General features: G+C 36.2%; 1 protein-coding gene across 1 annotated transcript; it reads right to left on the minus strand.

Annotated features, from left to right (window-relative positions):
* Positions 1–3,510: 3,510 nt before the first annotated feature.
* LOC148944858 (uncharacterized) lies at positions 3,511–50,366 on the minus strand. Its single transcript, XM_089099208.1, has 6 exons — positions 50,274–50,366; positions 40,981–41,114; positions 23,527–23,648; positions 20,123–20,265; positions 13,375–13,508; positions 3,511–8,705 (listed from the first exon to the last, which is right to left on the minus strand). Exons 2-6 carry the CDS (start codon positions 41,086–41,088, stop codon positions 8,550–8,552), a joined length of 663 nt encoding a protein of 220 aa, XP_088955334.1. The 5' UTR covers positions 41,089–41,114; positions 50,274–50,366; the 3' UTR covers positions 3,511–8,549.
* Positions 50,367–72,089: the final 21,723 nt, after the last annotated feature.

Below are 72,089 nucleotides of genomic sequence, written 5' to 3' on the forward strand. Positions count from 1 at the left end.
CAAGAACGACAATATGCCAGAAGTAGGCACTAGAAATGCCATGGCGTGGTCTCCTTTGCTAATTAAAAAGCACAAACCATTTTTTAATTTTCGTTCTATGAACGAACCACGGAAAAGGGACCAGTGGTCCAACTTACGGCCACTGACTCGATAAAAAAAAAAAAAAAAAAAAAAAAAAAAAAAAAAAAAACGCATGCTTAACAATCCTTCTCGGGAAAAATAAGAAATTTCATTACTTTAAAGATCATCTTACACATAGTGAATAGTGAATTTAATTTCATTGGATAATTTTAATCAAAATTGCACCCCTTTATCTAAAATTATGTACATTTTCCAATGTTAATAATTTTGATGAGCAAATTCAAAATTAACATTTTTGTATATTTGGAATTAGTGTAAAAAGTAGGTTTTTTTGTTGCATATATTGCAATCAGTTCTTACTATCATATAAACAACAGACGCATTAAAACAAGTATTAGCTCATTTCTAAAGCTCTAAACTAAATAAACCTTAAATAAGCACCCCTTATCATTAAACTTGTAAGTTTAATGACATTCTCCATCACGTAAGATGTTTTTCTTCTTTCAGACCAACATGTCTATGACAAAATATTATCTTTAAAATACCATCTACAGAAAGGACTTTCTTTTACGTGCGTTAGTCAAATATTAAGGTCTAAGAATTGAATTTACAGAACTCTATAATTTTGCAAAAAAAAAAAAAAAAAAAAAAGCAAAAAAAAACCCCACCAAAAATGTCACATATTTTATGGTTTTTTTCGTAACGATGCTTTAAAAAGATTATTTGAGGGGGGGGAGAAGGTCAGTACATTCCTAAAGAGGGGGAAAGCAAATAAGCACTTTCAGCCCTTGTTGTTTTTATTAATGGTGTGGCATTTTACAGTTCAAAGTGCGTTCAATAGGTTTTCAGTAGGCAAATGAGCAGAAATGCATATTTGCAATGAAAACGTTTGAAACCGCTACATATCAAAATGTTTAACTGAATAATACTAAAATAAGCACTTCTTATCGATGAACTTTAAATTTAAGTTGCTATTTTTTTCACTCATGTGCAAAACTGAGACGACTGTGCAAAACCCTATAAAAAAAAAAAAAAAAAAAAAAAAGAAGAAAAAAAAAAAAAACTACACAAAATAATGTAAAACGCTGTTGAAGAAGAGGAGCTGCTTTTTTATATGTGTTTATCAAATAGTATGATTTAAAAACTAAATTAAAAAGATTTACGTAATTTTGCAACAAAAAATAAGTCCCCTTGATAGGGAGTATCATAAGCCGTCACTTTATTTCGTCACGATGCTTTTAGAACAAGCCATTTTTGAGTAGAGATGGGGTGGGGGTAGGTTATTGCTAGAGACGGGAAAAGAAAGTTAGCATTTTGTTCAGCCCCTAGTCATCTTGTTTGCCGAGAAAAAGAGCAGAAATATATTATTTCAATCCGAAGAGGGTCCTTGCCCCCCCCCCCCGGCAGGACAAATTTCTCCATTGTAAGCTTGGTCTCAGCAGGTAACAGTGTAAATTACTACTATACTGTTTACAAGACCTCGGCCGGTGTGTCAAGGATCACGCAAGGGTTTTTAGACTTTATAATTGATCGGCCCTAAGTCGGGCCGAAAGCATTATATACTCGAGAGTAACTCTATCATTCTTGAGCTTAGTCTCAGCAGACAGCGCCGTTTAAAGAAATCTGGCCGGTAGCCAAGTTATCTACAAGTGATTTTGACACTTTTACACAGTAATTGCCTCACCTTGACATTCTATTAGCAAAGCGTAATTTTACCTACAAGTATGAATAAAAGACGAGGAATCGGTTTATTTATTTTATTTGGTTCGTCCAGCAGCGAACGGCTCTCAACCTGAACCATGTTTTAAAGAACTGACATAATGCAACAAAAGCACTTGGTCCGTTGACAACGTCCCAGGCTTGTGCTTATCACAAATCCTACGAGAGTACATACTGTGAGTAATATATACAACAGGACTAGAATCCAACCAAGGCTGCCTTGAGCGACAACGTAGGCACTCGCTGCTCGAGATGATCCCGAAGATGCCTCGTGCTTCCAAAGCCTTTAGCAACATTTCAGTCATCTGTGCATTACAAATTCTCCCAAAAGTAGCCTACACGCTGTGAGTGACACACACACAAACACGATTAGACGGCCACCGACACTAACTTCAGTGACCACGTTAGTACTCGCTACTCGAGACAACCCCGAAGGTGGTTCGTACTTCGAAAGTCCGTGGATGACGTTTCATTGTTCAGCGCATTGCAAATCCATCCAAGAGTACAGGCTGTAAAAAAAAAAAAAAAAAAAAAAAAAAAAGAAAAACACCACGACTAGAAACCAACCAAGTCTGCTTTTAGCGATCACGTCAGTATTCGCTACTCGAGATGATCCCGAAAATGGCTCAAACTTCGAAATTTCTTTTTAAAACCTCAAAGCTAAGTACCATCTATAGCTAAGGCTTGTCGATGGTGTAAAGATATGGTTTATAGTTTTTACATGTCTTTACCCTAAAGGGCTCGGCCACAGTGTCAAGATATAGCAGTAAGTTTACCGCAGATAATTTCTGGCTCTTCATTCTCGTTGCGAACAAACAGCTCCTCCTACTTGTTCTTGCATTAGCGCGTACAAACAGCTCCTCTCATTTGATCTGCCATCAGGGGTTCAATTACCCTCGAACACGTATTTTGGCAGAAACTTTCTCAAAATGCCGTTCAAACCAACTTGAAGCTTCGAAACCTACTTTTAATTCCTAAAAACATCTAATAATAACATTGCACTACTAATTACCGATTTTCATATATGTATTGGAATAAACTAATTTAAAATTAGTTTCTTCAAAATTTAGTGTTCCAACGTTTCGCGTTCAAGAGAAATCTGACTTGTCTACCCGTGAAAAGATCTAATGTCGCTTATGTTTCTACGTTCTCTGGAGCACTCGCACCTCGGTCTGGGTTTTTATAATGGGTGAGATAGGGAAAGATCATACTGCCTATAATTTATATACTGTGGGCTCGGCACATGTAGCTGATTTCGGGAACCGATTTCAGCATCAGTGGGCAGACGATAGCGGTAAGAAAATTGTGTTGAAAGAAAAATTTATTGCGCAGGATTTTCGAAACAAATTAATTAACTGGATTTTATTAATAGTTGCATGATTGATCTCAGCTTAGTTTTCAGCTCAGTAGCGGGGTCTTTCACCACAGGCATCTCTGGCTGACTATTTATTTGTATCCCTATTTTTTGTGTGATGCTATGATGAAAATCGGCCATGATTTAGTAAATTGGCACCGAAAACTAGAAAATTTTTCAAGCTAAAATCGACGCAGATTTTTTTCAAAATCGACGCTGATTTGGAAATTAGCTTCGTTTGCCCAGCCCTGAACAATCCTTAGAAAAACATCTTTAGTGACAAATATCTTAAAAATATAATGAAATAAAAATTAATCAATCAAATAAAAAAATAATAAATTGGACACAGATGAAGTTATAGACATTACAACTGCAACTAAGAAGCTAACAGAAGACACTAAAACAGTTCCAGCTGCGCGCGGATTACGCTTCAACCCGGAATTGCAAACCGTGAGTAACAAAATACCCAATATGGTGAGAGGACAACAAAGGTTGCCTTCAGGGATCAATTTACACTCGCTACCTGAGATTCTTCTTCTAGCGACTGGAACTTTGAAAGACCTTCCATGTTCAACGAACCATAGCTATACCTGTATCTATCTATATCTATGGCTTGCAAACGGTATAAAACTATACGGCGTCTAAAGAAATTTGAACTGCTTAATGAGAAATGTTTTTAAAATATTTCGAAATAAAAATTAGTCTCATAATGAGAACAACCAATGAAAAATAAAGGCAATGAGAAAAACCAAATAAATTTTTTATAAAAACCAGTATAACGCAATTGTTGGTCCCAAAAGTATATCGTATATTGAATACAAAGCATATTGAATACATTACAAATACGACTTACAAAACAAAATGAAAAATATTGCCAAAGTAACTAGTCAGCCACAAGGCCGTATCCAGGGGGAGGGGAGTTACCGAATTTGCCCCCACCCCCAAATTTTTATCCAGCTCGTAAAATGTAACAAAATGTCTATAAACACGCCTTTAAATCGTTTTGTAAAGAGTTTTTTTTTGTACCCCCCCCCCTCTTCAACCCCCGAAGAAAAATCCTGGATACATCCTTGGTCAGCCACGATCCAAAAAAGGAAAAGAGAAATGAAACGAGTATACGTGTATAACGCAATGGCAGTCTACTACTGAAAATTGAACTAGCAAGAACGATCAAGAGGTATTACACTTAAAAATAGAAGTAATAGGTGTATAAAAATAAGAAAACTAAACACTGCAAAAATAGAGTTGATCAAACACGTAGCATTATGCAGATTTACAAAGAAAACTAGTAATATAAAAATATACATATAAAATCAAGAAAAATAAACACTGTCCAAAAACTAAAAGAACAATAGAGTTAATAGAACACAAAGTATTGCGCAAAACTACAAAGAACTAGTAATATAAAAGATTAACGTATAAAATTAAGAAATCTAAGCACTGCCTACAAAGCCGTTCCTAGTGGGGGGGAGGGGCAACCGGGACAGTTGTCTAGGTTGCCGTGGCTTGAGAGGCACCACGGCTGGGGAATTGGCCACTTTAACTCGTTTTTTTTTCATATTTGAATCGGGAAGGGGGCACTGCAATTAAGTTCTCGCGGGCGCCATCAATCCTAGGAACGGCTCTGACTGCCTAAGAACTAAAATGAAAATAATGTTTATCAAATAGGAAATGTTGTACAGAATTTAACATTAGACGAAAAGTAATAGGTATGGGACGACCAACGACAGCCTTTTGCTTTACTAATGACAAGAAGACAATACTGGTCCAAACTATGAGGGGATATTTGGAAAACCCTCCTCTTAAAGTAACCGAAATTCAAATTTTACACGCCAAAATAACCACTTTTGAGGTCAATCTGCTTAAGTTTGTCTTAAATATCTATGGACGATATGGCGGAAAATAATAATTTGAACTATGCCGATTACACAACGCTCCCCCGAAAACCCATAAACCCATATACCCATATCTGTGCGCTTGAGCAATAACAATAATAAAAAAGAGGCAAAAAAAAAAAAAAAACAACAACAAATAAAAGAAGACAACAGAAAAGCTTGACACAAAAATTTAAACAAAAGTGTTAATATAAAGAGGTATGTCCTTTTAAACAGTTTTCACTTTTATTTAATTTCATTGTCTCACGTATTTTTATTTTATTGATTTAATATAATCTAATTTCTGCTTCATACTTCATTTTAATCTTATTTAATTTAATAACAAATTCCTTCTTTCTTTCTTATACGCTCTCTTTTCTCCTGCCAGGTTAAGTTTTACAATTATCCTTAGTGAATTCCATACATGAAAAATATAGATACATATACATGACCCCCCCCCCCGGGGTGATACCTGTCTGCATCAAGCTTATTGTAATAGTATATCCGTGTCTTTATCACCGTAGATAGAATAATATTCATTCAGATTCATAAATACTTATACATATTGGCTCCCAGAATCAATTCCAAAATAATTTTTTTTTGTCAAAAAGCGACCGTAATAACCTTAGTGACCGTAATAACCGCAATGACCGTAATAACCTAGCCCTTCCATCATCCAAGATTGGGAAGAACGACCCCCCCCCACACACACACCTAAAAAATACTGGTCTAAAAAGGTGCATCATGTTTTAAGGCCAATTCCCCTCCTATCTACATAGAAAATATAAAAACAGATACATGACAGAATAAAATTGATTTTATTTCAATTATTAAGTTCTAATTTTATTTTAATAATTTTTTTATTCTAATTTGAATTTAAATCTAATTACTTATAGGCCTGAAGCTCGAACTGTACTTTGGTATTTGAAAGGGTACATTAAAATAATTTTATACCAGAGAAAATAATATTTAATAGCACTATAAGAATACCGATTGAAAAGGCACTAAAGTGGACGGAATACAATACGGTTATATTAACCGGTTCATTTTGTATGGGCTGCATAAGGTGTAATGGAGCTAAAATAGGTGCTTAATTTGAATACCAGCTCACGAGGGAAAATTCCCACTCGACCCGAGACTGAGGGGAATTCGTTCCCCACCAGAAAAACTTAGTCTTAAGTTTTTACATTCAATTAAACACACACTGAGGAACAACCCCAACACTTTTAGCTCAGGAACTCAAATTTATGAATGCAGTAATACTTTCTATGCTAAATCAAATTTATCCATTTGTTCAGATATGATTAAACTAGGCTTTTTTTCTGTTATGATTAAAATGAAATGGAAATATAATAATGAGTAAAACTTTTAATTAAGACAGAGGACATCGAGAGAAAAAAAAATTCGTATATTAATAAAAGTTCAGAAATTTCGGCTTCCCTTCTGGAAGCTTTTATTAACAGGAAAAAATGAGGAAAGGGCTAAAGCAAATATTTATATGGCGTTTACCTTCTTTTCTCATCTTTTTATGTTATTTAATATATTACTCTTATATATTCAATTTTCTATACATGTTATTTTCTATATTTTTATGTTGTTATTTCATAATATCAACTCTTTAATTTACTTTCATTTTCTCTTTGTGAAATGTCATGCAAATGTTAAGTGGGACCAAAATGTTGTTGTGAGAGAAAAACAAAATAAACAAACTTGAAAAAACAAATTGCGGTATACTTTTTTTCCTTCCAAACGCTATTGTTTTGGCGTTCAATTTCGCTCGGCGCCCCCCCCCCCTCCCTTGGGACGCCCCTGATGGAGGGTAAGAAAAGTAGAATTAAACCCCAATATTTTTTGTAGTAATGTTGGCTAACATACTTAAACTACCAGGATCTGCCTAACCAAGAAAACTTTTTTCCTACGCAGGTTAGTAAATCCAGTAAATGCGGCACTGAAGAACAAAATCAGCATTTTTCACTCAAGAACTCAGATATATGAATATGGTAATACTTTCTACGTTAGATTACAAAGTTAAATCATATTTTTTTTTATGTTATGGTTAAAATGAAATGAAAATATAATAATTGGTAAAACTTTTGATTAATATAGTGAACGCTGAGGAGAAAAGATTTGTTCGTTTACTAACAAAAATTCGAATGTCTCGGTTTCATGTCTGGAAGTAAAAAGGAAAAAAAAAAGGAAAACAGGGTAAAAAGGGAGAAAAGACAAAAGCGAGCAGTTACTGTATCTGGCGTTTGCGTTCTTTCTTCGTATTTTTATATTATTTCTTATTTTCTGTTCATTTATTCTATTTTCTATTCTGTTTTTTCGTTTATTTTCTATTATTAACTATTTAATATAGTTTTTTTTCTTTTCTCTTTGTGTAATGTTAAGTGAAACGAAAATATTGTCTTGACCAATGAATAACTTTTAGGCCAAAGAGTATGAGGAACTTATCGAATAAAAACCCAAATATCGAAAAAACCAGCGCCATCTAGCGTTTGATGACTTTATTTCAACCAAAACGGCTGCGTATTTATCTTTTCAGGTAATTCAAAATGCAGAGTTGGGCAAAGAAAGCATAATTCTATCCCCAATTGGATTATTGTCCTAATATCAACTAACCTGCTAATCCTATCAGAATTTTCCCAAACTAGCTTAAGCCGACATTGTGACGACTGGAATTTAACTTAAAATAATTCTTGAAAACATAAAATACTGATTAATTATCACTTAAAGAGAATTTTCAGCTACTATTGAAATTTCTGAATTACCAGAAATTGCTACTATTGCGTGCCGACTAATCTTACCAAGTAAATAATTTTCTTTGAGATTTTATACTTTTCTAACGATGTCGCCAGACTCTACACTACAATTGCGGCTAGTGGTTTTAATGCCTATCTTGCTGTTTTAAATCGGCGAAAATACAACTCTCATAAGTCCCCAATTCTCTGTGTTTTAGGCTAGAGAAGGTAAAGGCATAGGCAGGTAAAAGGTAAAATGTCTAATAAATACAAAAATGCAATTTCTGGCAAAACACACCGACTCTTCATTTTCACATTTTTTTCCCCTGGTGGCTTTAAAATAACACAAAAGTATAAATACAAACTATTCAGTCTATTTGAGGCAGTTAAACCACAGATAAATAGAGGGACTACTAGTAATAATGGACTTGCAAATCTGCTAACTTTTTGTTCTTTTTACTGGCTTACATTTTCACACAGGCGGATCACTTGGGTGAAATTTAACTTTTCAAATTTTTGCCTGACTAAGAATTTTCAACAGCACAGTATAGACAATCAGATTTAAGAAAAGCGACGTTATCTCTTGAGAAATGAGTAATAATGTGACTGGCTTACGAAAAAACATCGCAGTTGCAAAGAAATGAAGCTAAACCAGAATTTACACCATCAGGAAAAAAAGTAATCTCACTTTTTCTCTTTGGTTAACCTTTTCAAGCGTAAAAAGCCGTAAATAAAATTTATATAAATCTATCAAAACCTACATACAAAATGAGATCTTTTCTAAACAGATGTGTGTCGAATAATCCCCATTGGATAATTTTCAACGTGAGTACTTGCTTTACTGATTCCTGATAAGCTTGTACGACTCAAAGCTGGCTTAAGGGTAAATTCATTGGTCGAAACTGCTTCGTAAGCAAGACTACTCCGTCGGCTGGCCTGAAATATGGACTAGCTTGAAGATTCAAGCCATTACAACCGTTAATAAAATAATAATAATAATATAACACAAGTTTTAATCTCAAAATGACACACTAGAAGACACAGCTGAACTTGCATTTTTCTTTTGTCAGAGTCAAGGTCGTAATTTTGTTCGGGGAAGGGGACAAAAAAAGAATTTACAAAACGCATTACAAATTTATTTACATAATTTATTTCTACTTTTTACCAGCCGAAGAAAAATTTCAGAGACGGAGGAGGTTTAAACCCGATAGCCCCCCCTAGATAAGGCCTTGGTTAACGTAGATAAATTTATCTACCAACAAGTTTAGCAGTTAAATTTTTATATTGCACAAACACCAAAGGGCGAACTAAGCATAGACTCTACTGAAATTTGTAATTACAACTGAGAAAAAAAAATTAATTAAGAAGCTATCTTCTTTGAAGACTACTTTTCTTTTAAAAGCATTGAAGCACCAAGGAGAGTAGAAATGAATTCTTACATAACCACATATGCCGTAAAAAATAAGTAAAAATCAGGAATTTAATTTTTGATAAAGTCTAATTCAGGGGGGGGGATTTGAACCCACCCCGAAATGTTTGTCTGACTCGTAAAAACGTAACAAAAATAAGTATAAACTTTTTTATGCGTTTTTAAAGTTTTTTGTACCCCCCCCCCCTGGTACTTGTCAATTCTATAAAACACGCTCGAGAAGTGAAGTTTGGTTAATGCTAATGAAATAAAACAAAATTATGATGAAAATATAATAGTTTAGAAACAAATTTGGGCTAATTAAAAATAAAAACAAATCAGGAATTTAATTTTTGATAAAAAGACCTTCGTATGCAGTTTCGGATAGTATGGGGCGTCAGGTTAGGTTAAAAATAGAAATAGGGGCAAAAACTAAGATAAAACCCAACACGGCAAACAGGTTAAGAGGTTGTCGCTTTCCTTTGAAGGTTCAGTTGGCTAGTTGGCTGAAGGTTTAGTTGGCAAAAAAATAAGATAAAATATATCACAGCAAACAGGTTAAAAGGGTGTAGCTTTCCTTTGAGGGTTCAATTGGCTGGTTGGCTGAAGGTTCAATTGGGAAAAAATAAGACAAAACACATTACAGCAAACAGGTTAAGAAGGTGAAGCTTTCCTTTGAAGGTTCAGTTGGCCTTGGGAATCAATAGACAGTTAATGTTTCAAATCTAACGAACGAAGAGGGTCGTCAAATTTAACTAATTAGTTTCGTTTATTTATTTTCAGGGTTCAATGTGGCAAGACATACGAAAATGCGGTACTACTCTAAAAACTTCATAATTTTGAAAAAAACATCTTTTTCATCATTTTTGAAAACAACCATCATTTTTTAACTGACTTAGTACAAAACATCTTTTTAGAAATACCAATTAGGCTGTCCTATTCTATCCTACTTATCCGTTTTGTTGACTATTGACACATCAAGCGAATCCTTATTTTCTTCTGATTTCAAAATACAGCTTAGGTACTTAATTTTTACAGATTCCAACTAGCCTATATTTATTCAATAGCCTGATTGAACATAACGGTTGTGCCACCCTATTGATTCTTGTATTGCTCGGCGATCAGATGCAGATAAAGAGGGTGTTACAACCGTATGGCTCGGCTTGTTTGTAAACAAGAAAAGTTTCCGATTGTTTCTTTTTATGATTCAGTGTGGCGACAAGGAAGATAACTTATTCAACGAAAAAAAATCTTAATACAAAAGAAAAATCCTAGAACATAGTGGTTTTCATGCATATATAGACCTAAAATGGGTCTATGGTGCCAAAAGTATTCAATTTTGATGTCCTTGGTACTTTAACTTTTCTTTAAAAAATTCAAGTTCAGAATCCAGCGTGTTTCAGTGTGTCAAATAGAGGAATCTAGTTTTGTTTTGCACGGAAGCCAACTACAAGCTTCTACTATAAACTACTAAAACCAAAAACTCTAGTTCAGGAGTTCTGGGGAATTTATGCAGCACAACAAAATTGCACCGAGTGCACTAATCTTAATACTTTTCTAAAGCTAGAAGGCAGTGGCGGTTCTGGCCTCACCCAAAGCAAAATCTTGATTAGCGCCCACTTCCCTGTTTCCCACAAAAATTTCAGACAAAATTTTAATAGAATTTTGATTTATTAATATTTATTTTTAATTTATTATTTAAATTATTTAATTATTACTGAAACTCAATTATTTTAATTACTATTATATAATTTTTTTTATTCTTTAATTCCCTTTATTTATTTAATAAATTAATAATTTACTAATTATTTTCATTTATTAACTGCGCCCTCAACTTTATGTTGATAAAAATAAAATTTCAAAAATTAACAAAATGATAATTAACCGTTACATTATTTATTTGAAATTTGACGCCCCTAAAATTTCTGCGGCCAGGGCAGTGCCCCCTCCGTCCCTCCCCTAAAACCAACTCTGGCTAGAAGATGAGTCCACAATAAAGAGAAAAGAAAACTTTGAAATAAACAAAGAAGAAAACGTAAAAAACACACAACGAAATTAACGAATAAAACACCAAATAAGGGAATGCATGAAAAGAGCCATGACAGCTAACAAAATTTAAGGATAAATTCTTATCTTTTGCTGTTGACTTCTGTAAAATATCGTTTGCACCCAATTTTTTAACAATAAAACTGTTTTGACTCGATTTTGTCAAAAGAAAGTAATTCACAAAATATCTGACTAATATGTCTAAATTTCAGAGGACATCATAAAAATTGGAAAATAGATTTGTTTGAAAAAGCGGTGTTTTTTTTTCAAAGTCATATTTTTCCAAAGACAAATGGTTGAAATGTAGAATACATTTAACAGGTACATAGGGAAGTGTCAACCGAAAAGTCTTATATATGTACAATTACTTTTAGTATTGTGTTTTTGAATCTTTATATTTAAGTTAATTGCTCAGGAAACAATAGCATACTACAATAACAATAATCATATTGATCATATTTGATACATACGTTTATCATATGATCATAATGATTAGGATGACAACTATTTTTTTCACAACTGACACTTAATTTACCATTTACTTCTTTTGATAAATGAGAATGGAGCTTACAAATACAAATTAATTATAGTTATCATATAATTATTTTAATGAATTATGATAATTTATTACAGAAACTTAATTCTGTAACTATATTGTAAAGTAATACCTTATATCGTAAAGTGTAACTATACCGTAAAAAATGAATTCAAATGAAACAATAATGCTATTAAAACTAAAATCTAATAGTCCGGTAAACTAATAAAAGATAGATTGATAGATAAATAGATAGATATATTTCAAAGAAATAATAAAAATAATACAATAAATAAAATCCCTAATCCCCGTGAAGGCTCCATGGCCTGTATAGGAGGGGGTAAAAAGAGTAAAAAGCGGCATTCAATTTGCCAATTATTTATAAATACAAATTATAGCATGTACACAGGAGGTCTTTTGGTCCCGAGTTCCCCTGAAATCCCAAATTTCTTATGACTTTTCCTATATTTTCTTAATTTTCCCACTAATTCACCAATTTTCTTTTTTCGAAGGTGTTCCCCACCCATGGAAAAATTCCTTTGAACGCACCTGTAATAATTATATATATGTTACCGTGAATGTTCGCAAATCGGTGAATGTCGACATTCACAGTGAATGTCGACATTCACCGGTGAAATGTCCGAAATACCTTTTTTCTCCTCGGATTTAGTCAGCGTTGCAAGTCAACTTTTTCAGTTTAATGCAAGGTTTGATGATGACAGGTTAGGTGAGGTTGGGTTAGCTTAGGTTAAGTTTTTAACCCATTTCTGATATTTAGAACCAAATTTAGCCTAATCTAACCTAAGCGAACCTAAACTAACATAGTCTAACCTAACTTTAACTTTTACCATCATAGCTTGCATAAGACTGAAAGAGCTGACTCGCCAAGCTAATCGAATCCAAGCAGAAAAAAAGAATTTTGGACATTCACCGGTGAATGTCGACATTCTACAGATTTCGGACATTCACGGTAACATATGCATGTTACCGAGAAAGACCGAAATCTTGTTAATATCGACATTCACCGGTGAAAGTCCAAAATAAATAACATTTAATAAATATTTCGGACATGCGACAATGTGTTTGTTGGCCAGTCAGCTTTGTCAGTCTTATGCAAGGTTTGATGGTGAGAGGTTATTATAAATCTCAGAAAAGGGTTAGGATTTAGGTTAGAATCTCAGAAATGCTCATCATTCACCATTATTGCATGGTGAATGTCAACAAACGCAGAGTCGGTTAGTGTATGTCCGAAATATTTGTTAAATATCCTTATTTCGCACTTTCACCGGTGAATATCAACATTTACCAGATTTTGGTCTACTTTAACCATTGGAAAAGAAAAAAATATTTGACTTTCAACTGTTAATGGCACAGCAAAAGAAAGTGTTTGGAGTTTAAACCCCTCCTCCAAACAAAACACTACATATTTCTATATACAATAGGCCTACCTATACATATATCTTTCCATGGTTAAAGCCTTTGCTCATATTTATACTTGAACAGTTCCAAAATCAAATCCTGACTACACCTATACCACAGCCCATCTATGAAAAGTTAAAGAACCATATACCCCATGTACTATTGCCTTCGTTTGGCAACCCTGTCACAATACTTACAGCACTTCTGGGTTTCCGTGAGTAGACATATCTGCAGCAATAATAAAGTACTCCAAATGAAGCAAGCATGTGGAGACCAGCAGCAATTAATTGCCCAGTATCACCAATGTACACTTTACTATATTTTGGTTCAACTAAAAGAATTAGAAAAAATTAATATTTGGATTCCGAAACACCTTTCATTATTTAGGAATCACCAATGTAGACTTTTCTATATTTCGGTTCAACTGAAAGAATTTGAAAAATTAATATTTGGCTGCCGAAACACCTATCATTACTTAGGAATCACCAATGTAGACTTTACTACATTTTGGTTCAACTAAAAGGATTTGAAAAATGAAAATAAAGGCTTCGGAAAGACCTATCATTATCAGAGAATTTAATACTCACCCCCCGCCCCACAAGGAGAAAATGAAGAAGAAGAAAAGGATTAATTGTGCATTGTGGCACATTCGCAAATGTTGTGGTAAGGGCTATTTTTGTTAGTATTATATGGAGATTTAATTGTTGTATTTTTTGTGACCGTCAGTTAATAGAATACTGATGTTCCAAAAGCTCTAAAATCTTATTTTCAGTGCTTTCACCATCTCCAAACTTTTCAGGGTTTCTTCGAACATCGCCAAAAGAAGGTTGGGTCCACCGAAATATCCTCGAAAACTAACTATTTCTATTTTACATTAACATTCATATATTTAAACATTAAATTCTGGGAAGATTTTGCAGTACCCAGTTTTCTTTCGGGGAAATCCTTAATAATTTGGGGATAACGGGATGTCATGTTTGTCAAAAAAAGAAGAAATGAAGTCATTAACGTCAATACCTGGGTACGATCTACAGGACTAGGGTAAATGATCGCTACTCGGATAATACTTTCTTTATTATTCAGTCAAACTCATACAGTAAGCCAAAGAAAAGGAAAAGATTAACATGCGTTTTCGTTCTAATAAACTCTAATATTTAAAAAAAAGCTATAATTTTCACTTCCAACGCATTTAATAAATTAAATCCTTCTAAGTTTAAAAATACTTTATAAGAACTTTAGTGCCCAATTCAGCCTAAATCCTTAATTTTGGGCGTACACGTCTATGACCTACATACAATGGCTAATTAGGTAATTAGGGTAATTAGGCAAAATACTTGTTTTTTTTCATAGTGGAAATCTACAAATTCAAACAATTCTGAAAAGAAAACATTATTGCTCTTCCAAGGACGCTTACATAACAATAATAAGTTTCTTTAATAGTTATATCCGTGGCTACAAACACCCATGTCCTTAAGTTGACAATTGTCTAAGGCCATTGGTGGTTCTGGGCCGGGCGGTGCAGCTGCCCCTCTCCAGTTTTTCTGATACGAAATTGCTTTTTTTCTATATTTTTACACTCCTATTAAGGTACTTAATTGACAAAAAACTGCCGCAGTTGGAATTTTTGTACACCATCCCCCCCCCCAGTTTATCAGGCCTAAGACCATTACCGTCTAAGGAATCCTGACAAAGCGGATAACACAACATCACCATTATAAAAAGGGGCATTCAAAATTCAAATGAACCGTAACGACTCCTTTATAAGAGGAAGACTTCTGCACTTCCCACCTGTGCAGCTTTACTAACTTTTAAAAAGAACAATAAAATTTATCTTTTATTTGTTTTTACAAATGAATGAGATTTATGTCCCATTTTCAAAAACAACAGGTAACAAACTGAGCGCCCTGCTGTAATCTCTAGAGAAAAGATGTTCATAGAAAAATCCGTTCATTTTCTTACGGAAATAGTAAAGCAAGTAAAGCACTGAAATTGTAAAGCAAGCTAACCTGCCCGTGGTAGCTAAGTTTGTAGAGCGTATGCTCACTAAGACTTCTAGTCATAGGGTTGTGGATTTTTCCGTCGTCTAAAGGGGCAAATATAGAGAATATATTCTTTGTTTTGGGCAAAGGCTGCACTTGCGGAGTAATAAAATGATATCAGACGATTTTTCAGTGATAGATGAACAAGGAATTCGATTAAAAGTCGAAGGAGGAAATTATTCCCTTGATAAAGGAGTTCTTTCTAAAGTTATAGTTTTGGTAAATCTATCGTATGTTTTGTCAGTAGGTTTTGTGTTAGGGCTAGGGGACAAAGTAGAAACTTTCAGAGAAAGCTCTTCCGGGGGGGAGGTGGGGGCAAAATTTCTTCTCCGATCCTCACAAAAAAAGTACACGATTCACTTTTTCGTTTTTTCATTACTGTCGTCCGACAAGCCTTGCTTCTGGCTAATAAATAAAGAAAAAAGAGGGAAAATCACATGATGAAATACAACACAAATTGAAGAAAAGAAGAACTTCCAACAAGCCAACTAAAACAGACAGATAAATGCACTTTAAGAAAAACAGGGAGAGGGGGATGTTGTTTTCTCCAGAAATTAGCTTTTTTCGATAAATCTAACAAGTCTTTCGGTAGGTCTATCCGGTTTTGTCTTAGGACTAGGGGATTGATTTGAAGCTTCTAGAGAAAGTTCTACTGGGGGGGGGGGGGGAGAAAAAGGTGGAGAAAGCATGATAAAATATAACACAAATGAAGTTCAGAAATACCTTTTACAAACCAACTAAACAGACAGATAAACTACACATTAAGAAAAACAGGCGGAAAAGTTATGGTTTAGATGGAGCAAACAGCTAAACTGATCCTGTTGGCAAGAAGAGAAGTACCTCCATGTTTCCTCCAGTTGCTCCAAGAGAAAAGGTGAGGTTGTAAAAGAGTTTATCAATATTGTTGGCAAGAAGAGAAGTACCTCCATGTTTCCTCCAGTTGCTCCAAGAGAAAAGGTGAGGTTGTAAAAGACAATGTCTAGGACTTTAAAGCCTAGGACTAATGTCTAGGACTATTTGCGTTAGCACTATTTTAAAAAACTAGTTACCTGACAATTGACACCCAGAAAGCATCAATTTTACAGTTATCTATCTTTTTTAAGTGGTGAAAGCATTAGTCAAAGCTCTTTTGCTAGGAGCATTATTCCAATCTGCTTCGACTTTAAACCAAATTTAACTTTCAATTTACACGATATACCAGAAATATCATGATCTACAAGTGGAAATCAGTGAAGCAAGTGTATCTGTTTTATTTCTGCTGCTGCTACTTCAGCCCTTTTCTTTTTCAATCCACGAAAATATCATTGAACTATCTTAAAAAAAGATGAATTAGCAATAACCAATAATTAATATACACTTGTTGCGCGTAATATTAACTTGAATGTAATTTTTAGCACAGAATCTGAATCGATGTCTTCACATATGCTGTAAGAGTTAAAGCTTCTATGCAATTTACATTTTAGCTGGCACTTTTAGGGCAATCAGTGGACCCATCTCTAAATAGGTACCTGGAAAAATCTGGGGAGGGTAAACAGGAAGGGTGTGCAAAAGAACAGGATGGCTAGCCCCCATTGCACTTCCTGGATGAAAGGCCATGAAACAGAGATCGGCACCGCCGGTAGGGATAGGAATATTAAAAAACCACATTCCTTACTCTTAGGACCTTCTGCCTGCCCTCCCGTTGTGGCAAATAACCTCATCGGTTGTGTGCAACATCAATTCTAATAGTTTTTAGTACTGAGCCTGATCTGACTTGATATGTCTAATAAATTAATTAAATTGATAAATAAATTAATTAAAATTTAACTTAATAATTTTAATTTTATTATTTAAATTTAGTTTCATTTTATTAAATTTTATTAACGTAATTTCGATTTTAATGGAGTTTAAGCCCTTTTTTTGAACTAGATATTATGAATTTGTGACAAAATTTTGAACAGATTTTGTGAACTAGATACACTGTTGCTGTCATACCTATATATTACATCTGATATTTCGACACGATGAAATAATTGCCAAAAAACGTTCGCTAAATTGCTTGTTCTCAAAGAGAGGATAAGCAGAGTAATGCAGACTAGGAAAATCAAAGTCTGGTCGAACCTCTAAGACAAATTGTTTTTCTAAATTAAACAAGCAATTAAAACTAATAATTTAGTTGCCACAGTATATCGGTGATAAGAGTCCCCTTACCGTTCGATATCATCCCACTTTGTGGTAACGATAGCAACAAAAGTCAACAAGTCCTTTTCTGAAAGAAGGCCCTTGTTAGTAAATGCTACTTAAAGAATAATAAATCAAGTCGTCTCTGTTACATCTAAAGAATGGATTAGAAACTTTTCTACAAAAAATAAACTTGATGCTCTCAAAGAAAACATCAGCAGGGCAACGCATGTTAAATCACATTCTCCACCTCCTCATATACAATGGCCTGATAATCCTCCCATTGAGAAGATGTTAGCTAATGGTTTCTTGCAATTAAAAATACAATCTCTGCTCTCAAAGGAAATTTCAGCAGGCCAATGTATGTTAGATCACTTTTCATACTCCTGATCTAAGTGGCTGTGATGATCTTCCCTTGAGAACAGGCTAGCAAACGGTTTCTGCCCATTATCTCAGAAGTGGGGAAACGTGAGATACGATTTATAAGTGTGACAGCGATGATTAAGATATAGTCAAAACAAATTGTATAAAATAATAAAATAAGTGCTATGAACTGAAAAAATAAGGTAAAATAAAATGTACTAACAAAAAACAAAAATCAACTAAAAAAACTAGATACTAAAACATAAATATAAATTCCCAGAATAAACAGTGATAAACTAGATGTTAAAATGAATTTAAAAGGAGGTAGTTAGAGAGCTCCTTTAAGGGGTCTAGAATCGACTATAATAATTGATCACTCCCTGGTGGTACCCACCCTCTCTGCAAGTGTTCTTCTAAGCAGAACATTAGTAGTTGTTTTGATCCGCCCCCCCTCAACTGACTAAGAAAGAGTAATGAATATTTAATATGGCTATGATCTTTCATAGAATCTCGCTATTTAATATTTTGAATGAATCAACTTTTCGGCCGACCGTCTAGGGCTAAACAGAAAGCAGCTCGTTTGCGGCTGGGGACGTAATACTGACTGACCGTATTTCAAACAGTAGGCTGGATAAAAAAAATCTGGCTCAATCCCGCTTTTTAGGGCTATAATGAAAGCAAATTTGAGATGGCTAGGGCACCTTCTGCGGATAGAAAATGTCAGATTACCAAAGATTGTCTTTTTCTGCCAACTGTGTAGGGTTAAATGGGAAGCAGATTGTCCGCGTTTGGGGTGGGAGGGTGCCATGACGAAAAATCTTAAAGAAGTGGGAACTTCCTGGGAGGGTGTAAAGAGGGAAGCTTGAATAGATTGTGATGGAGGAGGAGCATGCATAGCTGTGTTGGCCTCAGGCGGCTTGGTGATGCGGCGAGTTGTTAGTAGTAGTAGTAGTTAGAATAACCCAACTATATCTTTTCTACACGAGCATAGAATGGGGGCTTCTACAAAGGAACGGGGACTTTGACACGTACCCCTTCCCCTATCTTCAGATTTTTACTTTTTAACAGTTTCAATAACACAGTGGATAAATACTCTGCTGGGCAATACGGGGCCCAGGATTCGATTCCAGCTGCCGCGAGGCTGGGTAATAGGCTTGCTACCTGTCCCTGTAAAAAAAGGACCCAGCAACTGCAACACCGATTCGACACCCTGCGCACCATCAATGGCTCTAAAGGAATCTTTTTTCTTTTTCTTCTTTATTCTTAATATTATCTATATTAATCATCATTTAAGTATTTTTTTCAAATCTGTGCTCATCAAAACATCGCTTCACAGGACATTAGCAATAACTGAAATTCTGTAAACAAAATGGGGGACCATTTAACAATTGTCCAGTTAACAATGATATGTAAACTACTGACATGTTAGTTACATGTTCTCATGACACTATATGTTTTAATGGACAATTTTTTCCGATGATGATCCACGGTCTTTAGTGAACAGGGAATACCATCTATTTTGGATTTTTTTTTTTTTTGTTAGGAGAGGTTATTTCTCTTGGCGAGAGGGGGGCAATTGTATCCCAAATTTTTTACAAGTATTTTTGTTACGTTTTACTGTGTCAGACAAAAATTCCGGGGGGAGGAGGGAAACAATTTCGGGGAGGGCAAATGTTTAACTTCCAACCGCAGTACTTATGAATGAACAATGAACCAATACTGTGCCTTTTGGAAAGTTTGACCTCTGGAAATACCATACGAAACCTTCCAACAAAACGGCAGAATGATATCATTATGAGAAATAAAAGGTCGAGTTTACAGAGTGGCTTTGGGACTTTAGTGACTTTTTTAGTAACCTAACAGTACCCGCTAATAATTTCTTACGACAAAACACCAGAATGAACGCGCTGAGACACAGCCCTAATACATCACCACTGGCATGTTTGTTAGATGTTAAATCTAGATTGGTATGGTAGATACCGATCAGATCGGTCGGATTGGTGACACAGCATGTTGGTAAAGATCTGCAGTGTTTAGTCAGCAGGGAATGCCATATCGTCAAGGCCGTATCGAGGGGAGGGTTATTGGATTTGCCCCCCCCCTCTCCGAAATTTGGGTCAGACTCGTAAAAATGTAGCAAAACTGCATACGAAAACTTTTTGATGCACTTTTTAATTTTTTTACCCCCCCCCCCCAAACTAACATCCTGGTCACGCCCTTGCATATAACGTCTATGTTATTTTGATCTTTGACATAATCTATTGGTAAAATAAACATAAGCTGGGGAGGGGGAAGTAACAAAATTTCAAAGGTAGAACTTATACAGAGGATTTAAATGAGGCAGTGTTGGACCCATCCAACTGAATGACAACTGAATTCTTACAACAAAACGGTGGAATGAATGCATCATGAGCAACATCTCCTGAAGGACATCGAAGAAGAACTGCAAGATCAACGGCTGCAACACACGCTACTGCGAAAGCAAGCAAAATCCCAGCAATGGTGAAACCAAGAAGCCATACAATTCTGAAAATAGACAAGTTTACTGAAAAATAATTTCAAAACATAACCTTGAAATTTATAAAATTTCAAAAAGTTGATGAAGTTTATAAAATTCAACTACTAAAGTATAGTAGTGGTTCTACTGATAAATTTCAAATCGACTAGATTGCAGTTAAAAGGAGCCCTGATCATAGTCACTGGAATAGCACTGACTTAGTAAAGAGCAATGAGTTTCTCATATATTATATGTTATTTTTTCTATATTTTTCTTCGAAAGTCATCATACAGAGCAGAGGGTTGTAGAAAGCTGTAGAAGGGCTCATTCTATCGCAAATTCTATGTTCTGGTACCCCTTTTGACCATTTTAGGGGACCAAAACCTGCTCCCCTATATAAAATAGAACAAAGTAGCAGATTTAGCTAGTATCTAGTACAGTGCGTCTTCTAAAATTCTAAAACAACATAGATTACAATTAAAATAAACCCAGATTGTAAACAAAACCCAAATAAACTTAATCTCATTATTAAATTGAATTCCTAAAAAAATCATTTTTATGTTTTTTTTTGTAAAAAAAAAACAAGTAAAAAACCTGATAATATGACACTGGTTAACTATTTTTTATAATAATCACTTCTTATTTAGTTAGATAATCAGAACTTAATTTATTATGTTTTTTAAATTTACTGCCTGACTTCCTTTACTTTTTAAATCGAAATAAGCATATTTTGTTGTAAGTTCCTTCAACTGCACCAAGAACAAATTTTTGTTTCGACTCGAGTGTAAGTTGATATTTGTTCAGTCAGAACCCGGTCTGCAAAAGGTACAACTAAGCAGCATGTTAAGCAGGCTAGTCGACGTTAAGCTGGTTAGCCTACTAGTGACGGCATGCTACTTTCATTACCTTTTGCATATTTCAGGGTACCTGAAAGGAAAAGTAGGGACCAGTTTGGGTCGGAGCCGAAAAGAAACAGAATCGCTAAATAACGTTGATGATTTTCATGTTGCAACAGTGCAACATTGAAATGTTGCATCAGTTAGCACCAGTTTTCCGTATTCTTTGACTTGGATCAATAATTCATGTGGCAAGAGTTAAATGCTGTGTACAAAACTTTAAAAGTAATTTTTCTACAACTCGAAACAAAGTGTCTAGTCGTTATTTTCTGGAAAGTGTTTATTGACAGAAATCTGAAACATTAGATAACAATTAAAGGCGGTGAATTCAACCTTATCCAAAAATCACTGTGATCTCGGATCAACTTGGACCAATAAATAAAATAATATATATAAAAAAAATAACATAACAAATTTATAATGATAAAAGAAAAGAAAGTCAAGACCATCAAGATGCTGAACTTACTCATTAAGACAATTTTAGCTTTTATCATCAAAGTATATCATTAGAGACTAAGGTCGTACCCAGGATTTTCATTCGGGGGGGGGGGGGTACAAAAAAGCATAAGAATTTGTCTACATACATCTTTGTTACGTTTTTACTATTCAGAAAAAAATCAGAGGGGGAGGGGGCGAAATACCTATCCCCCACCCCCTGGATACGGCCTTGTTAGAGACTGAGCAAATTATATTAGGATTAGCGTATGTAAAATATGAGGAAAATATACCTTTGTAATTTGGTAATCTCAAAAACTCCCCGAAAAAGATGCAAAAATTCGTTGCTTCTGCTAAAATTTGATATAGGGCACTCAAATCCTCTGTGTAGTCTTTTTAATAGGAACTAAAGGTTTAGTAATTAAGATTCAACAAGTTTAGATGGGTTAAGTGATTTAATATTAGGGTTTGATGGTTAAAAGGAGTTAGGGTTTTAATGATAATTAATAAAATAGATACTAAATGAGGTAGCGAACGATTGGGCTTTCTTGACAGTACATTCATGTCAGTCTCTGACGATAGACTTTTTTTTTGCCACCAGAAACACCTCAAGTTTTGACAAAAAATTTGAAAACTGTAATGAGTAACAACGTTGTTTTTCTTCAGTCCTGGGTTGACACAGCTGGTTTGATCTGAGTTTGATAATACGGGACATATATTGAACTCAGCTATGGCAGCACACAGCAGGGCCGAAACAGGGCCATTAGCAGTCAAAAAGCATCGTTAATCCAATACATACATACATCGCTTGATTCGACAACATAATAATTATATAATATACGACTACCATTTATTTGCATATAGTGAGCCGAGAGAAAAAACAAATTGAGATCTATGTTCTTGCGAGCAACAAAATGTTCTTGCGCGCTCGCGTAGAACATTAAACAACATCACACGATACCAGTTAATCCTGTTTGATAGCGCTAGTTTCCATAAAATTTTGCATAATCACTATCATAAAATGATGATTTATTTGTAGAAGTGAAATGATTTTGTTTTCTTATAGACTTTAATGTTCATTAAGGCGCTAAGTTTCGTCCTTAAATCACTAATTTTTCAATATATTTAGAAATCTAGAGCGTTTCTTTAGCTTTATTATTAGCTGGAACTCCTTACTCAAAGTTTGTTACCATACACTGTTTGATTTACGTCTACAAGTGAAATGACGTCGTTTGCTTGTTTTTAGATATTTAATGTTAATCTGGGCGCTCCTTCTCTTTCTCAAATTATTATTTTTTGAATATATCTGGGGACTTAGAGCGTTTCTTTAGCTTCAAGGTTAAATTAAATTATTTCAATTGGAGTCACGAATTAGCATATTAACTGTTTCTGGGTCTAATTTTCGAAATTCCGACTTTCTGATAGAATGGGGAGTAGACAAATTTTTTCTGTAACCTTTTCTGACGTCAGAACCATCGAATTCGACGTTACTCGTCGCTTTCGGCATCGTCGGCATCAGACATTTGTAGTGTCGAAATGAATTTGAATAAAATACAAATTTTCTGCCGTGCCGATGGAGTTCTCAAATCAAACAAGGTTAAAGTGTCTATAGCCAATTGCTTCTCAAAACGTATTATTATTATTTTTTTTTTTAAAGATGAAAACCAAAGGGCTGTAGGTTCCCTAATATGACTAAAATCTGAATAAAACATAATTTAGAGGAAGTGGACTGGGAACGGCTCAACTTAGAGATGGACGTCTAATATTATGTTCTTTTCAACAAATTAACTAATTAACTAACAAGATTAACTAACAAGAACATTAATTAACAAATTAACTAACAAGAGCAAGAAAAACATGCGCTTTTACGTCAGGCGGATTTTAAAACTAATTAAAGATCAAGAAATTAAAAATGAAATTAAATGTAGCAAATCAGATTAAGCAACATAGTGTGCTTACGTGCATGCTAAATCATCACAGCACGCAATGAGACCAGTGACCCCTTCAACAAAAAACAGAGGGCCTGACCAGAGCCCAGAACTCACGTGATGGTAAGGAGATATAGCCATTATCAACAAGACCTAAAACAAATAAAATATTTAGATTTAAAAACGAGAAATACAAAAAAGGTTGAGGTTTTTATGAACAATTACTGCGTTTAGGAAGAAGTTTGTACAATGGTTAATAAGTGAAATAATATTTTCTTTTCTACAGTACCAGGGACATAAATACAACAACCTATGTTGTTCCCTGAACCCTTCTTAGGTCTACTCACATATGAAAACCATGACTTTTTTAATTTTTCTTCCTGTTGTTTCAGATTACCAAGTAATGAAGTTACTGAAGTTAGAATTTTTTTGAAGATTTGGTACTCTTGCATTATGCGGGCCTGTCACGAAACAGACAATGGAAACCAGTTACGAAATAGACCGAGACGCGTGATGAAAAACAGGTTTACGCTGCCTTCTGGGATATAAACAAACTGTTTCTCACTCCAGGAACCATATCTAAACTGTTATTTTTTGGGGTGTAGGGGGGAAGGTACCTAGGTTAGGTTACGTATTTACTATATGGTATGCTTAGCCACCACCCTTCCCCTAATGTGCAAATATATAGCCCAAATTTGTTTCTAAACTATTATATATTCATCCTTTTTTATTTTATTTCATTAGCATTAACCAAACTTGACTTTCTAGAAAGGCCCGCATAATGCAAGAGTACCGAAGAATTTTCACCCACGATTCTTTATAAGTCGTTTTCTTAAAATCATCGACAAAAGCACTTACATAAGAAAAATTTTAAGGAACTCAAAATAGAATTTGAAATCAAACTGGTTCAATTGAGAACATTAGTTAGAAATTGAAGTGTATAAATGTTCGCATAAGAATAAATATGATTTCACCATAATAACATCGGACCACTTAAGAATCGAAAATAATAAATAAAAAAGCTTGTTTTCAAATGGACTAGAAAGTAATTTTTTTTTAGAATCTATAATAGAAGTGAAAACAATGGGCACAAAACCAAACAACTGCAAATAGAGATCTTTTTCATAAAAATAAGATTGCGGATTTTTCCTAACCTTTATTTTTAGATATATGTGGTAGTGTAACTTTCTACTTAACCAATTCAAAATCAGACTTCATTTTCAATGTCCTTGGTACTTCAACATCGCAAAAGCTTGCTTTGGGTTTATAAATGAGCAGCATTCGCTTCTCTACAGCCACTTACTTGCCAAATCAAGCGATTTTAGGTGCTTTATCAAGTAATTTATAGAACAGAAAAATTCAATTATTATCAGACAACACAACAGTTTTTTTTAATACAACAGCAACTATTGTTCACACTTTTTCTAAACAACAGCAAAAGCCTAGGGAGAGACAATCCTGTGTGGTTACAACCACTTCAAGTTCCATTTATTTCAATAAAAGAGCAATTACAAAAACAATACCCCAATGGGATCAATGGTCCGTTATTTAGGAAACGACTTACAATAACTAATTATTCACAAAACTGGGCATATCTCTACTAAACAACGCTAAAATATAGATCGATAAGTAATAAGAAACCAACTCACCAATATTCCCCACCAAAACGGCAAATCTTTTCATCACCCGACAATCAAAAACCAATTAAAATTGTGCCTACATCATCGAGGACCAACGCTAAGAAAACAAAACCCTAACAATATAAAAAAAATCCTAAAACAGCTAAAACTTAAACATTTACCCTTAATAAAAAAAAAACTTTTCATCTGTTTCTTATAGTCAGTGATCCAGGGACCGTTATCTTTCAAGGGGTGGCTCACATTCGCTGCAGTTGGTTTGAGGGTGGATTCTAAACTAATCGGGGGCGCTGATAACGAATATTGGGCTGCACAAGTTTGCACGCGTGTAGAACATGGTCATTTTAGCCTATAAAGTCAAATTTGGCCTATAGTGACGTCATACCGCTCTTGATTTTTTTTACACGGTAAAATAAACTAAAACTTTATAAACTTGACATATTTTGAATTCTAAGAACAAATACTTTCACCTGGTATTTTTTGTTTTTCCCAAAAAACTTTATTTTTCTTGTTAACCCTTATTTAATTTTGAAAACAAGGTTTTTAAATATAATTCTTCTTAGTTTTTTCGATTTTTTGAAATTTTTGCTAACATAAATGTATTTTTTTAAGTTTTATTTGAATTCTGCTCGTTATTACAAGTCAAACCATGTACCTCTTTAAAAAAAAAATCTGAATTCTTGAGCAACTATTTTTTTTTTTTTTTAAATAACATCATAGCTTTCAGAATTTAGCCTACAATGACCAAGTTTTTTTTAATTTTTTTTTAGCTGTAAAAAAAAATGTAAACGAATCAAACTGCACATCATTCGAACCATCAGAATGTCTTTTACACGTTGTTCATAAAAACAAAGTCGAGACTTGAATCTGCAAGAATATATAAAGAAATTCCCTCTCCCCCCCGAAAAAAAAAAACAGAAAATTTTCTGAATAATGACATTTAACTCGAAATATTTTCAAGACAACCTATGATTTTTATCTCACCAAACGATAGATCGCACTTTTTTTAATCAAATCATATATTTACATTCTATACAACTAATATTTTTCACCCAGAAAAAAAAAAAAAAACAAACAGATGCCTAATTCTGCAATCGCATGTGCGAATTTGGTATATTTTTTATGCTTTATTTGAATTCTGCTCGTCATTACGAGTCAAATCATGTGCCTCTTTTCCAAAAAATCTTAATTCTTGAGCAACTAGTTATTTTATTGTAGTAGTAGATACAATCTGGCTTACGTAGGCTCATATACGAGCCTCAAGGTGGTGAAGCCGTGTGAACGTGTGGTGCAGAGGGGACTAAGGCTGATTTAAGATACTATTTTCTTTAAATGCCAGCATAGCAGGGGCCAATGATCCTATCGGTTAGATTGGGGGAGCGGCCACTAATGTAGTAAACGGTAACTGTCATGATCAGCTGAAAGTAAGGTTTAGACGACTGCATTGGCAATTTAATGTAATAACAAATAAAAATCGAGTATCAAAAACTGAATATGAAAAAACGAGTATGATTTCTTTTTCTTCTTCATTTTTGGTGTCGGGCGCATTATTATATAAACTGGAGATCAGATCTTTCTGGGGGGTCAGTACTACATATGTATGCAGCGTCACGGCAAACTATTGTGGAGTATTCGCAGCGTAAGCCGGAGCTCGTCTTGTCATAGTTTCAAAAAGAAAGCGATGCTAGCCCATACGGCATCGCAGAAACTAGGTCTGGCTTCAGTTTATGATCTTCGATTATCCAGCCCATAGCGGTAGCCTGAGGTAAATCAATACAGGGCTTGTGACTTTGGATCCAAATCAGTGACTGGAACATGCACCTTTTCAAATGAAGCAGAAAAGAGATATCAGTTGGTGGTAAACGCCACAAATCCTCCAATCTTGAGCACAAATGTGCTCGAAGATCATTCATATTATTGAAGTTAGTCGCACTTCTGCCATACAGTGTAACCACAAGCTGCTTACAGACGTTGACTAAACCATCACTTTGCACAGATGATGGCTTCTCTGCAAGGGCCCGAACTTCATCACCTAAAGACCCCAACAAGGTTTCTGAAGACTTCGCAGCTCGAAAAAAGTGGACCTTTTCAATTCCATACAGAAAGCTTGTGGTGTCACATCTACTCAAGCTGTGCAAAATGTTACTTCTAGTTTTGTGCTGCCGTATGAATAGGTATGCAGTAGCACGGAAACTTAACCCAGTGCTGCTTGAGGTCGAGACTAGCAAGATACTGGAAGTAGTATGTAGCTAGTAAGACGATATCAGTGTCGTTGGCTTGTATTATCACAAGTGTGCTCTTTTGTCTTGCGGCAACATGACGACATATCGTCATCAACAGAGCTTCCACGGGGCGTAACGGTAACAGCTCTATGTTCTCTTTCGAATCGCCATCTATGTTATATATATTATTGTAGCTGAGTTTGCATCTTTGCCCTTAATGGGATAAAGCTTCTGCATTACTTTGAGGTTATTTCCATATTGATTTGTAAATTCTAATTATAGATTTTTAGTTGAGTAGTTTTTGAGGGATCTTCTATAATTCTTAGTATAGGTCTTTCTCTCTGGTTATTCTCACCATTCCCATCTTTTTTTTATATAGATTGGCACGCCATCTATTGTGCTATCTTCATATAGCACTATCTTTGTTACCACCTGTGTATATGTTTCTTCTGAATAAGTGAAATCCTGTGGACTGCGTGGATCGCTTGGGACCAAGCAGAAGAGGGGAGAAAACCTGCCGGAAGTGCCGTATTGGTACCTGCAGGTTAATTAGCCTTAAATTGCAGGGAACAGGTGAGCAGGTCTCGACGCTTCTCTTGCTAAGGTGATCTTTTGCTCCTGTTGTTTCTCTTGCTCCTGGTTTTGTTAGGGGGTTTGAACGCGTTCGACCAATAGGTCAATGCGTTCTGTGTTAGATCGTTCTATAAGGCCAACGATTGTGCACTGTTTTCAAAAATAAGGGGGCATTGGTGCGTCAAAAAACCAAAACAGCCGCCCGCTTGGATCTGGCATGAATCTGGTGCATAGCCAAACCCCCCTCCCCGTCCATCGCTGACCATAAGTCACCTGACTATTAATGACGACAGCAGCAACAGCGAAGTCTACCCTGAAGAAAACAGGAGTCAAGCCTAAGTGGCTATGTGTGTCTTGCCACAAACATGTGACCTCAAACTCCGTGGAATGTAGCAAATGTAAGGAATGGACTCACGCGTTTTGTGTAGGATTAGACCCACAAAGAGTTATATTCCGGATCCTAAATGGACTTGTGTTGCGTGTTCCCCGAAAGGTGAACCAGAAGGAGTAACTCCTGCTATGAAGAAGGACGTGCGGAAAACCAGGAGTGTAAAGAAAGCAGCGACCCAACCTACATTCCAATCAATTATATCCACCGCCAATGATGCAGTAATGGACAATTTGAATTCTAGAAACCTGCGTCAACCCACAGCCGGCGTAAAAACTCAAACTAAGGTAACTACTTTCCCAAATTGTTCAGCATTTGAAAAGGGACGAGAAAAGCAGTCCGAAAAATTCGAAACTAGCACAGCAGTAACGAAGTGCTCTCTCTCCAAGGCGACGCCAGTACCATCTACTGAGGAAAATTTAATCACAGCGCTTGACCTTCACGGACTTGATAGACGGCAGCACACGAAATTAACAAAAGCAAATCAGACGATAAATGTTTTTACTGTCAGTGATTCAAATTTTGATTCGAGTTTTTCCCGTTTCTGGGAGAAAGAAATGCTACGGCCGTCGACCCCGTTCGTGGAAAGTGACAGAAGGGAAACTGAAAACGCTTACCTTGCCCACTCTAACACGTTTGAATGTCCAAGAGCCTCCCCTCTGGCAGCAAGTTCGATGTTGTGGGATGACGCAGGAACAACACCCTACGAGATTCTAAAGGCCCGTTCTAGGAAACCAGCTTTAGCGGAAGATAACCGTCTCTTATCGTCCGTAATTCACTACCCACCGAAGTTTGAGACTCAACTTGCGGAACCGCCTTTCAAGAACGGTGTCCCGGTCATAGCAAGCTTCAACTTTTCTAGTCTTAATGTTAATACCTCCGTTCGTAACCCAGAAGACTCTCTGGAATTTGCAATGATTAACGCTCTTACAGGAAGAATTGGGCAGCAGAATCAGACCATTCTCGATCAAAGGGCGCTGATTGCGCAGCTTTCTGCTTCCAACATGGTATACAAGCAACAAATACTTGAAATGACGGAAATGCTTCTAAAGAACAATCAATCGCAACTTGAAAACCGATAATCGGTCCAGCCTGAAAAGAAGAATGCGAGTACGATGCCTGATCCTCATGAGACTATTATTGTCCGAATTGTCCTGCGATTAGTCAGTCCGACTCCAGGAGCAACAGCAGCAGAAGAACCCAGCAACTCAGGCCAAGTTCCACTCAGAAATCCTGACATTGAAGAAGGCACGAGGGGAGCAGAACAAGACAGATCAGTCATTGTATCCAGTCAACCTGTCAAAACATTCCAAAATACGCAAACTGAGTGCATTTATTTTAAAAAAGGTCACTGCAGATGGGGCAACCAGTGTCGTTTCTCTCATCTAGTTGAGACTCCACCAGTTTGTGAACATCACTCCGCGCAAGATGGTTGCCAAAAAGCCAAGTCAGCAAAATACAAAAACTGCATCCTGAAAAATGTAAGAGATTTGCGGACGGGCGTTGCACCAAAGGACAACGATGCAACTTCTTTCACCCAATCAAACCCACACTAAACCACCAGAAAACGAGAACGGACACAGAACAAACAAGTTCAAAAAACGATATGCACCCGAATCATCACCCCCCGACAGTCAACAACTACAATCACTTCCAGATTCACGTTTTCTACAGCAGTGGATTCTCTGGCATAGCAAACACCAACCATCAACCAGAATCATCAAAACCATGGACCTGCTTAAGACCCTCAACCGTCAACTAGAAGAGAGGAGGACCAGGAGAGAGAAGAACGAGTGGTACGAAAAACACAAAACCCAATCACCACCATCCAAATCGTATTTACCAAGAGCAAAGGGCTCCCAGAACAAATCACACCCATACTTACCGACCTACCGTATCTCCCACCACTCTGCTAGAAACGCTGGTGTAGAAACAGAAAAACACGACCTGCTACAACGATCCATACTCGACCTTTACCGCCTGAACCCACCACCTCCAAGTCTAACTTCAACTCTACCACAAAGAGCAAACGCTCTTTCATACCTACCAAGTGATAATGAACATCTGTCCTGGATGACGTATTACAAGAAAGTCCCTCCGCCGGCACAGACAAGTAACTGTCACGCGGTAAGGACCCAAACCACTGATCCTGTAAAAAGGAAATCAAGATTAAAGCAGAATCCAGAATTTCCCTCTATATTGCTGTCGAACGTCCAGTCAATAAAAAAAAAAATCGAGGAACCGGAAATCTTGATGCGAGGTAAACAGATCGATATGGTCTGTCTTACCGAAACTCGGCTTACAAATAGCAGTATACTCAGCCTCGATGGCAACAAAGCATACTTATTACCTCGGAAGTCTGCAGACGAAAAAAAAGAAGAAATCAGCCACGGTGGAGTTGGTCTTATCTGCCGAAACGATACGCCCAGCCGAATACTCGATTCTCCAATACCCAAGTCCCCAGAACTCGAAGTGCTATGGGTCTGGGTAAGACCGCGCTTCCTACCAAGGGGAGTGTCATCCCTAATCTTTGGAGTCGTCTACTACCCACCCAAAGTTTATTCCGGAAGACTCTAGTCAACTACCTACAATACTCTGTCGACCACTTCCGGAGTAAATATCCCTTTGCCGGTATTGTGATATGCGGAGACTTCAATGATATAAAGCCTTCCTGGATAGAGTCCAGCCTATCACTGAAACAAGTGGTGAAGTCTCCAACCCGCGGCAGTAACCTACTTGACATGGTCTTCACTAACCTCGAACAGTACTACAACGAGCCAGAAATCACAGCAAGCATTGGCTTAAGTGATCACCTAAGAGTGACCTGGAGACCGACGCATTCGTCACGGCGAAAGGTAATTAAACAAACAGTAACCTATCGACCGATCAGGGATGAACAAATCCCAGCCTTCAAGGGAAAGGTAACATTGCAGAACTGGACCCCTATTTACAGACTACCGTCGGCTGAAGACATGACAAATGCCTTCTGCGACCAACTTCAGAAAATGTTCGAAGAGAATTTTCCAGAAAAGAAACGGGTAGTAGGAAAGGAAACGAAACCCTGGATCACGCCAGATATAAAAGAGATTATCCTAAGGTGGGATAACTTGTACAACTCTAACAGAGCAGAGTCCAACAAGTTGCGAAATATAGTGCTGAGAAAGATAAAGTAGGCAAGGAAGCAGCACGGCCGCTTGACTGTACAGAAGCTTCTATATTCCGATTCTAAAAAGTTTCATAGCACGGTTCAGAACATTCTTGGCCGAAAGCAGAAAAACGTTGAACAAAGAAACGAAAAAGGGGAGACACTTACCGCTAACGCGATTAACGACCACTTTGCTACAATCTGTACAAAGTACTCTGGTCTTACATCAGTTCTCAACCTTTTAAGCATTACTGAAATCCCTGTCATTGAAGCAAAAACCATCCAGACCGCTTTCTTAAAACTGGACGCATCGAAGGCCTCATTTCCTGGAGAACTGCCAATCAAACTCATCAAAGCATGCAACAACGAGCTTGTGGTACCGTTTACTGCCATAGTAAACCAATGCTTGAGTGAGGGCACCTTCCCGACACGATTCAAAACTGCTGTGGTCTTTCCTATACCAAAAAATCATCAGTCGAATCTGCAAATGACTTAAGACCCATCTCAAAGACATCGATTTTCTCAAAAGTCCTGGAAGGAATTGTCTTCAAATGGCTTTTCGAAGATATTAGTGAAAATCTTGATCCTCGGCAGTACGGCTTTCGTCCAGGTCATAGTACTGTGCATTACCTGATTCGCCTCATCAGAGACATCCTGGAGCATCTGGAGATTGACGGTGCTTATATTGACTGCATCATCGCGGACTTCATGAAAGCGTTCGACTTACTCGACCACTCAGTTGTTATCGACGAGGCAACTTACCTTGGAACAAGACAAATTGTCTTGCGAATGGTTGGCAGTTTCCTGACGAACCGCAAACAAAAAGTACAACTTCCCAATGGCGAAACGTCAAACATCAGGGAGCTGACCTGCGGTGCAGCACAAAGGTCGAAGTTAGGCCCTTTAGCCTTCCTTATTGTGATCAACAAACTTTTGCGCGAAATTATGGAACGCTACAAATTCACTGACGATCTCTCCACCCTCCTCCTCAGACTTCTCTCACAGAGCATACAGCCAGACCCAATCCTAACAGTAATGCGAAAAATCGAGGATGAAGCAAACCTACACTAAGTGAAACTTACACTCAGCCAGGAAAAAACAGTCCTATTTAGGGTTAATTTCCTTAAACGGCCATTTCCAGACCCGCCATGAGGTGGACCGAAGGCTGTAAAAACGGTGAAGATCCTGGGTGTCCACCTGGATGCCGATTTAAAATGCAACACCTACGTATAGTCAACCGTATCCAAGACTACCTTCCTCCTAAGATCTTTTACCTACTTTCGCCGCTTTGGGATGAAAACTGAGATCATGGTTGTATGCTACAAATGCTGCATTAGACCGCTCACTGAATATGCCTGCCCAGTGTGGCACAGCGCACTGACCATAGATCAAAGCGACAAAATGGAAGGATTGCAGAAAAGGGCCTGCAAAATAATACTGGGGAGTAGTTGCGTCGACTATGAGATGAGCCTCAAAGTTCTGAAGTTGGAGTCCCTCAAAGAGAGAAGGCACACACTGGTCATGGACTTTGGTCGAAAAATCCTCGAGTCTGAAACACACCGCGATCTACTTCCGGATTTTGAGGCGCGCCAAACTCAACATTCTACGAAGCTCAGAGAAATAACGAAAAACGCAGCAAAGCTGGAATGACCGCCGATCCACTCATCCGAGCGCTAACTGAAGTCATTTGGTCCATACTTCGTAAAACACCACAATGGTGACCCAGAAAAATTGTAAATAAATCAAGTTTGAATTATTTAATTTTGTAAGTGTTTTTAAATTGTTTGACTTCCGCTGTTATTTTTGTTGTTAACAAGAATATTAAGGGAAAAATAAAGTGAATTTGAATTTGAATTATGTTGACTCTCGAAACCTCAAGCGAGATGAACCATCAGACGGGTCGCAATTTTTTACTCCCAGACCTCGAAAATAACTTTCAAGAGTCGACCTTTGGCTAAGCGACTACTGAGAATCCAGTCCCAGAGTTTTGCAACTTTGCGGTGGAAGTGAACGGACTGGAAATATTTCCTCTAGGATCTCCTCTTCTTTCTCGACGGCCAGATGCTTCTTTGAGGTTGAACGAGTAGTCATCACGGGTTCTATCGTCACTAAGACCGTCATACCTGTCACCAACCAAATAGATAGACTGACAAGCTTTGGGTATGTTCCTAAAAATCCCATCGTAAACTCTTATTCCAAAATCTGCTAGCGTCTCACTTTGTTCTGGTCGATAACACCTTGACACACATGACATCAACTATATAGTCAGATCGAGGAGAGTCTTCAAAAAGCGTATGTGGAATCCTTTTTGGCCATGAGTGCAAGCCAGACTGTTGCATAATATAGTTCAAGGCTGTTGATTTTGTACCACTACGTAGCTGAGGCTCTCTACGACTTGATGATAATACTACAAGTGAGGTCGGATATGGCTGTAGCTCGTACTTCAGCAGCTCGCAAAAAGACGAAGTTTGTGTCGAATTTGCAAGATGCAGAGCTCGTTTAAGCAGCTCAGGTTTCCCAAAATATTTTTTTGTGGCTCTTTCTTTTTTCCTTTTTCGGCAACAGAGGCAAAAGTTTGTGATATGCCAACTTTTACTTTCGTGGATGCCCCGTCAAGATATGAGTTCATGGATTCGAAGCCAATGTGTCGGATATTCAGCAGACCATTTGCTACGGCTTCTGAAGCTCTATCCCCTGTCATAAAGTTGTACACCTCTGTTCTCGTTGTCTTGAATGGGTTTCCGAGCAACTCTACCAAGTCCATAACCCGATGTTTACCTTTTATTGTCAGATTCGTAAACGCAATGGTAACCTCTTGATGCTTCAATAACTCGTCATTCATATTCAGGTTTACTTTCAGCGTTCTGATAACTGCTGCGAGAAAGGGGAGAGTAGCCACATATAAATCCCTGGAATTTTCATTCGTTGTCGCACCAACGATACCAGAAACTCCTCGATGACCTTTGATATCCAAATTCACTGTCGACTCTAAAGCCAGATCGCATGCAATGCTGCAAAACGACTTGGTTGTTTTCCTAACAATAAAATTGCCACTTACAAACTCTCGGTGAACTTCTGGCGCTTTTTCAGGCAGGCGTAGCATTTCTTCTAGGTAGTTAAGTGAAACTGCGGCGTATTTATGGTTTCCAGATGCCAAGAAAATCGGAATCATCTCTTTTGTGGCGTTTACATGTGATCCCCAATCCGCAGCTCTTGCAGCATAAAGATAATCGTTTCCGGTACAGATAAGATCTATAGCCGATCCAGAGACTATGATTCCTTATGGTAGATCTGGACTCGTTGTACTTCGAGAAAAGCGGAGCAGTGCTGTCCAACGCATCTCCTATCTGTTTACATGCTTCAGAATTAGTTGTACTAACATGGTGTACCCCACGCAAGACAACTGACACCCCCTAAAATCCTTGTTGCCGGAATCCTTACCTTTAGCTAGATCAGATAAATATCCTAAATCCTTTCCTTTTATGTCATAGTTTTCAGTACTTTATGCAATAGTCAGTGATCCAAGGCTCGCTATAATTAAAAAAAAGGGAGGGGGTGGCTCACATCAGCCGCAATTGGTTTCAGTACGGATACCGCGGTAATCCAAGGTGCTTAAAACGAATATTGGGGTGCACATGCTCGCACTAATGTAGAACTTGACGATTTTAGCCTATAAAAGAGAAATTAGCCTTTTATGGCTAAGTACTTTATGCAACTAAAACCCGACATGTAAGATACTCGGCTTTTTATTTTATTGCAGTGGAAACCAAATTCGCGCATGCGATCGCAGAACGAGGCATCTGTCGTTTTTTTCCTGGTTAAAAATATTAGTTGTATAGAATGCCAATAAATTATTTGATTCAGAAAAGAGCGATCTATCGTTTGGTGAAATAAAAATTATAGGTTGTGTTGAAAATATTTAGAGTAAAACGCCACTATTCAGAAAATATTTCTCTTTTTTTTTTGGGGGGGGGGGGGGGAATTTTCTTGTTAAAAGGCTTATATATTCTTGCAGATTCAAGTCTCGACTTTGTTTTTATTAACAAAATGTAAAGGACATTCGGACGGTTCGAATGATGTGCATTTTGACTCGTTTTCATTTTTTTTTTAACAGCTAAAAAAACTTAAAAAAACTAGGTCATTGTAGGCCAATTTCTGAAAGCTATGACGCTATTTAGAAAAAAATAATAGTTGCTCAAGAATTAATATTTTTTTGAAAAAGGCACAAATTTTGACTCGTAATGACGAACAGAATTCAAATAAAGCATAAAAAAATATACATATCTAGGCAAAACTTTCAGAAAAACCGAAAAAACTAAGAAAAAGTATATTAAAAAACCTTGTTTTCAAAATTAAATAGGGGTTAACTAAAGAAATAGAGGTTGCGGGGAAAAACAAAAAATACCAGGTGAAAGAACCTGTTCTTAGGATTCAGATTATGTCAAGTTTATAAAGTTTTCAGATTATTTAACCTTGTAAAAACAATCAAGAGCGGCATGACGTCGTTATAGGCCAAATTTGACTTTATAGGCTAAAATGACCATGTTCTACACGCGTTCGAACTTGTGCACCCCTATATTCGTTGTAAGCGCCCCCGATTACCCTAGAATGCACCCTCAACCCAACTGCAGCTGATGTGAGCCACCCCTTCCCTTTTTTTGAATGATAGCGAACCTTGGATCACTGACTATTAAAGGAACCAAGTGTTCGTGACGGCCAGATCTTAGCAGGAACCAAGTTCCAACCACGTTCCCTGCAGTCATGGTCAGACCAAAATCTGAACGGACCGAAGGGGTAGCCGGAATAGTTAAATCCCCTCCTCCAAAACATTTCTGATACATTTTTGTCAGAATCTTAAACCTAGAATTAAAGAAACCAATGAATAATTTACAGATCACTTAATAAATCACATGTTTTACACGGAAAATAAACCTAAATAAATTTTAGTTGCTTTTTTTCAAACAAACTGAAAAATTAAGCTTTTATTGAGCAGCTAGATACTTTTTTGTGTAATTTCTTTTATACAAAACAGCAACAGCGTAAATTGTCACCTATTTTCTAAATAATTGCAACAACCGAGGACAACGTATATACATTTCTACAGTATAATCAAACTCATTCATATTGGCTACTACACTATCGGCGCGTACAAACAGCTCCTCCCATTTAATCTGCCCTCAGCGGTCCAGTGTATATTACCATGGAGCACGTATTTCGGCAGAAACTTTCTCAAAATGCCTTTGAAACCAACTTGTGATTTCTAAAAACATCTAACAATAACATTACACTACTAATTACCGAGTTTTATATACGTATTGGAATAAATTAATTTAAAATTAGATTCTTTAAAAGTTAGTGTTACAAAGGTGAAGCCAAGTTTCGCGTTTAAGAGAAATATGATTTGTCTACCTGTGAAAAAATATAATGTCGCTTAGTTTTCTACTGAAACAAACGTGTGAAGGAGTATAGTAGATTATTTGAATAGTTTTTTTTTGGTCGTTACGACGACTCAGCAAGGAATTATGTATTTTTATCTATACACATATACATATTTTTTTTTCATATTATCAGTATTTCTGGTATACTTAATTTGTGCTATAAACTGATATTAAAATTTTCTCTTTTTTTCTATTCCTGGCACGTCCCTAGGACAACTTGCCTTTGCAAGTTCATGGGCAGGCTAGAAGATTTAGTTGAAAGACTTTGTTTTTTTTCATGTATTATATATATATATATATACATATATATATATATATATATATATATATATATATATATATATATATATATATATATATATATATATATATATATATATATGCATTTTGTCAAGTTCTGTTTTTTATTAATAAAACTAATAATAATAATACTTGTTTAAAGGTTCTCCGGAGCACTTGGATCTCGTTCCAGCTTTGTCTAAGCCGGAACGAGCTTTTTTCCCCAGGGGTGATCGTATCGACCCAGTTGTCCTAGAATATCGCGGGAGGGCTAGATGGAACGAGAATTAAAAGTTCTAGTGCCCTTGTTAAGTGACCAAAAAATGGAGGGCCCCTAGGCCCCTTCCCACGCTCATTTTTTCCCAAAGTCCCTCGATCCAAATTTTGAGAGCTATCTTGTTCAGCATGGTCAAAATATGATAGCTATGTCTTTTAGGATGACTTAATCCCCCAAAGTCCCTGGGGAGAGGGCTGAAAGTTATTAACTTTACCCAATGTTAACACATAGTATTAGTTATTGGGAAGTATACAGACGTTTTCAGAGGGGACCTTTTCTGGTAGTGGGGGGGATGGGTCGGAGGTTATGCAGGAGGATCTTTACATGAGGGAAGTTTTCATGTGGGAAGGGACTTTGCTATGAAGGGGACGCCGGATTTCCCAGCATTATTTAAAAAAACATCAGAAATTAAATAAAAAAAAACAAGTTTTTCAACTGAAAGTAAGGAGCAACATCAAAACTTAAAACGAATAGAAATTTTTACGTATATGATTGGGTTCGCCCCCTAGCCAATGCCTCGCTCTTTAAGCCAAAGATTTTTTAGTACTTTCATAAAAGCTATTTATTCTAATTAACGGCCTTTGTGATTAAGTGGTCATTTTTAAAGAATTGGAACAAAATTCGAACTTCAGCGTAAAGAGCGAGTTATTGACTAGGGGGCGAACCCCCTAATACACGTAATATAAATTTATAAATATAGAAGTTTATTACGTAAGTTAATTCGTAAGTTACGTATATTTATTACTAATAAAACGTTCTTAAATAAAATTAAACAACGTTCGAGAAAGCCATTTAACCAAACAAAAGTAAAATTAATATGCAAATTTGGTGTTGATTATTCATGTACGGTGAGCCAAAATCAAAACCTGCACTAGTTCAAAAACATTCAAAAATTAAATAAAAAAACAAGTTTTTTTTAACTAAAAGTAAGGAGGAGCGTTTAAACTTAAAAAGAAAATAAATTATTCCGTATATGAAAGGGGCTGTCCCCTCCTCAACGCCTCGCTCTTTACGCTAAAGTTTGACTTTCCCACAACTCTTTTTTTTAAACAATAAAAATAAAATAAAAGAACAAAACAGAACGTAAAAAGAAAAAAATTTGTTCACTAAAAATGCGGCCCAAAAAACAACCAAAACCAGTTTTATTTTCAAACGATCTAAAACATAAGAATTTAAACTGTTATTTTTCGAGGGGGGGGGGGGGGATATATTCCCAAATATCCACAGAAACTAGAAACTGAAAATTAACAACCACGCTGATTTTATCAAACAGTTTGTGAAAAAAATCCGAAAGTAATGAGCAACGCGGCTCAATAGTAACGGAAACTCTAAAAAACAGAGTCTTGTAACAACACATACATGAAAAGAATCGAATTTTGATGCTTATTCAAAATACGGTGTATGAAATTCATCAAGTTTAGTGTTACCCATCAAAAGTAACGAACCTGAGAATATTTACCCAATTTTTGAAAAAAGGGGGAAACACCACCAAAACACATGGTGATCTTACTGAAAATTACACCATCAGATTTAGCATATCCGAGAAACATACTGTAAAGGTTTCAAGCTCCTATATATAAAATATGCCAGAAGAAAGATCACGGATGCGTGTTTACTTTTTTCTTTTTGTTTGTTTGTTTTCCCCAGGGGTGATCATATCGGAATTGTGGTCCTAGAAGATCGGGAGATAGCTCATTTGATTGGAAATCAAAAGTTCTAGTGTCGTTTTTAAGGGACCAACAATGCTAGAGGGCAGCCAGCCCCCTTCCCACAACCCCCCCAAAGTTACCCGATCAAAATTTTGAGATAACCATTTTTTTAGCATAGTCGAAAGATCTAATAACTATATCTTTGAAGATGACTTTACCCCCCCCCCCCATATTCCCCAGCGGAAGGGTTGCAAGCAATGAACATTGCCCCTTTTTTACATATAGTATTGGTTATTGGGAAGTATACATGTATTTATCGGGGGGTGGGGTACGTGGGAGGATATTCCCATAGATGAACTTTTCGTGGGGTAAGGGAATTTTCCAGGGAGTAGGAGCCGGATTTTCCGGCAATATTTAAAAAACAATCAGAAATTAAATAAAAAACAAGTTTTTTCAATTGAGAGCAAGGAGTAACATCAAAACTTAAAACGAACAGAAATTATTACGTAGGCCTATATGAGGGGGTAGCCCCCTCCTCAATACCTCACTCTTTAGGCTAAAGCTTTTTTTTTAGAACTTTTAAAACAGCTTATTATTCTAATCAAACGACCTTTGAGTTTCAGGAGCAATTCTTAAATGGTCGGAACAAAAAGTCAAACTTTAGCGTAAACAGCAAGGCATTTAGGAGGGAGCATCCCCCTCATATACGTAATGATTTCTGTTCGTTTTAAGTTTTAATGTTGCTCCTTACTTGAGTTGAAAAAACTTGATTTTTTTTTTATTTAATCAACAATAAGATTGCAATCACGGACAATTCTACAAACGAAAATAATACTAAAAAACTACAATACCCCTTCTAAAAACGTAAAAATAGATGAGGTGTTAGAACTCAATCCTCTCTTCTTTCCATTTCCGAAAAATAATTTTAATCTTCTTCTTTTATGTTAAGCTCTTCGGGAACAAAAATTGGGTATTTCATTAAACCTTTAATTCATGAGCTATCTTCATTATATAGACCTACATCAAGGATGGGCTTGACTCTTAAAAAATTTTGAAATTCAAAATTCTTCAAATTTTTTTTTTATTCCAAAGCGCCAGAGAATCAACAATGGTAGCTATCTACTGAAATTATGGTGCCAAAACTCTACCCAATGCTGTTTTTTTCTTTTCAATACACAGCCAATTTTTAAGTGGAAAGGAGGTATCTTACGATTTCCTGGAGGAGTATCCAATACCTAGGTATCTTACGATTTCCTGGAGGAGTATCCAATACCTAGGTATCTTACGATTTCCTGGAGGAGTATCCAATACCTAGGTATCTTACGATTTCCTGGAGGAGTATCCAATACCTAGGTATCTTACGATTTCCTGGAGGAGTATCCAATACCTAGGTATCTTACGATTTCCTGGAGGAGTAATCCGGGAAGTAACCCTTTTACTAATATTAATACCTAGGGAAGTGTAGTTTTAGATTGACATTTATCAAATTTTGACATATAGTTATTTTGACCAATTATTGTATAAAAGACCTCTCTGCGTGTAGATATGAACGATGTATATTTGGTAAAAAAAAAATAATTCATATATGGTAGTTAACACGAAAAAAATAATCATCGAATGAAAAAAACAAAACAATAAAAACAGATAGCAAAAACAAAGAAATAAAAAGCAATCCTCAAGTGGATAATTATAAGATGCAAAAATCTTTAATCTGTATTCCCTTCAATGGATACATAATCATCTTGAGGGAATATATACTGTTTGTCTGCTTGCAAAACAGCTTTTTAAATTAGAAAAAAAAAAGAAAAAAGCAAGTGAGCCTACCCAAAACACAGGATAGTCTCATTTCAAATAGTGAAATAAAACTTAAGTATTACCTGGAATGCAATGCAGAGTGTTCCAGTTAGCACATGTATCACTGAAGAGAAACAAAGGATATACAGCCAAACTTTCCCTCCAACTGGCTTAGGGGTTTTCAGCCCCATCTTTTCTACAAACAACTGACTGAGACCTGAAAAACAGCAAAAAAAATATCGATCATATTTTGTTCAGATCGATTTTGCGAAGCAAACATTTAAGCATATACACTTGATTCTTTTGAGGGGTGGTGGTAGTAATTTTAGCTATTGTTGTTGGAGGATTAGTTGGGGTAGGTGTATTTTTAGAGGGAATTAGCTTCAGTAGCAATGGTAATGGTAGAAGCGGCAGTAGTACTTGTTACAAGAGGTCGTGCAACCCCATCCTTATGCTGAAAAAAATTACTGAACCTTAAAAACAGAAAAAAAACATGTTGTATTTTGTTTCAGTTTCCAATAGAAAGTGATGTTACACATCCCTAAATGTTGTAGATGGCAGTGGTACTACTAATACCTGCAGCTGTTGGAGGATTAGTTATGGCACGAGTAGTGTTACGAGCAAATTGTAGTAGGAGTGACCAGGGCATAAACAGTCGTGATAGAAGTAGTAGCAATACTAATACCAGTACACATTTCGATAGAGGTATGCTTGGTAAGTGTAGTAGAAGTAGTTATGGTGGGAGCAGTCGAGGTAGATTAAATTTACACTTGAGCTACTCAAAGGCCAAACTGATTATCACCAACCAAAAACAAAAAAAGAAGAAAAAAACAAAAACGCCGAAAAACAGATGCCCCGTTTATATTCAAGACAGGTATATAATTTGAAAAATTATGTGGTAGCAGTGGATGAACCTCAACTTCATAATACAGGGCCAAGCTTTCATGCCAGCTGCAGCAAGGTTAGTGACAGGCAGGGCCGGATTTAAAGCTTTGACGCTTCTAGGAATTAATTACAATCCTGGGGGAGGGCAAAGTCTATGTCTCAATAGCCACCCTAAAGTGGCATGAATTAGCAAAAATCCTAAAAAGAGGTTAAGCCAAATTGAGTAGTAGACAAATTATGCTTTATAAATAATTAGGTATTTAAAGCAATTATGTATTCACAAATACAGAAACATATTAAAGTACCTAAGATACTAAAAATTACATTAGATTCTTTAAATTGGTTAAGTGGAAACTTACACAGCCATAAGTAATAAAAATTTGGAAAATTCAGGAACTCAATTTTTAATAAAAAAAAACCTCCATATACAGTTAGGTAGTTTTATACATGGCAGGCGCAAGTTTGAAAATAAGGAATACGTGTGAAAAATCAGCCAAAAATGAGCGAAAATATGTCATTATAGAGCTCTAGAAACTGTAACTTTCCTGATTGCTGCAGCAAAAGACAGACACTGCCATAAATCTAAGTGATGCAATACTATGGATATATTAAAATTATTCAAGATTAAACACTTCTCTGAGTAAGTGATTTGTATGTCTTCCCCTACTTTACAGGCCAAAAATCCTTTGGGTTTGAGTTTTGGGTTTGAGTCAAACCCAAATCCTTTGGGTTTGAGCATAGAGTTTTGCTGTATGTCTATTTCATCATGAATAAATCTTGTTTTAAACTATCAGTTAAGTGATTTACCCACAAAAGCATGTTTTTAAAAAGACCAATTAGGCTATCCTATTTTGTTATTAAATAAAATAAAACAAATTGTTTCAACTGAAAGTAAGAAGCAACAATAAAAATTAATAAGAATAAAAATTATTCCATATAGGAGGGACAATGCCCCTCCTCAATCCCTGGCTCTTTATGCTACAGTTTTTAGTACGTTAAAAAGCTTCTTATTCCAATTAAATAATCCTTGTGTTTCAGGAGTTGTTCTTAAAAAATCGGGACAAAAAAACAAACTTTAATGTAAAGAGCAAAGGATTGAGGAGAGGTCAACTCCCTTAATATACAGTATAATTTCTGTTCATTTTAATGCTGCTACTCCTTGCTTTTAGTTGAAAAAATTTTAATTTCTGATCATTTGTCAAATAATCATGGGAAATCCTCCTCCACTTCCATGGAAATTCACCCCAACAAAAAATTCTTCTCATTTAAAATCCCCCTAGACTATTCCATCCTCTCTGAAAATACCCCCCGCCCCTCAGGAAATTTCCTGCAGACAATTGCTCCTGGGAGATTCTCATTCCCTGGCCAAATAAAATTTTTCCTTAAATATTTTTATATGTAAGGTTGAGTCAATAAAGAGAAAAAAAAAAGAGTTCCGTCTATGAATTCTAGCAAATCCCCTCCCCCTCCCAAAAAAAATTTCCTTTCCACAGAAGATTTTCCCTTTAGAAAGTACACTCTCACACCCCACTTCAAAACATGTCTGCATATTTCCCAATAACAAAAAATATATGTCAACAATGGGCAAATTCCATAATTTGCAGCCCTTTTCCCAGGGGCTATGGTGAGTCATATTATCCAATGAGGCATAATTATTGGATCTTTCAATTATGCTGAACAAATAGTTATCTAAAAATTTTGATCAGATGTCTTTGGAAAAAAGCAGTATGGAAGGGGAGCTAGTTGACCTCCAATCTTTTTGGTCACTGAAAAAGTGAACTAGAAGTTTTAATTTCTATTTGAGTGAACCCTCCCCTGATTTTCTAGAGCCATTTGTCCAATGCAATCACCTCTGGGAAAAATGATAAAAAAAGAAAAAAAAACAAACAAACAAAAAACAACAGCAAATACACACAAATCTGTGATATTTCTTCTGGAAAAAAAAGACAAAAAAAAAACAACCAACAACAACAAAATTCCATATTTTTGTAGATAGGAGCTTGAAACCACAACAGTAAATTTCTTTAATATGCCAAATCTAAATGCTGTTATTTTAATTAAGATCCCTTATCTTTTGGGAGTTATTTCCCCCTTTTCCAAAAATCAGGAAAATCTTCTCAAAAATGAACCCTTATATGGGCAACATTAATTTCATATATTTGGAATCAGCAAAAACGGCAACTCTCTTGATGTATTAATTGTTATCAAAATTCCTTTTTTTTAAAGAGTTTTGGTCCCTACTGGGCTGTGTTGCTCCTTCCTTACAGTTCATTACCATGACTCTTTGATATTTATCCCTTTAGTTGACTATTGACATGTCAATAGTCATGAACTGCTTGATAATAGCCATTACCCTGACAATGCGACCCCCTCCCTGACAGACACATATATAACCCTTATAATATATTTGTTCAAAGTTCTTTCTATTGTTTGATCTGATGAAAAATCAAGGATCATGTGTAGACTCCAGGTGCATTTTAAATAGGGGTATAGGTATAACCAAAAGGATCCAGGATAAGAAGTGGAGGTGGATCCCCAGGAGGTCATATCTCCCCAGGAGGGTCAAATATCTCCCCAGGAGCTCATTGAGGCTCTTGATACATTACTGAGAGCTTTATTTACATAAATCAACTACTTGCAAAGATGGCACAAAGATCCTAAAACTATATTTTAAAAATCCTAAATGCTTAATTATATCATTCCTAAAAGCTATATCAACCCACCCTAATGTGCAAATATATAGCCCAAATCATAGATTTTCGGTGCATTTTTCTGGTTCTTGGCTATATTACACTTTTGTTTAATAGATTTCATGGAAAAGAAGCAATATTCACAAAATAGTACTATTATTGAGAGGGAGCTTAAGTTCCACAGCCATACACAAGCTTAGGCTGCAAAAGTGAACTGGACTGTTAGGCTTGTAATTAGTTGTAATAGTTGTAATTAGTTGTAATGTAAAAAGTTGTAATTATTTATCACTAACCATTTTTTTAGAAACAGCTTTTTGAACTTTTGGTTACTATTGGCTGTTTGAGCCCATTCAGCACTTGAAGGGCTCAAAATGTAGTTTCCCCAAGAACAGGTAAATATTTCAATTAACAGATTAATTAGATAGCTAAGAACTTCATTTCCATTTGTGATGGAAATGAATGTCATATTTGGATTCAGGACTAAATTCTTATTCTACAGGTAAGTTTGCTTCTTAACACTCTGAATAATCAGTTAATCAAAATATTTACCCATAAAAAAGCCATCAAGTGGTATATCCACTTTTATCCTGGGTAGAAACTGCAAATTTACCAATATTGGGAAGTACCTACTTCCAATCCTCCATTTTGTTCTGAGGGCCCTGGCCTTTCATAATTTTTAGTTTTGCTTTGTAGTTGGGGCTGTTGAGGAGGAAACACTATACATAGATAATTTCGGAGACCACACTGCCTTTCCATGACAATAAAATAAAAGTTCAAAATAGGGATAAAATCCTTTTTAATAGACAGTGTATAATAAATTTCACAAAAAATACCAGATATTTTGGTCACATATATAGTGACTGTCATCAGTAGAAAAACTACTGATATTTTACTACTGATGACGGTCACTGTATGTGTGACCAAAATATCTGGTATTTTTTGTGAAATTTATTATACACTGTCAATTAAAAAGGATTTTATCCCTATTTTGAACTTTTATTTTAGAAACACTATACAATTCTGAAAACAACTTTTAAAATCCTAAAGTGTTTACTTATATTACTCCTAAAAGCACCTTACTTTATGCCCGCCCCCATCCTACCCTCAATATATATATATATATATATATATATATATATATATATATATATATATATATATATATATATATATATATATATATATTATGTTATGTATTTTTTTATTTCTTGATATTACCTAGAATTTGCACTGGCCATTGAGATAAGGTGATGTTCAGCCTCCTGTAGAGAATCTTGATGGGAGTGTGAACTGAGGTTTGGCAGTATCCCAGGTCGGCTACCAATCTGCATTTGTCCAGTCACAACTGACACCCTTCTTGAATGATTCAGCTATCTTGGCTTAAACAGTGGCATCTGAGAGACTATTCCATAGCAGCACAGAGAAAACAGCATAAAAGTTCAGATGCAGACATTGTTGACTTCTGGGGTTCTGTGGTTTCTTGCTGTGGCAATGGGGAGGGATGGAAAGAAACTGAACAAAGACTTGCATGTTCAAGCAACCTGCAAGCCGTGAGGACATCTGACCTTTTTCTTCTGTATAGCCTTACTTGTTAGTTTTAGGGATTTAAGAGGCTCTTCATAAGGTTTTTCTTGTAATTGCAGATGCAGTAGCCAGGTGTCAAACATTTTCCAGTGGCTTAGCATCCATTTTATATATCCCATCATGCTCTATTTTATATTAGGAAATTGCCAATGTCACACCTTGCTCTAGGTGTATGGAATAATACCTTATAGAGTTTCCTTGTCACACATAGCTTCCTGGTGTTTTAAAAGTTCTCTTGATGAGCCAAACAGTCCAGTTCACTTTTGCAGCCTAAGCTAAAACAGAGTTATTAGGTATTTTTTTTATTAAAAATTGAGTTCCTGGATTTTCCAAATTTTTACTACTTATGGCTGTGTAAGTTTCCACTTAACCAATTTAAAGAATCAGATGTCATTTTTAGTGTCTTAATTACTTTAATATGTTTTTGTATTTGAATTTTATGAATACTTAATTGCTTTAAATACCGTACCTATTATTCATAAAGCATAATTTGTTTACTACTCAATTTGGCTCAACCTCTTTCTAGGATTTTTGCTAATTCATGCCACTTTAGGGTGGCAATTGAGACATAGACTTTGCCATCCCCAGGATTGTTCTGAATTTATGCCCCTACCTGGTTTGGCTAAGATTCAGGATTAGGACTGTGATCTGGTGTTAAATTCCCCAGAAAAATTCTTTCCCTCCATAATTTACTCCATTATCAAATAGGTTTAGTTTTCTTTATTCACAAACCAAGAAACAATTTTTACAAAATACAGACTGCACTAATGAAAAAACTCATGTTTTTGCTAGCGTGCAGCATAGATAGCCTACAAGTCAATTTCATCAACTCTAATAGAATCTAATATCAACTCTAACTAATAAAAAACAAAAAAGGAACAAAAGAGCCAAACAATAAACTAGACTACTGTAACAATATCATTTTCATAACACACCCATACCATAATCCCCCCTATCTCCCTTCATCCCTATCACCCTCCCTCCCTACTACACTCAGTCATCCAAAACAACATTCAAAATAAGCCTCTTCCCACTCCCTACCAACAAAAATCAAATTACCCCTAATTTAATAAATAATCTTTTACTTTTAACTCTTAAAACTGAAAGAGGTACAGCTTCCCTGATGCTCATCAGTAACAAATTCCATGCACAAGTTCCATGAATCTAATCCAAATCAGGACAGTGTGTTGCTCCCCATGCTCACCTACTGAATTATCACTAAACCTAGGCTCATAACCCCAATGATTTGGAGAAAAAATATTATATATCCCATGCCCCTTGACTATCCCAATATGGACCCCGCTTACCCCCCCCCCCCAATAAAAATGCTGGGGGTTCGCCCTTGTTAATAGCACAGTAAGAAAAATACTGAGGACTGTATTATCTTTATACTGGGAAACAAAAACCATTGTTAATCATGTAGCTCACCAAAGTTAAGCAAACCCAAAGACCCACATCTAGTAAATATACCCTTTATTTATTTTTCATACTTACCTTTTATCCTTACTGCTTTGTATTGCAGAATTTGTACTCTTTTGAAATTCCCTTGAAAATTTTTGCTCCAGATGACAGAGCCCAAAAAGATATATTTGGTTGAATAAATCCTTTCCAACTTTTTTGGTCATTTTGGAAGTTATAGCATAACTATGTCACCTCCATGACAGATTAGAATCAGTGAAAAACCTTATACAGAAATAAAAGTAATTTAAGATTAAGGATGAAAATACTCAAGAGCCATTTCTGGTGCTTATGGTTTCCGCAATTCTTGATGTTTTAGCTGCTGGCCTCTTTTTTTTATTAACAGGTTGTAACCCTGTCACCAGGCCTTGATTTACCTGCAGGCCCACCAGGCCTGGGCCTAGGGGCAAACAATGCCATGGGCATAATAAATTATCACTGAACTATTTTTTTTTCTTAACACAAACGGAACTGATGTGGTTTGTCTTCAAGGTGCCAGGTGAGCTCTGCTACCACCCAAATCACACCTCAGAAATCATGAGCATCCTAGTGAGTTATGGAGTTTTTGTCCTGACTATCAGGATCCTAACATTATAGATGAATGCTTACATTTGAAACCCTTCTTATTACACCCAACATACCAATATTTGATTCTCAAGTTATTATCATAAGTGATTTATTTTGCAATAAAAAAAATTGTCATCATACAGCTTATTTTCTTAAGGAGAATTGGCCCTCCCTCCTATGGCGTGAATGGGGTGCAGCAATACGCTTAGGCCTAGAAGGGTCAAAGCTTTAAATATTTTTCAAATTATATACCAGTTTAGAATATAAACAGGGCATCTGTTTTTCGGAGTTTTTGTTTTTTTCTTCTTTTTTTTTTGTTTTTGGTTGGTGTTATATTAGTTTGGCCTTTGAGTAGCTCAAGTGTAAATTTAATCTACCTCAACTGCTCCCACCATAACTACTTCTACTACATTTACCAAGCATACCTCTACCAAAATATGTACTGCTATTAGTATTGCTACTGCTTCTATCATGACCGTTTATGCCCTGGTCACTCCTACTACAATTTGCTCCTAACACTACTCATGCAGTAACTAATCCTCCAACAGCTGCAGATATTAGTAGTACCACTGCCATCAAAAATATTCATGTGTATGTAACATACACATGGCTTGTAGCTTTTGATGGGTCAAACTAAACTTAATGAAACTTATATATTTTGAATCAGCATAATAAGCCAATTCTTTTGATATATCAATTGGTATCAAAATTCTGTTTTTTAGAGTTTTTGTTACTATTGACCCAGGTTGCACTGTAGGCTACTTACAGATCATTACCACAAACTGTTTGATTGCCCATCAAAATCCAAATAGAGATCATTGAAATAGGCTATGAAATATTTTGTTTTTGTTTTACTATTCTATTTAGCAGAAAACAATTTTGTTGTGTTTCATTTAAACAGAAGATCTATTTTGTAAGGTTTCAACACACAGATTTTTAAAGGTCATCTAAAATTCTACTCAAATAACAGGAATTGCATTTTTCAAAACTAAAAACCAAGAAAAATAAATGATAATGGAAAATTAAGATAAAATGTTGTTTTGTCATAATTTCAATAGGTATAGACCTGTCAAGTAAGCAAATTTCTAAGACTTAAAGAAGAGGGTCAACATGGAAGATTGATAATAAGCCTAGGCCAACCTTCCCAGAGTATGTTTTGGCTCTGGTTCCATTACTAAAATGTTCATTTTCTTGAACAAAATCCTTTCCAAGACAGCAAAAAGTACCTAGGCTAAACTAGAATTTGGTACAGTTCTACAAAATCATATTATTGAGTTATGACTGAAGTGAATACACCATTTGATGCCTTTTTTATGCTGATTATGAATATAATTAGCATTTCTATTGGAAATGAATGTCAGCCCCCCCCCCCCTAAATAGGCAATACCTAACCAAAACCTGAATTGGTATATATAGGGGGGGGGGCTGAAATTCATTTCCGATAGAAATGCTTATTAGCCTATAGGGTAAGACACCCAGTAGTCGGCCACCTGCCTATTCTTGGACAGAATCTTTTATACTATTTTAATAACTAATTTACAATGATACGTTTGTATGTCCAAGTTTAGGCAGAAATGTCACTTGTTAGTAAATTCAAAAATAGGAGGCACTGTACAACTGAAATCATTTAAATTAGTAACCTACCTGTTCAGAAATTCTCCGAAAATTTTGTGATACAAAAATTAAGTTTCTAGGTGGTATAATACAGTAATTAGAGTAGTTTAAATGTCAAAAAGTTTCCAAAGTGATTAAAGTGTCTGACAACTGGGTGTCTTACCCTATTATATTTGTAATCAGCATAAAAAAAGGCATTGAATGGTGTATTCACTTTAGTCCTAACTTAATAATATGATTTGGTAGAACTTTACCTAGAATTTTACCAAAGGCAACATATAAATTTCATCCTAGCCTAGCTAAAATATTTTGCAAACTGCAAATTTACCCTTCCAAATATCTTCCCATGAGATCATTAAGACTCTGGACACGCTTTTCAGTTTGATTCTCCTAACTCAACTACTTCTCAAGACAGAGAAAATCTCCCTAACTAGAATTTAGATAAAAACCGCCAAGGAATAATAGCCTAAGTAAGTATTTCTAAATGTTTTAATTTGAGAAATTATTTCTGAAGAATGGAAATCCAGCGTAAGCATCCAAAGTATACCTAGACCATAGTAAGAAATTTATCAGCATACCACTTTCCAGCAGCACTAAGTCTTCCAAAATCTGGCCAAATCCAAAATCTATAATTTTTTCAATTTATTTGATTTCTTTTCTAAACTGCCTTTAACGATAATATGCCATCTAAATTTGACGGTCTATAATTGTGATTATTTGAAAAAAACTACGTTTTCTAAAGAGTTAAAGAGGCTGAGTTACAAGGTCGAAGCTTAAAACGTACAGGGATTAGGAGGAACAGTTGGGGGGCTGCCGCCCCCAAACCCCACGCTTTTGCAGCATCTTTTGTTAAGTTTTTTTAAAGGTCACCCCCCGCTTTTGCTCTTGCGAAGAGCTGGTTTGCAACACGAACGAAGTCTGCTGTAGTTTTTTACTATAAAAACAACTATTGCATCTTTTATCGAATTTGGCTACCGCCCCCCGGTTTTGCCCTTGCAAAAAACTGTTTTACAACAAAAACAAAGTCTGCTTGAATTTTTTACCATAAGAACACCCTATTGCATTTATTTGATTAAAAACCCTACTGAGAATTATTATTTTCCGTTTCCTCAGAAGAATTTTCCCTAACCAATAACAAGCTATACTGTGATGAACTTTAACAATTTTGAACAGAAAAACAGGGAACAGAAGAAGGGCTCAGAATAAACTAGCAGTTCAGGTTCATTTATTTTACTATCATACATGATCACACTGAGTACATAACACTACCTGGCACAGAGACAAGTTTGTAGTTATAACTGTAACAGACTGAGTAGTCATTGCCAAATCGTTAGAAGATATTAAAAAGATGCCATTGAAACAGTTTCATTTGTATTGGTACGACCAATTGATTGCAGGGTACAGGACTTAAAAAACCTTAACAAAAGAGGATGCAAAAGCGGGGAGTTTGGGGGGCGGCAGCCCCCCAACTGTGCCTCCAAATCCTTGTACTTTTTAAGGTTTGACCTTGTAACTCAGCCTCTTTAACTCTTTAGAAAACGTAGTTTTTTTTTCAAATAATGTCTGAACGTTTTTGTACAGTTTATTACTTATTATTGCTTGACTAACTGTTAGATGATTGTGTAACATTCTTTTCTTTCTCGACAGGGTGTTCAAGAAGCCTTTTGCCGAAATTGTGAAATGTAAATTCGGGGTATAATTTTTTCGGTCTGAATCTATCAAAAGGCCCTGCTGGGTCGAATTCCGGTTCGAATGAGTCCTCATTCACCCAGATCCGTTGCCAACTGTGGCCTGTAGGCGCGGCTGATAAAAAAAAAGAGAAATGAACATTAAGTGGCTATATTTTTTTTTTGGAAAACAGGGAAGGAGTGATCGGATTGAGCTGAAATTTCGAGGATAAGCGGGTTTAAAAAAGAAACTGAGTTTCTTTTTTAAACTTTAAATTCAGTATATAAAAAATTGTCTCTGACAGGGAATCGAACCCGGATCTTCCACCTGACAGTCAGGAACAGCGACCATTGTACCACAGAGACACTTACGGAAATATTATTTTAGTATCGTTTATCTATTTTTGACGCAAGCAAATCCCCACAAAACTTGATATTTGGTTTTTGGAAAATAGGGAAGGAATGATCGGATTGAGCTGAAATTTTGAGGATAAGCTCCCAGGCCTCAGGAAAGCTTATCCTCTAAATTTCAGCTCGATCGAAAAACATTAAAGGGGGGGCTGTGGTGGGAAAAATTAACATGGGCTCTTATAGGAAAACGAGGTTTTTCGTAAATATAAATTCGGGGGATAATTTTTTCGGTCTGAAAATATCAAAAGGCCCTAACAGGTCGAATTCCGCTTCGAATGAGTCCTCATTCATCCGGATCCGTTGCCAACTGTGGCCTGTAGGCGTGGCTGATAAAAAAAAAGAAGAGAAATGAACTTTAAGTGGCTATATTTGTTTTTTTGGAAAACAGGGAAGGAGTAATCGGATTGAGCTGAAATTTCGAAGATAAGCTCCCGGACCCTGGGAAAACTTAACCTCTAAATTTCAGCCCAATCGGACAACGTTAAAGGGGGGCTGTGGTTGGAGGGTTGAAACTTCCGGCCCACTTTTACCCATGAAGATAAAGTCGGAGGCCGTGCTAATGACCTAATGTAAGCTGGCCGTGACCTAATGTTTCTCAAAACGCCGGTTACCGGGCGGTTAAAGCCATTTTGTTGAGTTTCATGTACAGGGCAAGAAGTATCCAATATGATATAATATAATATTTAGCACAGAAACCTACCAGACCATGATAATAAAAATTTATAACGATAGCTATTCAAAAATGAATGTCTTCAACAGTTGCGGTTCTAGGCTAGGGCAAGGGGGCCCCTGCCCCAACGCAGTTTTTATGACATCTGAATTAAATTACTTTAATTTTATATTTTACACTCCTATGGTATACCTTGACCTACCAGATTATGAGGCCTAAAACCGCTACTGGTCATTATCATAATTATATTTTTGTGGAAAATTTTCTATAATACCCATTAATTCTAAATTGTTCCATATGTTAGCTAAAGAATATTTCTGACATCTAATAACACTATATAACTCACTCTAAATCAAACTTAGAAGTGAATTCTTATTATATCTACACATCCAGAGCTTTTATCTGTCAAAATTCCTGCTTGACGTTACGGATTTATTTTCCGGCTTTGGAGCCTATGACAGTTAATCATCTATTTTTTCACAAGAATTGCAGATGGATGCGACCAATTTTGTTAAATGTAGTTTTTATTTTGCAGTAGGTCATAATGCATTTTTAACAGAAAAAACCACCCAGCAGTAAAAACAAACATAATGATAACAATGATTAATATTAGATTTGCACGGAAAATATTATGCACACAATCATCAGTATAATCAATACGTACACCATACAATTTCTTAGCTACCCAATAGCATCGTAAAACTTACTCCAAAACAAGCAGGTTTTTTGTAAGTCTTTTTTACCCTATAAAAATATTTTCATCAATTTTGCAGCTTTTTCTTTACCTGCTGTAATTGAAATTCATATTTTTTTTTAAAAGGTATCCTACTACACATATTGCACAACTTATATACCAAGATATATCAGAATAATCTCCACAATACACCTGAAGTATTTCCTTTTCTAATTCTGATTGTCAAATTAACGACAAGAGATACTTGAGTTGGCCTAATAGCAATTATAACTGCGACATGCAAAGATTCTCATTTTCTATTTAGAATTTAAGTTAGTTATCGAGGAAATTGTCCGATTCGATAGCATCATTTGCTAAGTAGTAATAAATTAGACAATCAGAGAACATCTTCACCTGGGGCTTTGTAGTTCTTCAGGGTTTTAATCCCTTTGAGTGTTTCCGCTCTTATTGGAATGGCCAGACTGACATAATAAGATTCTTTTTGAACATTAGGGGCAATACCACCAGGATCTAATGAATTGGACGTGTTTAGTGGAGCTGGGAAGTGACCCTTTAATCTTGCCAAACGATCCTTCTGACAGCTTATGGCTTTTTCTGACCTGTCTTCGACAGCTTCGGAAACCACGACTTTCTAAGTTCTTTAGAGCCACCCGTTTTTTTAGTCGCTCGCCAGCATTCATTCGGTGCGGAGCTTTGTGTGCGTAAGAGATGATTGCTGTATCATTTCACGGTGCTAGCTGGATATTGTTTATTTTGGCATTGTTTGAAGGGGGCCCCTCTGGTTTTTTATTCTCTGAAGAAAGGGGCCCTTGCGAGTAAGTTTTCGTTCGATGGATTTTTAGAGGAGATTTAACACATATGCAGGAATTTATTGTTAGTAATAAGGAATTTAAACATGACGTCTCTTACAAAGGATTTTTTTGATCAGAAGCATCAAGAGCTTATGCAGTTGGTGGCTAATCTGGAACAAGGAATTGATGCTCTCCGCCAGGAAAATTCCCAATTACGGCAGGAAAATTGCGTTTTGGAATCAGAGTTAATCAATATAAAAAAAGTCGTGCCTGCAATCGGAGCTTGCATCTAAAAGGCAGAATCTTCTACTTCACGGTATTCCCGTTGTGTCTGGGCAAAGTGCAGAAACTGCTGTTCGCGAGCTTTTGACTGATATCAGGTTCGCAAATGCTGACGCTATTCCATTTGTGAAGTGCTGTCGCTTGAACAGTCATAGACAGAAAAGGGCTTCAACTACGTCTTCTGCTAGGAATAAGATTGAGCCTATTATAGTTATGCTGACTAGCATTACTGACAAGGATGATACTATGCAGAATTGTGGAAAGCTCAAAGGATCTCGTAAAAGTATCAGTTACGATTTACCTCGAGACCTAGCACGTCGCCACAAAGAACTTTTAGTGTACGGATATAGTCTACGCACTTCTGCTATTCCGTCAGTGAAGGTAGCCAAAACCAGAGCTATGTCAAAAAGGGACTAACATTTGGCTTGAAGCTAACAAAAATTCGAAGTTAAGAACTGGACGCGTGTAGAGGATACTTGTTTTTGATCCGTTTATGATCTCTGTTAGTGCGTCTAACGCGGTCATCCCTTCACGTGTGAATGAGGAATGATTTTTGGTCGTTTATTTCATTGTTTTTTTTCATAAGGTTCCTTTGTTTTTTTTTGTTTTTGTTTTTTTGTATGATTATATTTTAATTGTCATATATTCTATAATATTATTGCTGTCCTGTGAGTGTGTTTATATTACAAATGATGTCATCTATTATTACTTTTCCTCTTTTTGTGTTCTTCTGGTACTTCTTTTTTTTGTCTCACCATAGCTCTTTAAATTGGATTCAGTTGTTTTGGGTTTACTTTTGTTTTCCAGTTTCATGTGTGCACAAAAATGAGTTCAGTGTTACTTCTGCATAGATGCCATAGCTCTGCTGTGATGTCGTTAACCTTTGGTCTGGTGAGTTTGGTCGCGGAGTAGATCTACCATCCACCGTAAGTAAAATGATTAATTCTTTTGGTGACCAGGGTGATGTCAACTCTTTAGGGGAACGTTTTGTTGAGTTACAAAATAATCCTTTAGATATAATAAGTATAATTAATAATTCAGTTGGAATTAAAAATAGGAATTACAATGATCCTAAATCGGTTATTGAAAGTAATTACGTTTTGCAATCAAATGGTTATGCCTCTTCTAAACAAGATGGTATTTTCTCTGTGCTTCACCTAAACATTCAGGGACTTTGCTCCTCTTTTGATGAGCTGAAACGGATCGTCAGTGGTGGAACTCCAGATGTTATTGGGTTATGTGAAACTTTCCTGGATTCAAAAAAGGATATGCTTTTAGATATCCAAAGATTTAGGATGGAGAGGAAGAACCGGAAACAGATGGCGAAAGGTGGCCTTGCCCTGTATATTGTCGATCATCTTGTATATAATTTCCAAAGTGATTTGAGTAGAAATGAGGAAGGAATCTTTGAATCCCTGTTTATTGAGATTAAGTCAGGCTGTAAGGATTTAGTTGTCGGTTTGGTTTACAGATCCCCTAGTGGATCTATTCCTTCGTTTATGAAAATTCTGGAAGAGGTTTTGGACTTAGTCCAAAAGCATCCTTGCGAACTAATCCTTATGGGGGATTTTAACCTTAACCTGCTGGATCAAACTTCTGCTTCGGCTGCAGATTTTTTGTCAATGATGCTTTCTGCGGGAACTCTACCTTCAGTTTGTATACCAACCCGAGTTACTGAGATGCATGCATCACTTATTGATAATATTTTTTCGTCACTAGATGTCTTAGATAATTCGGTGAGGGTTAGTGATATTTCTGATCATTTCCCTGCTATTTCACGATATAGGACTGCTGATCGATCGCAGCGTAAAGCTTCGCCATCTAATCTCCCATTTTCCGTTTTGGTGTCAGTGAGATCAGTCTACTTAAATCTCGTTTGACTGATCAGCCATGGGATAGTTTGGATTCTGAATCGGATTTTAACCGCTCTTTTTATTTTTTTTATGATTCAGTAAAAGAAGGTAACCTACAAGTTTGCCACCAGAATCCAGCGCCTCATACCTCGAAAAGGATAGTACTGCTGAATCCGTGGATGACTCCAGGTCTCCATAAAATCTGGAAAAGGAAAAATTATCTGTGGAAGCTATATAAGGCTTCGTCATCTGCTTCTTATCATCAGCGGTTCAAGGTCTATAGGAATATATTTAATTCTCTGTGTCGGAAGGCCAAGTCTCAGTATTATCACAGAAAATTTTCTGAGCGTGGAACGGATGTTGGGAAGACATGGAAAATTATTAATTCTGTACTTAAACCTACTCCTCCTTCGCCTTCAGTTCCAACAACGCTGATAGTCATTGGTAAAATTGTCCAAGGAGAAGAAAATGTTCAGCTAAAGTTTACGTCTTATTTTACTAGTATTAGAAATACTAATACTTCACCTGTGAGCTCTAAAACTCTTCTTGCGAATTCAGAGCCTATCTTGGACTCACGCGTTTAGGTTCAATTGTTGTGAATTCTGTTTCTAAGTTTGAGGTAGGTCAGATCATATATTTACTTAAAGGTTCGTCGTCATCAGGGCCAGACAAAATTCCTACAAGGGTTATCCGTGGCATTCTGCTTGCTATTCTATCACCCTTGACTATAGTCATTAATCTGTCTCTCGAAAAAGAAATTTTCCCTGAAAACCTCTAGTAAGCTCAGATTATAGTGATGTATAGGGGTGGGTCTCGGACTGAGTGTGCTAATTATAGGCAAATTTCTCTTCCATCTGTTTTCAGCCAAATTTTTGAGAAGGCTATGCTATCCAGGCTTCTTAGTTTTCTGGATGTCAAAATTTTTTTTCCATGATTTCCAGTTCGGATTCCGTGCGAATCACTGTACAGGGCATGCTTGCGCATCTCTTTTGAATTTCATTCATTCGGTAATAGATTTTGGTCTTATCCCGGCAGCTTTATTTTTGGATGTTCGTGAAGCTTTTGATTCTTTGACTCATCAGATTCTTCTTTGGAAACTATCGCATATTGGTAAAAGATCAAATGTTTTCTCTTGGTTTGAATCATATCTTTCTGGTAGACTTATTTCAATTAATCCGCTTTTTCCGGAGCCCTTCTGAAGTAGAATATGGCGTCCCCCAGGGATTTGTTCTTGGCCCCGTTTTATTTCTGATTTACGTCAATGATCTGATTTCAGCAGTCAAGAACACCAGTCCTCTAGTATGCTGCAATCTGTGTCATCCGGATGTTCCTTTGTGTCGCAATGCTACTTCTAATGAAGATTGCCTCGTTGCTTTTGCTGACGACAGCACTTTTGGGACTTTAGGGAAGACGGAATGTGATATCAGGTCTAACCTGGTGGCAATATTCGAGAGAGTAGTTTCATGGTTTGAGGCGAATTACTTGGCCTTGAATGTTGCCAAGTCACATTTTCTTATTTTTTCTCGAATTGGTGTAGCTATCTCTCAACTGACATAGCTTCAGGTGTCACAAAGCTCCTTGTGTAGACCAAAGAATCGGTTGGTCCGTTTTCTTGGTATCCTGCTTGATGAGAACCTTTCGTTTAGAAAACATACAGCCATGATTAGGGTTAAGGTCTCACGGAGTTTGGGTGTCATTCGAAAACTCAAACACACCTTTCCTGGATCTATTCTGAAGCTTCTTTTTTTCTGCCTTGTCCAGTCATATGTCTCTTATTGCCCCATAGTATGGATGTCTTCTTTTCCTTCTACACTGCGGTCATGTTGTGTCCAGTATAAAAAAAGCACGGCGTCTGGTTATGGATAACAAACCTTCTTAACAAGACCGCTTCTAAATCTACAGTCTATCTACATTCTTTCTTGTGCTTCTTTTGTTTTTCATCAGCTTCATGGCAATCTTCCAAAATCTCTTCAAAAATCTCCTCAGTTTTTTGCACTGCATTCCTCCTACTCCCACTGTGCGGTCAGATTTCAATCCCCTCATCGCTTGTCATCAGGTTTGGAACTCCCTGCCTTCTTCAGTACAGAAATACCACTTGTTTGGCACTTTCAAGAGGATTCATAAGGACCATTTAGTTAAGAATCAAACAGATTTTTTTTTTTTTTTTTTTGTGGAGTTGATGTCCTCTTAATGTTTAGTTTTGTTTTATGGTGGTCTTCTCTACGCTATGACTCCCAGGCCTTAATTTTATATGTTGTTTGGCGATTGATTTCTTTTTTATGGTTGTCTGGATATATTGTATTTTCTTTTTTTACTCATTCCCCCTTGTATCCCTGGCCATGGAGCCTTTCGAGGGGGATTAGGAGTGTTGTGATTGGATTGTGTAGGTATTGTGGAATAAAAACTCTGAACTCTGAAGTCACGGACTCTAGACAGGGTTATGATGGTAATCCAATGCTCTCATTTTAGTTTAATTTGGTCTAGGACCTCTTTGGTGGTTTCTCTCATCATTGTTTTCAATGTCTATCTTTGCTCAAGGTTATGCCTTCTCTCCTTATTCACGTTTAGGGTACCAAAACGCCTTATCAGCTCAATGTTTATTGTTTGCAAAACTTAAGTATGTTGTAGTTTACCAATGTTGATTCATGGTTGTCGTTTATCTATCTTCAAGCTGCAAGACGCAGAAGAATTGTTGCAAGAACAAGCTTGTGATCCAATTTTGGGCTTGTGTTTGTGCTATTAAAGGAACGCCCGATAATAAGAGTCCAATACCGAGTTTCTTCAGCGTTGATCAACGAGAATGAAGTGAATTTGGACGCGGGTAACACCGTCACTGGAGTATTATGTCAAAAGAGGACTTGGATTGCGCTGAAATATGGAATTAGTGACAACAGAATGATTCATTAAGGCGTAGTTTACCAATCTTTGCCCATTTTTACATATGTGTCCCTATCTGGATTTTCCAAAACTTTGGTGGTGGTTTGATCAGACGGACCAGATTTTGTGCTTATATCCCCAGTAGTATTCAGGTATTCATGGGTAGCAACTGAAGGAGACTTGTTGTAAATCTGAATAAAATTCATCCTTAGCAGCATCGGCACCTTTACGAGTAGGGGCGTATGCGGAGAGAATGAACACATTTACACGGCTTCCTTTAAGCCTAATCCTGGTCAGTCTGGGAGAAGAATATTCTAACTGAAGCGGTGTATTTCTGGTTCCTTGATTCATAATGGAACCAACGACAAGGAGTCCCAAGTTATTATCTACTCCAGAGAAGAAGAAATGGAACCGTTTTAGTGTTTTGGGCACTGTAATTACTGTAAGAGCAGAATTGAAAATGTTTATCTCGGAAACGCAATATACCAATGCGGCACTTCTCCATCCCGTAGACAAGGGGAGCTTTCGTAGTTTCTTGTTCGACTGGTCGAACATTCCATCAACCAATAGTTAGTCTTGAATTGGATTGCATTGTGACTATTGTGGATTGTCCAAACGATAAAGTTTGTTGGTTTTTTGACTTCGTCACCATATTCGAGGTTGCTTCACTTGCTGGGAAGGCTGTAGTATGGTTTACTTGCCTACTTTTTGACACGCAAGACGATACGAGGGTCGCATTGCTTGCTGGGAACGCTGTGGTCATATTCATAAATCTTCTTCTTGATCTAAGATCCATCGATGTTTCTTGGGAATAGAGTTGACCGCAAGGTTCCCAGTCTTGCGGGCACTCAAAGCAAGTTAGCCATGACCTTGCTAGGTGTGAACGGTGCTTGATGTGGAATGGTACTATCTAACACAATTCAACACCATTACCATTGCCCTTCTAAACCAATATCCAATACCATTCAAGCGTCATAACTTATCCAATAAGCTATGCTACGAGGACTTATTATTTGTACAGATGCTTGTCGTGGTGGAGCAATACATAAAACAAATTTTTCCAGGCCTAACAACTGACAACAAGTCAGTATAATCTATTACCACTCTTCCCCAGTTCTTAGCTAGTGACGCCTCTCTGCTATGTCATAACTTGCTGATTGAATTACAGCATCAAAAGCTAAGGACCATGTAGTGACCAAACTGGGTATCGGCTTTCATAATTATGGCAGTTACTGCTACTGCTACTATTACTACCAGTTGCTCCACTACTACTAGTGCATCTATCTGTACTGCTCCTAGTAGCTCACTGCAGTACCAGGCTGCCAGAGACCAAAAAAACCCACACTGCTTCTCCACCCCAACATATTCAAATCTTCAGTCTTTACCCCTCCTATGAAGTTCCAATTTCAATTAAATCCTTTTGAAAATTATGCTATTTGGAGTTTTGGATAACTCGTGTAATGCTTCGATTCAACCAAATGTCCTGAAGATTTTGTGATTCCGAATGATGAGCCAGCTTCAGTGCTTTGATAATAATTGAAAAAAGGCTATTAATCCCTGGGATGCACTGGTTGGACTGTACTTTTGTTTAGGGTTTATGGTAGCTTATATAAATTTGAAGTTATAGCCTGGAACGTTAAATTTTGAATAACAATTACTGCACTAATATTTTACTTGAAAAACTAAAATTTTTAAGGATATAAGGAATCTTATCTCCCAAGGCTGAAACACAACATTATGCTTATAGAAATTTATGCCTATCCTGGTAAAGAGCATGTGCTATTTAAGATGAGGTGAGAATTACTGATGTATATAAAAAGTTCCAGTCTTGCTTACGCTGGAGTTGAACTAACTAAAGAATTTTTGTTTCAAATTTGTGAATAAAAGTCCTAGAGATAAGTCATGGTGGTACATTCTCCACTAAAATTGACTAATGGAGAAGTAGTTACTCGAACTGGTGAGGGAACAAAGGAGAGGAAGTAATTTTGAATTTTTTCTTTCTTTTTTTCAAATTTGTTGCTGCTATCTATGAATTCTGAACACTGAACTCTGAAAGGGACAAAACTCGATGTAAAAACAGAGTATTTTCATTAGGAGACTTTAATTTAGGGGAGCTTTAGAGGACATAAGTATGGATATATGGCATCCTAGCTTAAGCCAATTTTGTACATGGAACGATCTATGGATAGATACAGAGGGTGGTGTCTACATATCTTCCACTTAAGAATTAAATGATAATTAAATGGCTTTACGTTCTCATTGGGGGCCAATATATAGTGACTTTAGGATTAGCAAACACACCTCTGGAATTTGTATTGTTTCCAGTTTCCAATTTTAGATAGAAAAGTTGGTTTGGAGTTTAGGACTTCATTATTTCAAGGTATACTTCCGCATCCCAGTTTGCATAACCCATCCGTGAACTAATGATATCACCATTGACCAAAAACCCAATTCAATTATCGGTTATCACCCTTAAAAGCAATGAATAATATCTTCATAAACCACCTGTACCACTCCCTCCCCCGGCCATTAGCCAAATAGAATGAAATAGAATTTTATTTAAAAGTTTCTTTCACAGCATATTTGCCGAATTTAAATTTTACGTGAAAAAAAGCACTATATGTATCTTAAAGGCACTATACATATATATATATATATATATATATATATATATATATATATATATATATATATAATATATATATATATATATATATATATATATATATATATATATATATATATATATATATATATATATATATATATATATATATATATATATATATATATATATATATATATATATATATATATATCAAGAAATACTGAATGATATTTTAATATAATTTCTCTTTCGCTTTTCTTTTTTGGAATTTTGAATTTGTAGACTGTTTTCAAACAAGCTTGAAGAACTTTAAATCTTTAATTGGTTCCGGATACCAATAAAAGACTTTTCTTATACCTCACATCTGGACCAATCTTCATTTGTTCCAGAATGGTCTTTGCTCAGTGACCTCTGGGATTTTATTAAGGAAACAATGAAACTCATTTTGTATGTAGTTTTTAATAGCTTTACTAGTATGCATGAACTTCACAAGTTTTACCAGACATAGGGATACCATATAGATCTTATGGTAGAGGCTCCACTCTGCCGGGTAAAGAAAGTAAAGCCTCGAAACCTGTTAAGGCAGGTGGTATTTCTTCTGATGAGCCCTAATGGAAGGTACTACTTGGAAATATTTCGCTAGATTTAAGGTGCTTTTGCTTGTAAATTTACAACGACTTACATTTATTGATGACGACTTTGCATGGATTTGGACATTTATATTTGGTTAAAAGTTCGGTTATACTGTTTGGTCCTAGGTAGTTGAATAGATGAGTAAGGTCAAAACCTTATTCAAGTGCACATTTGTCTCAATTGCTGGATTAGGATGACAGTCTTTTCTTTTTTTTTTTTTTTCTTGCCAAGTAATTACCTCTAAAACATAATATATACATATATATATATATATATATATATATATATATATCATCAAAAGAACGTGACGTTCACGTCAAACATAATTCATTGTAAAAAGAAACACGAAAAAAGTCAGCACTTAATTAGAAAATAACAAATAAAAACAAAATAGAAAACAATAAAATTAATGAAAATACATAAAAAAAATATGATGAGTCAAAACTTAGTTAAAAAGTCAAAAATAAATAATAAATAAATATACAACTATAATTATTAAAGACTAATTTTCCTGGCTGTTATATAACTCAACAAAGCTTGGAACAAAACTCTTCCGATATCTTTCATGTTTAGCGGGGATGGGTGTCAGTTTAGGAACTTTTTGGGATTTTATACGGGACGGTCTGTTGCGGGCGGGAAGGTAGGGTTCGGGGATGATGGACCGTATTCGAGGAACAGACAGGGTCTTGGTACCGAAACGAAGGCACTGTAGGTTTCTTCTCTCGGCCAAGGTGGTGAGCTTGAACTTACTGAGTAGCGAATAATATGGAACCTTCCCTTCACCATTTATGATTCTAATTGCTCGTTTTTGGACATTTTCAAACTTATAAATATGCTCTGAAGAAAGACAAAATGCCAAACTGGAAAAGCAAACTCCAGTATTGGCCGAATAAAAGAACAATAAAGTTGGAGAAGATCCTTAGGGGAGGGGGGCAAGAAAATAAAAAAAAAAAATTTAGAAGGGAAACCGAAGGGGAAGCTTGTTGTAGGATATTTTGAACATAGGCATCCCACTTCAAGTCAGGAGTAATTTTCACCCCAAGTAGTTTAATACATATGACAGAGATTTGGGAGGAATAGGGCATGTAAAAGAAGGGGGTGATTATTAAAAATTAAGTTGCCTCTTCAAAAAGAATTAAATGATAAGGGTTTTCAAAAATATGGTGGGCCAAAGCAGAATCAAAGTTGTCATTTTTATTTTAAAATCTGAAGGAGTTCACTCAATAGTTTGCAAACAGTTTTGAACATGACCACAGTTTTGTGTTCATGCAATCGCTCCCCAGCTGTTGGTGGGTCCTATCAATGTAAATTTCCCAAATGAACACGAGACTCTGTTGACACTACTGCCCAGTATAGGATGAGTTTTACCCTTTACCAAGCTGAAAAAATGTTAAACTTTTAGCTCAGTTTCGGAAGAAACGGAGATATTTTAATTTTTTTAATTTTCCAATTGCAGATGTATGGTATTGTGGTGAAAGTTTTGTTTTAAATTGCCGGAGTAACTAAGTCAAGGGGGACAGGCTCCCTATTTCCCTGTTTTACCTTTTTTAATTGTCTATCGATGATATTTTCAATAAGGTTAATTGGGTAGCCGTTGCAAAATAGATAATAATAATAATAATTTATTTATTATCCACCATGAACAAAAAGAAGTGAAGTACGTCAAAAACAAAAAACAAAAAACAAACTTGCACACTTAACAATTATTTACACGAAAACAACGTAAAATATGGTGCGCAGTAAGACCTGCAGATTCCAACAGCTTTCCCGCAAACACGGTCACTTTTCCCCGTAAATCAGGGAGGCAGAATCGCGACATTAGATGACGGTCCGGAACCACGGAGGGAAACACAAAAGGTACCGAGAAAATTGAAAATAATAAGTCCGCAGAAATTTGAGATCTTTAGGCTTCAGAATTGGAAGAAACCCAGATAAAAAAAATAATAGAATGATCACAAAATGAAGAATATAATTTCCCAAGCACTTTTCTATTGTACCTCCCTCTATTTGCAACAATTTTTGAATAGCCAATATGAATTTTTTTATTAGCATAAGAAACTGTATGAGCCCGATTTGTTTTGAGATAAATAGTAATGTGAAGAACAAGCCACCGAAAAGAAGAAACACAGGGAGTAGAGGAAAAACCACAATTAAGAGAGAGACTCGCACTCGAATTAAACAAAATATATTCGAACTTATCAGTATATACGTTCAGAATAAGCCCAATCCGTCTGAACTGGTCTGAGATCCAGCTGACAGAATGGAAGAGCCCAGCCCTAGAACGACTAACAAGGAGCACATCGTCCACCTTAGCAAGATACGAAAAATCAATTCCATCAGAAATAAAAGTCGAAGGAAAAGATGACAGGATAGGAGCAATACATAACTTAAAAATAGTTGGAGAAATCACACCACCTTGACGGACCCCACACCGAAGAAACGCCTTTGAATCAGAAACTACTCCATTACATTTTACCCAAATAAAAGAGTTAGAATACCAGTACCGTAACAAAACAACAATAGAAAGGTCAATATTATTAGAAAAAGTGAATAGAGTGCGTGTGAGTGGACTATACTATCGAAAGCTTTCAAAAGATCAAGAGCACAGATATGAAGAGGAGATTTATTATTAGCAGCTTGCAACAGGAGGGAAGCTAGAACCCGATGGCTGTGCTGACATCCCAGTCTTCTTAGAATGCCAAATTGGTTTTCACTAAAATTAACATTTTCTGAAATGAAAGGGAGAAGAATATATTCAAAAATTTTGCAAAGATTACACGAAACAGTGATTGGTCAATACGAACTACACTCTGACGAAGTTTTTCAACGCTTCATAGCCGAGGTGACTGGGCCACAGAGAAAACAGTGGGGAACCATAGAAGTAGACAAACTCATTTGAAAAAGTAGCTGAAGGCGAGCTATCAAAGTCGGGAAAACTAATTTCCGATGAAAAGAAGAAATTCCGTCTTGATCAACAGAGCTAGATTGCATCTTCTTAATAGCTTGACCAATATCAACTGTAGAAACCGGTAATATGTTACTCTGAGAAATACAACTAGGCAAACACAACTCAATAAGATTACTAAAAAGCTTTTCAACTTTCCGGTTCACCTTGACGAGAATATCATTACAATACGACACCCAAGTATGAACTGTTATGGGACTTTCAGAAAACTCACTACTAAGCTTATACGAAATCAGAACATGAGACCACTTCTTTCTCGGCGCAGGAAAATCAAAACCAGAAACCGTAGACTGCAGTCAACGTTTTTACATGCACGCTTGGTACTTTGCTTCAGATCAAAGACACCTGCTCTATTTGGCCCACCACAAGACACCTATATTCGTAGCCAAAACTTAGCTTTATTCCTTACAACTTTTAAATGTGGGTCCAAAACCCATTCCGGTTTTCTAGTTTTAACTTTAATCTTTTCTAGAGGGACAGCAGTCGCCTCTGCTTATTTTAAGCCCCAAATTATTTTATCATAATATTAAGAGACTGCTTATCATTTGAAAAACGGTCAGTAACTTGAAGCAAATGATAAGGAACTTTTATAGAACCCAATAACGCGGATAACATTGTAATATAAAGTGCAAAATTAGCTCTTCTCCATTTATTCCACTAAAACCACTTAGAACTTCGTGTAAATGGTCTAGTAGAACTAAGAGTGAATAGTGAAGCAGAGAACGAACTCGGGAGATGGTCAATATCACGGCTGTCTTCATGAACGAGAACTGTCGGTACATTAATATTTGGTGTGGAAACTACATGGTCAATGTTAGAAAAACTTCCAGATTGGTGAATATATGAATAATCAACTCTTTTCTCGACTATTTCATAAGCAAAACAAGCATCATGGACTATAGCGGATCGAACTGACTGACTAGTATTATTTGTGTTGAAGTCACTAACCACTATGAAATCATAATCACTCGATACAACAGACGCAAGAATAGCCTTAAGATTTGCCAAGGCTTTCATATACTCGTTAAAAGAGGAAATAGTTTTTTGTTTTTTTTTACACGGGAGATACACATTTATCAGCACAGTATTTCCAAACCGAACCGCAAGGATAGAATTATCACTATGAAAACAAACTGGAGAGAAAACACACAGGTTATTCTTAACAATGTACGCGAGGCCTTCAGAAGGTCTCTCAAACGTAACCCTAACATTAGTTGTAAAAACAGAATGATTACGACTTCTTTTTAACACGTTAATGCTGGTAGAAGTCAGGAAGTGTTCTTGAAGGCATAAAATGTCAAACCGGTCACACAATTCATCAATCACATGCTCCTTTAAACGAGTACGATTTATATTAAACGAAACAATCGAAACGGGCACAATCATTTCTTCTTGGCCATGATATCTCTAAGCACTTTACATCTAAGACTAAGGAAGGCATGATTTTCACCACAATTGGCACATTTTGCATTAAGCTGACAGGGAGAATTCTTTGTGGAAATATGAGGGCCCGCGCAGCGTGCAAACTTCGCAACCAAACTTGAACAATCAGCGACTCTATGGTCTGGCGAACGGCATTTGAGACAGCACCGAGGTGCCGACAGATATTCTTTCACAGATAAGTATTCATACCCAAGTTTAACACCGTTTTGCATAGCCTTGGCTTTTGACATGGAGTCACAAAACTCAAGCTTAACCGTGCTAGTGCCACCGAGACGCATAGTTTCCACCACACCTGGATATCCATGAAAGAATGAGAGGTCTAAGCCCTTCGATATTCCTTTGACAATCCCAAAAAACCACTTAGTGATCACTTAGATGAAGATTCTGCTAAAATCACTGAAACTGAGTCTTCGAATTTTTCAGCAACAAATTTTTCAACATTAATCAGCCATTTGTCACCTTGCAAACTCAGCTTTGTAACTGCATCATGACGGATTACTTTACCCAGCACTTCTATGGGTTTTATCAGATCATTTAGTGCTTGCGGCACTTTAGAGACAATAACAGTGGCGTGAGAGTCAGTTGGTGGCGTTACACGGGCAGGCAATAGTTGAAAGTGTTTATAATACGAATAAAACTTACTAGAAACAGTCTTTAGGAAGTGTTCCAATCTATTCAACTTTGCGTTCAAACTCGAATAAACAAATGCAGGGATGATAGGTACGTCATTTGGAGAACGAATTACAAACATCAGTAGGTCTATGTCTTCATCGTTGTATTTCACGAATATACTTAACATGTCCTTCAGATGGCTTTCCAAAGCCTTCGGACCCTTTCTTCATGGAAGCTCAGTCCCAGGTACAGCCGCATCAAAGAGGAGTTTTTTAGCTTCGATTATACTCGGCACGTCTAGAAAAACTCCTTTCCAAACTTCAGGATTTGGTTTTCATTCACTCCATTAGCACGGTTAAATTAAAAAAAAAATCTAGAACCGGCAAAAATTCAAGTCCATTATTCATTATAGCAATAAGGACCAGATACCAATAAGCGAACGAATCGTAGTTTCTTGCTACCTACTCCCTGCAGTTTGAGGGAGTCACACTCCTGGCAGGCACAAGGTCCCTTGCGACAGGAGACTCACATCTTCTGCTCACTTATTAGTAAAATTGAATTATATTCAGATTATTAAATCAAGTAAAAAAGATATTACGATAATACAGTACCTTATATAAGTGAGTAAAAATATCCAATGGTAAAAAAGTCCATAAATATCAATTTATTATTTCACTTATTGCGAAACTGACGGTCACTGCATTCCACTGTAGTTTATTCCAGATTTAATCCGGCTTATGAATATAGATGTTCATAAGGTCAAATGCCAAATCAAAACCAGGGGAACGGTTACATAAACACAGAAATTCAATAGATAAGTCCCTGAGATTTGAAAATAAAATGATAGCTTCGATTCTGCTTTAGTCCTCCATATTTTTGAAAACCCTGGTAATTTTGTTCTTTTTGAAGAGGCAGCTTTGATATCTACTGTAAATAGACTACTGAAATCTTTTAGAGAAGCAGTTGAGATTAAAACAAACATATAATCTATAACACTAATATAATCTATATTCTATATAATCTATAGTCTATGCCAAACATATAAATAAAACAAGCATATACAGTTTAGCTACAAACATAAGTTTGAATCCTGTCCCTTCCTTAGCTGTGAAAGTCTAAAGGTTACTTTGTCATTGGCGCTTCACTGAAAACGAAATATATTACACGAATTTGCTTTTTTAGTTATTACAGCATTAAAAATGAAAATAAAAATTACAGCGAAATAAAATCTTGGACAGATTATCTTTCAACAATTGGTATCACAATTTATCAAATATTCAATTTGATTTTATTTGCACTTTCCAAGACTGTCCAAGACACAGATAGTTTTCAGTAAAGCGCCAATGATGCAGTAGGTTATAGACTTTTACAGTAAGAGAAGGAGGCAAAACCCAAACTCTTGTTTGTAGTGATTTGGTTCGTTTCAAGCTTGATTTGCATATTCAATTTAAGATTCACTCGTTTTAAGAATAACTTATTCATTTACGTTAGTACTTATTGCATGTTTGTTTGCTATGATTGTTTTATTTAATTTCTGTTCGTTATGGGTTTCATTTATTCTATAATAGAAATTTCCTGTAATTATCATTAATGCTAGTACTTGTTATATGTTTTATTTTGCTATGAGTTTTTATTTAATTTCTGTTTCTTTTGGGTTTCATTTATTCTTTAGTAGCAATTTTTTGCCGTTTCTAGATTACATTTTAAAACGTATTTGTATTTGCTGATCTTAAGTTTAATATGACCTTTGTTTTTCCTTGAAAAACAACTTTTTCGGACTTGTTTTTAGTTAATTTTTGTTCTTTTTTGATTAAAAAAAGAACAAAAATTAAATTTCATGTTTTTAGAAAATACCTTATTCCAAAATAATTTTTTTTCAACATCAAAATTTCATTGAAGTATCAAAACTAGTATCAAAGTGTCAAAGTAAAGAAAGCATTTAAGTAAACAAGCTATTAAGGTAAGCAAAGTATCAAAGTAGCAATAAGCAAGTTCCGTAGCTCAGAACCATTACCCTGGGGCAAGGGGGGTGTTCAAACCCGGAAACATATTTTTTGCCTTTGAACTATTTCGAACAAAATGGCTATCTCAAAATTTAGACCGGATGCCCTTTTAGGAAAGTGGGGCGTGAGATAATTGCCAATTGATCACTTTTGAATCTTAAAAAAGAGCTGAAAGTTTCAATTTTCTATCAATTGAGTCCACTCCAAAGTTATTACGACCACCCCTTACCCAAAAACTTATGTTTTAATAATGGGTAACTTACATAAGTTACAATCCTTTCCCTGAGGGCTATGAAGGATTTTAGAACCCCTAGGTTATATCAATTAAAATTTAGGACTATTTTGAACAAAATGGCTATTTAAATTATTTTATAAGATGCATTTGGGGGAAAAAGGCACGAGGAGAGGAGGGTGGTTGTTACTTTTTGATCATTTTCGATTTTTAAAAACGGCACAATAAATTTCGATTTCCGATCAAATGAACTTTCTCCATAATTTATACGACCACGCCTTCCATAGCAACTTTATATGTTAACGATGGGCTGCTAGCATAACTTACAGCCCTTTCCTCCACGGCTAATGGGGGGGGGGGGTGAAACCCATATTCATAGCTATTTGACAGTTGGACGATTTTGAACAAAATATCAAACTCAAAATTTTGATTGACAGCATTTAGAAAAAATAGGCATGGGGGGGGGGAAGGGCTTTATCCACCGTCTTATTTCTTGACTCTTAAAATGGACCTCTAACTTTCAATTTAAATTGAATGAGGCTTTTCCGAAATCTATACGATTTCCCCTTCAATAAAAACTTCGTATATAAACAATGGGCAGCTTGTATAACTTACAGCCCTTGCCTTGGGGACAGTGGGATGTTTTGCCAACCCTCAAGGAATAATTATTTTAATTAATTCACCTGTTGACTATTTCGGACATAATGGCTATCTCAACATTTTGATTGGATGCGTTTGGCGAAAGGAAGGCGTGGAAGGGGGGAGGGCTTGATGTCCTCCAATCATGTTTGACTCTTAAAAAGAGCACTAGAGATTATTATTTCCAATTAAATGAGTCCCCTCCATTGTCAATACCACCATCTCTTGCATGTAAAGGGCCCCTGGAGACAAAAATGGAGCCTTATGGCCTTGGGGTTGGTGAAAGGATGGCTAGTTGCCATCAGATTACTTTCGAATCTTAAAAAGGGAACTAGAACTTTCAATTTCTAATCATTTGAGTCCCCTCCAAAGTTTATACAACCAGCTTTTCCGTAAAAACTTGGGAACTCTTGGGGATTGTGCCGAGCTCGGGGTTTCTGTTATTTGATCTTTGCTAACTATTTTTAACAAAATGGCTATCTCAAAATTTTCATCAGATGCAGTTTGGAAGAAAGGGTGGGGGGAGGGGGTAGTTGCCCTCTGATCAATTCTGATTCTGAAAGAGGGCACTAGAACTCCCAATTTCCAATCGAATGAGCCCCCTAAAAGTTAATACGACCACTCCGTCCATTTGAAGTGCCCTTGGGAAAAAATAATAAATAATAAATAAATAATAAAACACTGAAGCCTTATGGCCTCTACTTTAGGCAACGCTATAGCGTTGCCTCTGAAACAAGTGAACTAGAACTTTCAATTTCTAATCATTTGAGTCCCCTCTGAAGTGGATACGACCACCTATTCCAGAGAAACCTTATATACCCCTGGGCATAAGTTACAACTCTTCCCCCGGCCACGGGGATATGTTGAACCCGAGTAGTTTGTCATCTGATTGCTCGACTATTTCAAACTTAATAGCTATCCAAAAATTTTGATCAAATGCAAATTGGTAAAAGAGGGTGTGGATGGGGGCGGGGTTAGACGACCCCCGATCCCTTTTGATGACTTTAAAAAAAAAGAACTAGATTTTTCAATTTCCATTAAAATTAGCCATCTCTTAAATTTATTCGACCACCCTTTTATAAGGATTATATGCTTCTGGGGCATAACTTACAACAATTGCCCCCAGGCTCTGGGGGGTTGTCTCAACCCAGATTTTTCATTATTTGATCTTTAAACTATTTTGAACAAAAATTCTATTTAAAAATTTTAATCGGATGCATTTGGTAAAAAGGGGCCTGGTTGTCCTCCAATCACTTTTGAATCTTAGTAAGAAAACTTGGATTTTATATTTAAAATCGAATGAGCCCCTCCAAAGCTTATGCAACCATCCCTTCCATAAGAACCTTATAATCCCCTGGGACATAATTTACAATACCTGCATCCGGGTTCTGGGGGGCTGTGTTATCCCTGGAATTGTTGTTGTATAATCTTTGGTCTATTCTGGACAAAGTGACTAAATAAGAAATTCTATCGGACATATTTGGGGAAAAGAGGAGGGAGGTTACCATTGGATCATTTTTGACTCATAAAAACGGAATTGGAACTTTCAATTTCTAATCATTCGAGTCCCCTCCGAGTTTCATACGACATCCTCTTCCATACAAAACTCTATATGCATCGGGTACATAACCTACAGCCCTTCCCCGGGATCCTGGGGGGTAGTAGAGTAGTAGGTACCATTTTGCTTGCAGGTATAGCAATTGCCATGCTATTTGCTTGCAGGTATAGGACTATGCTAATTGCTTGCAGGTATAGGACCATGCTATTTGCGTACAGCCATAGCAATTTCTACATTAATCTATAGAAGCTCTTCACCTTTTCAAAAAGAGTGAGAGCTCCCTCACATGGCATTATACTATGTTCCATCTTGTGCTAGTTACGACCTTGCATAATATGTTATGAAGAACAAGTTTTTCTGACATAATTTACGTAGACTAGATTTCTACTTCATGATATACATGTCTTTTAGGGTAAATCCGTGTCAGAAAACCGGCGCGTCTTGTTTAGCTGCCAA

This window comes from Artemia sp. Qi Xiang Cuo, chromosome 13, assembly GCF_049724085.1.
Source record: "Artemia sp. Qi Xiang Cuo chromosome 13, ASM4972408v1, whole genome shotgun sequence".
NCBI lineage: Eukaryota > Metazoa > Arthropoda > Branchiopoda > Anostraca > Artemiidae > Artemia > Artemia sp. Qi Xiang Cuo.

Bases quoted from the DNA above. Each gene is read 5' to 3' on its own strand.
- LOC148944858 (XM_089099208.1), bottom strand. From the start codon at position 41,088: ATGGGGCTGAAAACCCCTAAGCCAGTTGGAGGGAAAGTTTGGCTGTAT. The intron at 20,266-23,526 runs GTAAGCACACTA...GTCTATTTTCAG, and splicing joins TGTGATGATTTAGCATGCAC to AATTGTATGGCTTCTTGGTT. The intron at 13,509-20,122 runs GTAAGAATTCAG...TAATTCTTTTAG, and splicing joins ATTCATTCCACCGTTTTGTT to TTGAACCAAAATATAGTAAA.